The 62,923-nt window shown below is 42.0% G+C and overlaps 3 protein-coding genes and 4 gene segments (V, D, J or C); 2 read left to right on the top strand and 5 right to left on the bottom strand.

Annotated features, from left to right (window-relative positions):
* Positions 1–2,465: 2,465 nt before the first annotated feature.
* On the bottom strand, positions 2,466–2,965 carry LOC105511414. The segment is given in 2 exon segments: positions 2,466–2,809; positions 2,899–2,965. Coding segments are annotated over 2 exon segments (393 nt in total).
* A 1,607-nt stretch (positions 2,966–4,572) lies between these two features.
* Positions 4,573–11,397, bottom strand: LOC105511413. The segment is given in 5 exon segments: positions 4,573–4,633; positions 9,690–9,787; positions 10,562–10,938; positions 11,049–11,241; positions 11,344–11,397. Coding segments are annotated over 5 exon segments (783 nt in total).
* A 3,702-nt stretch (positions 11,398–15,099) lies between these two features.
* On the bottom strand, positions 15,100–15,797 carry LOC105511412. The segment is given in 2 exon segments: positions 15,100–15,545; positions 15,662–15,797. Coding segments are annotated over 2 exon segments (495 nt in total).
* Positions 15,798–22,058: 6,261 nt separating this feature from the next.
* On the bottom strand, positions 22,059–22,792 carry LOC105511211. The segment is given in 2 exon segments: positions 22,059–22,551; positions 22,641–22,792. Coding segments are annotated over 2 exon segments (393 nt in total).
* A 1,088-nt stretch (positions 22,793–23,880) lies between these two features.
* Positions 23,881–25,268, bottom strand: LOC105511411. Its single transcript, XM_011941568.1, has 3 exons — positions 25,167–25,268; positions 24,506–24,662; positions 23,881–24,377 (listed from the first exon to the last, which is right to left on the bottom strand). Exons 1-3 carry the CDS (start codon positions 25,266–25,268, stop codon positions 23,881–23,883), a joined length of 756 nt encoding a protein of 251 aa, XP_011796958.1.
* Positions 25,269–42,754: 17,486 nt separating this feature from the next.
* Positions 42,755–46,878, top strand: LOC105511210 (trypsin-like). The gene is made up of 5 exons (XM_011941326.1): positions 42,755–42,794; positions 44,268–44,430; positions 45,215–45,468; positions 46,038–46,174; positions 46,729–46,878. The coding sequence occupies exons 1-5, from the start codon at positions 42,755–42,757 to the stop codon at positions 46,876–46,878; spliced, it is 744 nt and encodes a 247-aa protein (XP_011796716.1).
* A 14,842-nt stretch (positions 46,879–61,720) lies between these two features.
* LOC105511209 (serine protease 58-like) overlaps positions 61,721–62,923 on the top strand; it is a 6,260-nt gene continuing 5,057 nt past the window's right edge. The window contains exons 1-2 of the mRNA XM_011941325.1: positions 61,721–62,218; positions 62,813–62,923. The exon at positions 62,813–62,923 is cut by the window's right edge and continues 43 nt beyond it. Of these exons, the coding sequence (XP_011796715.1) occupies positions 62,179–62,218; positions 62,813–62,923 (151 nt within the window). The 5' untranslated portion in view covers positions 61,721–62,178. The remainder of the gene's footprint in view (positions 62,219–62,812) is intronic.

Here is a 62,923-nt window from a genome sequence, read left to right as displayed (position 1 = left end):
AGGATGGTCTCGATCTCCTGACCTCGTGATCCGCCCGTCTCGGCCTCCCAAAGTGCTGGGATTACAGGCTTGAGCCACCGCGCCCGGCCCCGATATTTCTTTTAACTGTCTTCCATCCAGAGAATGCTCTGCCCTTCCTCTGAGTTCCCTTAATCTCAGTAGAGTCACAGCTCCTCCTTGTGGTAAAACATCAAACATGTCAAGACTCTGTGCCATGGTGGACCAAAGGCAGCAGGGATGTTGAGATCTTAGAAATAGAGATATGCAGCCAGGCATGGTGGCTCATGCCTGTAATCCCAACACTTCGGGAGGCCGAGGAGGGCGGATCATGAGGTCAAGAGGCCGAGACCATCCTGGCCAACATGGTGAAACTCCGTCTCTATTAAAAATATAAAAATTAGCCGGGTGTGGTGGCATGCGCCTGTAATCCCAGCTAGTTTGGAGGCTGAGGCAGGAGAATCACTTGAATATGGGAGGCAGAGGTTGCAGTGGGCCGAGATCACCCCAGTGCACTCCAGCCTGGGCAACATGAGCGAGACTCCAAATCAAAAAGGAAAAAAGAAGATAAAAACGGGAAAGCAGAGAAATCCACTCCTTCCTTTCTTCAAGAGGCTTCTACCTAAAATAAAAACATGCAAAATTGTACCTCACCTTTAATAAATATAAAAACTGGCTTTCGGAGTTAATAGACTGAATTTTTGCAGAACAGCATTCCCACCAAAAAACAACTACATAAACTTAACAAAATAGAAAAACAAATGTTTGAAAGCACTTGGAGCTACTGAGGCAGTAAGAACCTACCGGACTGCGATCTCGAGGAGAAAGGAGAGATCTGACAGATCACTTTTCCCTCTAAGTCATTTGCCAATTTCATATCGCTGCCTAAGTAGCTGAGGAAAAAAGGGAAGACTGAGAGTGTAGCAGGCTTTGAGGAGCATCCACCACCTTTCTGGTCTGGAGAACATTTATGTTCAGTGACTACTGAATAGGAGAGGACCCTGGCAAAGACCCCAGGCCTTGGTGCTGGGGGCAGAAGCAGGAACTGACTGAAAATGAGCACGAAGGAACTTTCTGGGTGGGGAGGATGAAATGTTTTACAGCTGGATCACGGCGATTGTTGCACAACTCCACAAATTTATCAAAATTCATTGAATTGCACACTCACAATGGGCAAATATTATGTTATATAATTTACACTTTAATTAAGCTGTTAAACTCCAGACATGTAGTTGGAACTTAAATGGCTAAGACCAAAGGCGAGCAGCCATCACAGAGGCTGAAGCCCGGCTCTGATCCAGCTCAGTCATAACCTCAATTAAGGTGATCTGCCCCTGCTACAATTCCCAGCAGAAGCAAAAGCGAATCATTTGAGGAAGACGAAATCATTCAGAACCTCAGATTATCTCTATAGTTTTTATATACAATATTCAGCATTCAAATAAATCACTAGTTGTGTGAGAAAACAAAATCACATGCCCAGAAAAGGAACAGAGAAAACAGAAAAAAGAAACGGACCCAAACAGATTCAGACGTTAAAGTTATCCAAAACTGGCTTTCAAATGTTGGATGTTAATATAGTCAACAAAGTAAATGACAAAATGTAGAATTTTAGCAGACAACTGGAAATTGTAGTAAGGTTTAAGTGGAAATTCCAGAACTGAAATATACAAAATACCTAAAATTTAGAATTCAGTAGATATGTTTAAAAGAGCAATAGTTTCTTAAATGAAACTCCAGAAGTTAATCTGGCTGCCTCATGTTAAGTTGAAAGTGACAAATTCATTCCTGCCTCTGCCTCTAGATGTCTCTTGACTTTTGCTGCTGAATTCTGTTCTGCACTGCCTGGCTTTATTCTGGCGATTCTCATGCTGGTCTAGACCTCTGTTGACCTTGAAATGGTGTAAAATGGTGTCCCAATATTAAATTCCATGTTTTCTACTCTCTTAACTTGTTATTTTGTGAGCTAGCATCATTAGCCCAAATGTAGCACACCAGTGTGACGGGGTCGTCAGATAGTTCTGCTCTTGACCACATTCTAAACAAGACCCATTGATATTGAGTTCCTTGTACCAAGCCCCTTCTCCTTCTGAAGATTTCTATGGCAATCCTCTGTATTCTCATGGGAATACCTGAACTCCTACTCTGTAATCATCTCACTATCCTAAGAGTTAAAATATGTTTTCCTAAACAACTAAAACAAAAAAATTCTAATAAAGATGGCAAAATGGGAATAAGGAGAAGATACAGGTTACTTGGTCGTGTACAATTCTCCCATATTCAGAGCCCACCATCACATTCTGTAGGATCTGTAAACATTCTTCAAATCCTACAGCATCTGGTCATTCCTGTCCAACATATCTTTGTTAATTCAATTTCGGATATCTGTTTATTTGGAGACAAACCCAACCAGAGACTTCCTTTTCTCAGACAGGAAGTGGGAGCTGGCGGCTGGGAGGGAGGCAGATCTATGAGGGTTTTTGAACAGGCTGGAGTTGTCTTTGCAAGGCTGTGGCTTCACTGCTGGCACAGAAGTACGTGGCTGAGTCCTCCAGCTTTGTGGAGTTGATCTTCAGAGTAAAATGTACTCCATCAGGCCTTCCAACTGAGAATCGATCATCAAATATTTCAGACTTCTCTGAGATCTTATCATTATAGAAGTAAACCAGAAACTCGACTTTCTGCCCCAAGATTTGTCTGTACCAATAGAAGTATAAGTGATTAGGGATGGGGACACACCACAAGATCACTTCCTGTCCCATCTGTGTGACCTGATGGCTGGGAGTCTGGGTGACTTCAGGTTCTGTGTGTCCTGTGGGAAAAGAAGAAGATTAAGAGAATGGTTTAGAACTGTCTTAGATAAGTTCAAGGCAAGAATTTCCTAGAGTACTAAGCATCGACCTGCTTTCAAGAGACTAAAAATTGCCCAGCATAGGAGGCAGGTATCCATGGCAGGATCACAGCAGGAATGAGGCCTCTCCTAGCTCAGGCATCTGGTCCTGTGGAGGAAAGGAGTGGCATTTTGAGCTCCCATGGCCCCACAGGCAAGGTCTGGCAGAATTACTGGTGTCTCTGGCAACACCCACCATCCCTGGATCGCCCTCTATAGGAGAGAGGAGGGATCTTTTGTGTTGGTGCAGAAACCTGACAGTGCAGGGCTCTGCTCAGCCCCAGGGGTCTGTGTGTGCAGGACTGAGGGCCATTAATTATTAAGAGCAGGGCTGGAAAATATGGGGCTCAGCTAGGTAACCCTGAGTACGTAGTCCAGCTCAGAAATTCCAGGAGGTCGCCTTCTCTTATTACCTGCTGTGAGCAACAATTCAGGTGCAACAGACTCCATGGCTGATAATGGATGCCGAGAAAACTTGGTATTAGGATAAAAGAGACAGAAGGAAAAACAATCAAGTTTGAAAGTTTTAAATCCTGAGTGGAAGAGAGAAGCCAACAAGAAGTTGAAACTCTGCACACGCCCCAGGGAGAGTGAACTAGAGAACAATGATGCAAACCCCATGGGGAACCACTGTCCTCAGGGTCAGGCACTGATACAGCCACCTGAGGAGGGCATCGGGTATCTTTTATTTTTGAAAAAGAAAAAGACCTGCCAGGTGCGGTGGTTCACGCCTATAATCGCAGCACTTTGGGAGCCCGACGGGGGCAAATCAAGAAGTTAAGAGTTTGAGACCATCCTGGCCAGCTTGGTAAAACCACGTCTCCACTAAAAATACAAAAAAAGCTGGTTGTGGTGGCAGGTGCCTGTCATTCCAGCTACCTGGGAGGCTGAGGCAGGAGAATCACTTGAACCTGGGAGGTGGAGGTGGCAGTGAACCGAGATCACGTCATTGCACTACTCCAGCCTGGTGACAGAGTGAGACTTCATCTAAAAACAAACAAACAAACAAAAAACAAAAGAAATGGTCTGAGCAGATTTTGAGCTGGGATGATGGCTGAGATCCAGGGTCTAACTTGGGTGGAAAGATAAGTAAAAAAGGTTCATATTGGAAGGCGAATTGGTGTGGCCAGAGTGTTAAATGCTACACACAAGATTTCCTGAGGCACAAATGAACTGGAAGATACTTGGAACAACTTAAACTTGACAGCATCTGTCCTGCATTCAAGTTCAGGCACAGTCTCGTTCAAGAGAACGTCGGGACATGGGCTACAGGTGTCTGGGCGATGTAGCATTGTCACATCCAATAAAAGACAGTATTATGGTCTGAGATTTCTGCCGAGGCCCTACGGAATGCTCAACTGAGTGTTGAGGCTCAGCTGGACGTGTTGCCCCCATGGGTTCCTCACTAGACCCAGGAGGTTTGTGCACAGGGAGGCGGTGACTCTGCAGGGCTGTGCCTTGGCTGCTGGTACAGAGATATACGGCTGAGTCTTCTGGCTGCAGCGTGACCACATAAAGGTGTACACAAGAGCTGTCGGCATTCAGGTGTGCAGTGACTTGGCACAGTCTGGTTTTGAATGAGTTCCTTAGAGTTGTAGTAAAACATGAACTCCAGGGATTTCTTAGCTTTCTGTCTGTACCAGTACATAGAATCATGTCCCAGATGCTCACGTTTCATCGTCCTTTTACTCCTCATTGCTGTGACCAGGTATGTTGGTGTCTGGGTAATTCCAGTATCTGTGGGGCCTGTGAAAATAAGAAGCCAAATTCAGACGAAGCCTAGGACAGCATCTTCTGAGGCAGTTCCATGAAAAAAGCAAAAAAATTCAAGGACAGAAATGTCCCACCTGTATCCAGGACTCAACTGAGACAATGGACCACACCACAGTGGAGGCTGCAGCCCATGGCAGGGTCACACGGGCAGAGGCGTGGGGACCCTGAGTCTCCCTGCTTGGCATTCTGGTCTTGTGGGTGTGCTTCCCTGGCCCTGAGACAGGGGCTGCTTGGGAAGTCTCTGCTCCTGTTGGTGTCACTGTTAGTGTCTATAGCTCACACTTCCTCTTTCCCTTTCAAGCTTTGTGCAGGCACCTCAAGAGGTGGGTTTAGACTAGCTTGTCAGGGCCAGGTGTGCACGGCAGCTTCCTCAGACAGCTGGTTTTTTCTTAGCCACTGCCCATCCTCTCCATAATGAATAACTGGGTCTCCCCTTCCTCTTTCTACTTGTAGCGGCCTTCCTCCCCAACATACAGACCCCTTCCCTTTGGGCAGGTGCATTCCCCAGGCCTGTCTTGGACCTAGGATGAGCGCACTCCGGCTCCACTCCCTCATCTCGGTGAACTCCAGGAGGCCTCCTCACCCGGCTCAGCTGAGCCCTTTCCTGGGGCCAGCTGTGCATAAGTTTAAGACCCAGTAATGTGATGCCAACTAGGGAGGAAGCACCCTTCAGTGGGTGCTGAGGGGGCATGAGAGGAATACTCTGTGACCCCTACCCCCACGGAGCATCTCACCTACTTAGGATGACAGACCTGAACACAGACTCGAATAACAGGAGGCCCTCCAAGCATGAGCAGAGGGACTGCAGAGACGAGGCTACGCAGGTCCAGGTGGAATGGACTTTAGTGTCTTCATGTTGTCCACACATGATCTCTCAACTAGCACAAGGAGCAGACCCTGATGCCAGAGCATTTGATTCCTTCCTTAGTTCTTTCCTCCCTCCTGCCTCTCTTCTCCTCCCTCCACTTGACTCAGGAATGTCACTAAAGTCACAGCTCCTCCTGGAGGTGAAAGAGGCACATGGCCCTCTTCTCAGCCATCTGCCCCCAGTCCTCCAGATACAGCACTGGGAGCATAGATACACAAAGGGATTCCACAGGGAATACACAAAGCAAGAAGACATTTGAAACACCAAAGTAAAGGCTTAGCAACTCTAACACCTACTGGTGAAATGCCCAACAGCCTCCATATACACACTTAAGATACCAAAATAATATTATCCAATAGGTATTTATGGAGTTCGTAACTATACGTCAGGCACTGTTTGAGGACCAGGAATAGAGCAGTGAATAAAACCAACTCTTATGGGCACATGGGCCATTTTAATTTGTTCAAAAAGCTTTTGTGAATAATGTTCTCGTTCTCAAAGTGCTTCATGGATTACAGGAGCTATAAGACATGTTTGACGGGAGCTGGGCGCGGTGGCTCATGCCTGTAATCCTAGCACTTTGGGAGGCAGAGGTGGGTGGAATACGAGGTCAGGAGTTTCAGACCAGCCTAGCCAATATAGTGAAACCTCATCTCTACTAAAAATACAAAAAAATTAGCTGGTGAGGGTGGCGTGCACCTGAAGTCCCAGCTACTCAGGAGGCTGAGGCAGGAGAATCGCTTGAACTCGGGAGGCGGAGCTTGCAGTGAGCCAAGATCGCGCCACTGCACTCCAGCCTGGGCAACAGAGCAAGACTCTGTCTCAAAAAACAAAACAAAACAAAACAAAAAAACACATGTTTGACATGTTTACAGATAACATCTAATTTGGAAAGTTTTACAGGGTATGCTTTAGGAAGGTTAAAGTAATTGGTGTTTAGGTGCCTAAATCATTTTATCTACCAACTTTCTCATTTTCTCATCCTTGAAATCTGGATGTGGGGAGAGACTGAAATAATTTTCTCCAACTCTACCCAGCTCTGAAACAATGAAAGCCAAGCAGGATAGACTTCACCAGGCTGCTGTGCCAGAAGCTTACATGGTTCACGGCCCCTATCAAAATACTTTACAGAGTGCAGGGGCTTAATACATATTTGCTTAATTGGTCAACGAATAGATGGGTGGAATGGAAAACAGTAAAATCCACAGGTAAAAGGTAGGTCTAAGCACTTAAAAATTGTGTTTCTAATGTGCTGTGGTTGGCATTGGTATATTTGTATCTGTAAATCTGCAGAAATCAGGTCATAGTCTCAGTATGTAAGGCTGGAATGTAACTGATAAAAATAATTTTCATTTCAAAGCCTTTATTTATAAATAATAATGTTTAAATGTTGATGAAGCATTGTCAAAAGGAGATATGGAAATAGAGGGATTGTTAATTCTTAAATTCTCCTTCCTGTCAGGGTTCCCATCATTCTTTGAGCATTTCCTTACTTGATGGCACAAGGGGATCTAGGCTTTTCCTGCCTGTCTTGGTATCTACTGTTTGTCCAAAAGTTCTGGTTCCTTCTAGTGGACAATGGTATTTAGAAAACAGAATATGGACACTAGATCTTTTGGGGTGCTTCTGGGGTGAACTACTCTTAGGCATCACAGTGGACAGAGCTGTACATACAAATGTATATTCACAGTACATATATATTTACAGGTATCTTTAATTCCTCTTTAGACATATTGAGAAGCGATGAGTTCACACTAGTTCCCATCCTATATTATGTTTATTGTTGTGTCAACTATTCTCTCTTTCCATATCTGCAACTTCCTTATCCAACACTGAGAAGACTGGCTCTGTTATCCATATAGATCTGCATATTTGATCAATCCCTTTGCATGTAACTACATGTATGCTGCGGCTGCCACCATCTCTCCCTTGTAAATGGCCTCATCCCTCCATTCAAGTTCTGACTTCCTGTGCCAGGGAGACCACCCAGGAGAGTTGAAACTCTCCTCACCTCAGTCCAATTTCTAACACATCACACAAGGGATGCCTTGCCCCACCCAGTGCCTTTTGCAATTAGCTGGGGCTTCTACAATCTGCAGGAGGCTGCTTTCCACACCCCATCTGGACTCACTCCACTTTTGCGGAGACACTTTCCACATGCTGCATGGTCTCTATCTCCTTCCAACAGGCCTCCCTTCTACACAGATACAAAGAAATGCACCACTTTGGTCCACTGTATATCATGTCACAGTGTCTTTCTTGCATAACTTGAGGCACCTGACATGGGTGATGAGCAGGGAAGGCCTCAGGACCTTTCAGGAAATCTTCTTAGTGTATAGGGTGATGGTTGCAGCTAGTGAGTTTGCTTGTACTTGATCTGTCTGGGCTTCTCTGAGCCCTGTGTGGTTCTATGATTCTTCACCTTGGTCTTCAGGGAGCAATGCCAATTTCATCTTTCTAAAAATCCTAGGGTTTTCCTTCCATACTAACACACGTTCTTGTGAGTACTTGTCTCCCTTACTCAATTGGATCTTCCTAAGGTCACAGGCTGTATCTTAATGACTTTCTTTTTTCTCCTTCCTAATGCAACCACCCGCCTCACTTGCCAGCATTTGCAGAACACCTTAAAGGTGCAACAGCAGCTGCTCCAGATACCCCACCACATGCCTCTTTCCATTCTCTCCCTTGAAAGTGGGAGCTGGGGGTCCCCTTCCAATATTTTCAGGACCACAGACATTCTAATCACCTCTCATTCATCTCGCTAGGACCAAAGGCTTGAGAACCACAACCAGATGTTTTCTTCTCAGCTTTTGAAGGCCTGCCTGAAGTCTCAGGTCCTCAAGGACCCATGCTCTGTTCTGCTTAATGAACACCTCTGACTACAAATATATAGAAAGACACTGATTGTGATGGGTACCATGTGAAAGGAAAAAATAGGGCACAAGCTATTCTCATCAGCATTCAAAGACTATGTAGAAAACCACTTGTCAGTTCGGGATTGACACAATGAGAGAAGGTTTTTTGAAGGAGAGGACTTCAAGGCAGATCTTAGAGCAATCTACCTAGTCCCATTCCAACTATTTTTTTCTGAGAAACTATTTCTGCTGGATTGTCTAGAAAGAAGCCAGCATCAACTTTGACTACTAACACCTGGCATGCTATGTCCCAGGAACGGGGAGACACTTTTGAGATTTCCTTTCACAATTTGTAGCTGCTACCTAAAGAGAAAAATGCTTATTTGCTGGGCTGGAATTTTCACTTATCTGACTCATCTTTAACTATTTTAGAACTCACAATCTTCTTTTGGCTTTGTTGACTACTTACCTTCTTACTATGCCTCTCCTGATCCCATGTTCCCAAGGTATAAGACTGAGAGCAAAAGATTCATAGCCCCGAGGAGAAGACTTTCGGGCTCGACAGAAGGAAGAATTTTCCAGGAGTAGGTACTGTGGTTTCCTGTCCAGAATGGAGGCTGGAGGACTATTGGACTATTGGTGGGGATGTTTTGGGCAAGGCTTAAGTCCCCAGTGCAGCAAAGAAGCAGCTTAGCATTTACTCTAGGCCAGAAACAGTGTCATAAACTGGGGATTTTAACATACAATATTTTCTTCAGAAACTCATAATCTAGTTGAAGGAACAGATAAGGAAATCAAAGCCTGCAACAAAATTGAAAAGTTATAATAGCAACACACACAGCATTTTAAAAGGGCACCAAGAAGAACAGAAAGGGTTAGCATCTAACAAATTGGGGCATTATAAGGGTGGAAGTAGGGCAGGGCATTGGGAATAAAGAGAACAAAGTGGGAAACATATTTCTTCAAGTGTCAGTCTGGAGAGGAAATCCAGGGAGGAGCTGAGACCTGAAACCATCAAGGAGACTTCCAGCTGAGGGAAGGAGAGTGGATGAGTCAGGAAGCTTCTAAACCATGATCCACGGGCTCTGCAGCAAGGGGAGCAGATAGAGGCAGGTTTGCTGCCTTAAGGATTCAGAGAAGGTGTCTATGCACATTTGGAGCTTTGATCAGAGCTAGAATTCACAGTCTAGCTTTGAGTGCTAAAAGGAGAAATTATGGAATAGACAAGCAGGAATATAGAATAATAGAAGTGGTGAAAATAGATACATATTTCTCAAACCCATTTCTCAAAGGGTGAGTCTCTTACTGTCCTCTCCAGCTGGCTTCTGCACTGGGATCCTTGCCTGGAAGTTCATTCTCTGATTTCACAATGCTCAGAGCTGCTTGACTCTGCATGACAAAAACCTATAATGAAGGGAACCCTTGGTCCCAAAGAAGAGTCATGGAAACCACTGAGCATGAAGTGTCAGGAGAACTCAGCTCCTCACAGGACGGTGTCTGGCCCAGTGCAGGGTGTGACTCTGTGGTGACACAGGTGATTGCTTGGAGGGTTCTTATGTAATCTTAAGCTAAACAATCTTTTTTAGAGGGTGTTTGCTTTATTCCATGATTTCTTTTTCTTTTTCTTTCTTTCTTTCTTTCTTTTTTTTTTTTTTTTTTGAGATGGAATCTCGCTCTGTTTTCCAGGCTGGAGTAAAGTGGTGCAATCTTGGCTCACTGCAACCTCTGCTTTCCAGGCTCAAGCAATTCTCTGAGTAGCTGGGACTCAGAGAAGCCTCCTGAGTAGCTGGGACTACAAAGCTGGGATTACAGGCGCATGCCACCATGCCCAGCTAATTTTTTGTATTTTAAGTAGTGACGGGATTTCACCATATAGACCAGGCAGGTTTCAAACTCCTGACCTCATGATCCGCCCCTCTCGGCTTCCCAAAGTGCTGGGATCACAGGGGTGAGCCACCATGCCCGGCCTATTTCATGATTTAAAAAAGCATTTTTTAAAAGTAGATCTGAATATGTTTATCATTTTTTCAAATCAGTTGGCAGGGCAGAGTCACACTCAGGCAAAAGAAAACCCACACTCTAAATATGTGCACAGGATGTAAATTTGCCACATGGATGAATTAGCAGGTGCTATGATGTTCTGAAGCTTCTGTCGGGGCTCTTGCAGGAAATGCTCACCCGAGCCCTGCATGGCCCCCACAGCTTCCTGGCAGGCCCTGAAGGTTTCTGCACAGGAACGCGGTGACTCTGCAAGGCTGTGTCTTGGCTGCTGGCGCAGAGATACAGGGCTGAGTCTTCTGGCTGCAGGGCTTGTAGGTGAAGATTTAAGAGAGAGCTCTTGGAGCATTCAGGTGAGAAGCGACTGGGCACACTTTCATTAATAGAGAGTTTCTCATAGTTGTAGATAAACATGATCTCTGGCGGCTTCTTAGCTTTCTGCTTGTACCAGTACATAGCCCTGTGTCCCATATGTTGTTCACATTTCAAAGACTTCTTATTTGTCATTCCCATGACCAGGTGCTTTGGTGTTTGGGTAACTCCAGTGTCTATGGGGACTGTAGGGAAACAGGGACAAAATTCACGCAGCGCCCAGGAGGAGGGTTGTGGCTGCAGCCACAAGGAAAAGGCTTGGAGTTCAAGGACAGTTGATTTGAAGCCAACTCACCTGCTCCCAGGAGACAGAGAACCACACAGCAGAGTAGCCTGCAGCCCATGCTAGCCTCGGGTCTGAGATGAGGCCTCTGACTGGGGTCCTCTGGGCGATGGGCTGGGCTCTGGTCTCCTTGGACCTGATTGGTGGTTTTCCCTGTGATGTCACTGCTCCTGACAGTTTCCCCAGACCCAGGGGATGTTTCTTCCTAGCCATTTTACATCCTTTCTAGGTCCTGAAAGAAGGCAGATTTGAATAGTCTGAGCTGGAATGAATGGGCTGGGGAGAAAGGGCAGAGCCAGCTTTTTACCCCCCCAAAGATATTCCTCTGGCAGGGGCTCTTTGCTCTCAGCTGCTTCCTCATTATGTGGATCCTCCCGCTATCTCTGTCTCCCTGTCTTTCAGGATTCCTCTCAGCAACAGACCACTCCCATTCAAGGAATCTCCCTCTGTCCTGTGGGATCACACAAGACAGAACCATTCAAAGTGTCCCTTCCCTCAATGTCTAAGCACGGTGGAGCCCTTTTTGCCCGGCTCTGTGGAGGGAGGATGACTGCATGACCACAGATGCAGTGTGGACCAGCGCCCAGCATTCAAGGGCATGACTGATGCCAACCAGCAACCAGGCACTGGGGAGGGAGCTGAGGGAGCACGAATGGGATGAGCCACCCTCTGTCCCTGAAGTGGAGGGCATGGGGCTTGGCTGGGCTTAGAGCTAACATACACAGGATACTGAAAAAGAACAACACAAGGTGTGTGGTGCAAAGGAAAGGGAAATCAGCTTGAAGCTGATGTTAGTGTGCTTGACCTGAGTACGGTCACGCACTCATTAGAGGTACACATGGCTCCCCGTGGGCAAGATCCCTCCTGGCCCATCTCTCCTCTTACTATCTATCCCTTCCGCAGGTCCCTGCCTCAGAGGTTTCACGGGAGCACAGCTCCTCCCTGTGGCCAAAGCAGCACTTGGCCACTCACCAACCCAGTGTCAGTATCCAGACCAGTTCCACATCCCACAACCCTGAGCAGCAGGGATGGGTTTCAAAGGTCAGGGAAGAGTGAAGAGGAAGTATTGGCAACAACACAGAGAGTCAGCAGCCAGAACACCAGTTATCCACACACCTAGGACATTCTAAATTTTTACTCAACAGAAATTGTCTATGTCTGAGTCTGGGCACCATCCCAACACCTTATCTCTACAAAAATTGCCAAAAATTAGCTGGATGTAGTGGTGCATGTCTGTAGTCCCAGCTATTCAAGAGGCTGAAGTGGAAGGATTGCTTGAGCCATGGAAGTCAAGGCTGTAGTGAGTCTTGATTGCATCACTGCACTCAGAGTAAGACCCTGCACGCACCAAGCCCCTCAAAAGAAAAAAAAGAAACGAAAAGAAATGAAATGAAACAAAGAAAAGGAAAGAAAAGAAAAGAAAATCGTCTGTGTCTGGATCCCTAGTAATGAGCAGAACAGATAGTACCCCAGCCCTCTGGAACTTATGGGCCAGTCCGACTTGTTCAACAAATACTCCGTGAACAACAGCTAGGAGCAAGCACAAAATCACTAACATTTTCACCCGCAGAATTCTATTTGAGTAGGGCAATTCAACATATTCAGAAAACAACTAAAGAATAAAAATGCATCTTACATAAAGTTTGATACATGTAATCAGTATGTCATTGTTCAGTCACTTCATATATGTGATACCATATTTCCTCACGTATTAAATCAGGAGAGCGGAAATGAGATGATCTCCAAAGCCCTTCCATTTCTCAAATGTTAGAAACCAAATTGGTCATCAGTTCTGTGGAGAGTTTTCCAACTAGAAACCAGCTGGATGACTTCCGACGGGTCTTCTCTACTTCACTGCATAAGCTATTTATGCTTTGTGACCATTTAGTTATTAGAATATCATCAATTTCTTAAAATGTACTGTTATGCCCATATTGACTTTTCATTCTAGACCATTTGAAGATACAAATGAACACAAATAAACACAAAATGAGATGATTCTTACTTTCTAAGTGATTTTTATTATCTATTGTTGTATTACATCAGTATTACCATTTTGTGATGATAATTATAATTGTAGGACTGAGATTACGGTGGTAAATCTATATTATATGTAAATCTACACTGGGCCGAGGGAAGACACTTATGCATGATTTAAGTCAAGGGTTTATAATTTAGATTTGTTTTAACCTGGGGATGTGCTTGGTCAGGAGGAAAACTTTAGCATTCTTCTAATGTATAAATTTCATCAGATTTTCAATGTGGCCCAAATAACAAACATAAAAAATGTAAAGGATGTAGATTAGAATTTAAGGGTGTTGAATATTCTCCCTCTCAACAGGTTACATGTAGGATTGATCTCTAACCTGCTACAGTTGGAGATATTCTATTCACTAGATAAAAACCTAAAATTAGCCTTATTTTAAACACTAGTATCATTACCATTAAAATTGTTTCAATTGGTATCTACTTCAGCAAGAAAATCCTTTGGCCCTTCTACAAAGAAGTAGAACAAATGCGAACAAATAAAATCGTGTTGTATGTTTGGCTCCCAATAAGTAAACCAAATTGCCAGGGAAATAATAAAAAGCAATAGAATTTAAACTGAAAACTTGAATAATGGCGAAAGTGAAAGGTTTAATTGTCCTGAGGACAATTGCTAACATAAGCATTTCCTACAACGAGGGGTGGTGACCAGAGAGTTCAAGTCATCTGAATTAGGGATGGACCTAAGAAGGAAAATGATCTTAGGACCGTGTGAATTGCAAGAAGAGTGAAAAGTGGAATGGTAAATATGAAGAGAAGCCAAGTAAATGTATTTATATAAAATAGAAGTAGTATATGTGATTGAAGATAAGAGAACATAACTGACTCCAAGACAGCCGGGATTTAGGACACAGAGTACTAACAAGGAGCCCCAAGAACCTGTATAAGAATTTTTTTTTTATTTTTTGCATTTCTTTCTGGGCCAGATCCTAAGTTGTGCATGCAGAGGGTGGCACTCCTGAAGGCCCAGCAGGGAACAAACTCTGGAAGGCTGAAGACATGGGTAGGGATGTCAGAAGATACTCAGGGCCGGAAGGCATTGGCATTCAGACCCAGTGAGAGTGGAGAGTCGTGGTGGGAACACCATGATTCCCACTAAGACCCTGGAAAGGCATGCACTAGCAATGATGACCACATGCTGGGCTCCCTAAGAGAGAGGGCAAAGCTGAAGTAGACCCTAGCTAGTCATATATTCAACCCTCCCAGAATAAAACCCAATACTATTTCCAAGAAATAACATAATCCAGAGCCTCAAGCCTATGTTGTCCACAATGCTTCACATAAAATCTTTCTAATCTTTCATGTAGGATATTTAGAAGTCTCCTAATTCTTCACGCCACCCAAAAATCTATCTGCTTTCTGATCCATACTACTACCAGTGTTCCTGTACCAAAATATCAGTTTCGTCATGTTGTTTCACATGGAGTAGGACCAATGGCTCACCACGACTTAGAGATTTGTGTCCAAAGTCCTTTCAGGTCTCCCAATATCCCCAGTCATCTGGCTATTGCCTACTCTTGAGGAGAGTTCAAGATGACCTTCATCAGAATTGGGAGAGACGCTTGCTGGTCACCCTTCTTGAAGAGAAGGAGCCTACAAGGCACAAGGCTGCCTCCACCGGCTTCTCCTCAACACTTTCCAGTTTACCTATTGCCATGGAATTTCATGCCTCTCCAAATATTTTTCTGTTAAATAAAGTACTTATTGATCATCAGAGTTGTCTCTTGATCTTAGAAATATTTCCTTCCCCCTCCTTTATGCTTGTGCTCATCAACCATTTTTAGCAATCATATTTTTTTCATAATGTTATATAAAATATGAACACATGTGTACAGCATAGAAAGACAAGAAATAGCTTCCTCCACCAGTTCAGATCTTCAGTGCATGGGACAGGCCCCATTTTTGTTTGTGGAGCCCTAATACTTCAGTGGCTTTGTTGTGAAGCCCTGCTCTAGCTGAGAAACAATTCTGTGAGATTTTCGTATGTGTAAAATAGAGGATTTCTCCACTGGGTGCACTAACCGTCTGTGCTACAGACTGAAACTCCATCAGAGGCCATCAGGGAGTGGAGACTGGAGCCTTGGGTGCAGGTGCACACACTTGCCCACAGCTTCCTGACTGAACTGGGAGGTTTGTGTACAGGAATGCAGTGACTCTGCAGGGCTGTGCTTTGGCTGCTGGCACAGAAATACACAGCAGAGTCACCAAGCTCCAGGGACTTGATGTGAAGAATTAAATGAGCTTTGTCTGGAGACTCAGGTGAGATGCGATTTGGAACTGTTTCATTTATAATGAGCTCCTTGTTATTGTAGCTAAACATTATCTTCAGCAATTTCTTAGAGTCCTGCTTATACCAATACATAGCATCATGGCCCAGATTTTGTTCACATTTAAGGGACTCCTTCTTTCCCGTCTGTGTGACCAGGTATTTTGGAGTCTGGGAAACAGCTGTGTCCAAGGGACCTGAAAAGGAAAGATGCAGAATTCAGGCAAATCCCAGGAGGTAGCCTGCTGTTGTTGTCATGGTGAAAAGGCTTAGGGACTCCAACAGGATCATGTCGCCTGGGCCCAGGACTCACCTGCTTGGAGGAGGCAGAGGGCCACACAGCAGAGGAGCCTGCAGCCCATGACAGAGTCAGGCAGACCAGGCAAGGCCCAGGGCAGGATTCTGGTGTGCAGTGGTGAGAAGTCTAGGCTGTGCTTTCCACTGCCGCTAAGAGGTGTTGCGCCAGTGACATCACAGCCTGTAATCATTTCCCCATTCCCAGGCTCTCCTCTAGCATGGCTCCTCCTTTTCACGCCCTGCACTTGCTGCTTTAAAGGAGTTTTTGGAACTTCTGGGAAAAGTTGAGAGGGTTGAATTGTGGCCTCCAGGATGTCTCTGACAGTCATTCCTGTGCGATTAGCCCCCTCCCTCCTCGCTTCTTACCCCGGATTGACCACCTCCTCCCTTCCTCTCCCTTTCATGCCCTTCCCCAAGAGTCAGGCTGCTGTTCCTCTCTGAATCCTTTGCTTCCCCTTCACAATAATGCAGAACATTGTTTTGCTCTCTTGAATCTTTGTTCACTTGAAGGTCTGATTAATGGTCAGCAGTTCCCCTGATTCAGAAGAGACTGGCCTGAGATTTCACCTGAGTGCCAGCTACAGCCACCTAACCCATATGACTGCAATGCTAGTTCAGAGAAAACCCTGTTGAAGGGTCATTGTTGGGAGTGAACTGCAGCCCTGCTCCCTCTGATGTTCTTATCTGTCCAAAGGGTAGATCTATGAGGAAACAGGAGGCTGTTGGACAACATGCAGACACCGTGTGCTGGGAAAGAATGGCGATGAAGGTCAACAACACGGCAGTCAGGGAAAACAAAAGTAGGTGATGTCACTGCCCTTGAGTTGTCTGCAGATAATCCTCCTTCTTGGTATGACGTTTACAACACAAGCTTATTGCAGAGTTTCTCAACTTCAGCACTAGTGCCATGTTGGATCAGGTGATTGTTTGTTGTGGGGGGCTGACCTGTGCAGGTAGGATGCTTAGTGGCATCCTTGGGCCCTACCCACCTGATGCCAATGTGACAATACAACATGCCTTCGTGTTTTCTGAATTATCCCCTGTTGAGGACTCCTGTCCCCTTTATTCTTGCCGATGGTACTCCTCTTTTCTGCCAGGCATCATCCACCCAGCTTCAGGGGTGTGGTCGGGCCACAGCTCCTCCTGCCGTGGTCAGCAAGGCCCAGCACTCAAACCTCAGTGCCTCCATCAGTGGCCCCAGGGCAGCAACCTCTAGGAGGAAAACCAGGGACCAGCACTGCTAGAAAGGCATTTCTCACACATATGCACACGTGCACGTGCGTGCACACACACACACAGTCACACACACACACACTAACTTTGGTAATGCTGTCATCTACAGGTGAAACCCCTCCAAAGACAGACCCTGATGGTTCTTTTGTGATTTGCTAAACACACAACTAGTACTAAACAAAAGAAAAATGACCACCATCCTTCTTGGAACTTCCAGCATGCTTTATTTGTTTGCAGTCATTGAATGGCTACTTAGTGCGAATCATGAGTAAACAATATTCTCACTCTCATGATGCTTATAATCCAATAGGAGCAAAAACACATTCACACATTATCTGTAGACTAAGAGCATGAAATACAGGTTACATGGAGGCCAGCAATATAGTTACTATTTACATTTAAACACTTTTTTTTAAAACATCTCATTTCTTCATCTATGAAACAATGGGCATAAATAAATAATTTTCAACACTCTGTCTAGCTCTAAAATTCTGTGAACATAACTAGGTATCCCCTAGATGTGAGTCTTATTCAGTACCTACCTCATTGCACCACACAGCGGACATGGGAAGCCTTTCAAAGAAGGAATGGAAGTGAGGGAAGATAGTGAAATGACAAGAGGTGATGATACAATGGTGATGATAACTACATAAAGATGTAACCATTCTTAAAGAGTAAACTTTAAATAAATAAGTATCTCACTATCTTATGCAAGTGTTTTTACCAAATCACATGGATAGTCTCCGGGAGAGGCACTGGAATGAAACTGATAGAAAGACACTCGCCTCACATGAAGCAATGTTAGTTCTGGTTGTTGTTTTGTTTTGTGTTTTACAGGAGACATGAAAAGCAAAAGTGTTTTAGTGTCCATCAAGAATTGTCTAGCCCGGGCCTGGTGGCTCACGCCTATAATCCTAGCACTTTGGGAGGCCGAGTCGGGTGGATCACGAGGTCAGGAGATCGAGACCATCTTGGCTAACACAGAGAAACCCCGCCTCTACGAAAAACACAAAAAAATTAGCCAGGCATGGTGTCTGGTGCCTGTAGTCCCAGCTACTCTGGAGGCTGAGGCAGGAGAATGGCATGAACTTAGGAGGTGGAGTTTGCAGTGAGCCGAGATCGTGCCACGGCACTCCAGCCTGGGCGACAGAGCAAGATTCTTTTACAGCAGAAAAAGCAATGATGAGATAGTCAGATCAAATGAGAAACACCAAAAAAAAAAAAAAAAAAAAAAAAAAATGGTCCGAGTACAAAAAGGAGCAAATAAATTGATGATGTACCTCTTCTTTTCTAACAGGGCCCACTCTGCTGCAGAAGGGGAAAAAAGCTACAGAAAGGAGAGAGGATAGATGCTGGGACCCCTGGGAAGAGCCAGGTTTCCAACAAGAAAGTCAAACAGGGAAGAAAACATAATAATTTTATCCTGGTGATAACTTAATCCACAAAAAGGCGGAGAGTTGTAGGGGCAAAGGGAACGAGGCAGGAGGCTGCAGAAGAACTAGAACACATCGAACTGAATGATATCACGATGCATATTTTGAACATGGGTCATATTTTTGGCTGTCCAGTATTTAAACCCCGTGTTATATTTGGGCAATTTCCCCAAAGTTTGGGGGAATAATTAACACAAATTAAATGCAATGCCATGATGGATAGAGATTATTTACTAACAATGAAAAATGATTATATGTCACTTTTTTTGTTTTTTTTACTGAGAAGAAGCTCTAGATTTTTTTGTGAGGTAGGAGTTCGAAAAGCCCAGGGGTATCCTGACTCTCCAACTCCTACGTTAGTCACTTTAAATATTTAATATTGAGCTTAGAAGTGTGTGTTTCGAATAGTCTGGTTTTATGACTTTACCAGATGTGAAAATGGCTCATACTACAGAAAGTTAAGAAATTTAGATTCTAGCATGTAGACATGAGTTTCCTATCTTCAATACATGCTTTTGTTCCATTCCAAAATAAACTGCTAAATTAACCTCCACAGGATGGCTAACGGTTTTCCTGTTAAACTGTTCAGCTAGACTTTCACTTCCAGGCAGCATGGTGGAAAATTGTAGAGTATAGAGATATTCTTTAGCTCCCTCCTGCTGAATAGCTAACGCCTATATAAAATGTATCTTTGCTGTATTTTTGGATTTCCTAGAAGTAAGGGAAATTCCAAATGCTTTTTGAAAAGGTGAAACAGGAGCCTGTAGTGAAAACAAAACGAAAAGCCTGTTTCAGATGTGCATCCTGGAGGTCTGTCCATGCCACCTTCTTTCCCATCTGCAGCTGTTTTGGCATCATCTTTTGACAACTGGACAAGTCTAGCTTCCATGGGTCTTGGGAGACAGGGATAGATGTTGAAGCTGGAAGCTGGAAGGGAGTCTGGTGATGCTGTTTTGACAGAAACATTTGCTAAGACCCAGGAGGCTGGGTTTCCTATCCTTCTAAGCTCTTGCTCCAAGAACTTAGAGGAACATTCAGAAGAGGAAAAAGAAAAGAAAATCCCCTTCTAGCTTAAGTCTTTCATCATTTAGAGTCAGGGGAATGGTGCTCCAGGTATTCTTTGGTCTGATAAGTAGATTTCCCATGGTAATTACTCTCTTTGCAAGATCCCTCGAGGAAGCCCTGATTTGTCAGGCTCACAGCCCAGGTCTCAGGAAGTCATTTCATGGCAGGATTGAGCTGGAGCAGAGGCCCAGCATCCAGAGCTTCTCTTATTCCTCTCAGGAAGGGGTCCTCCACTGGCATCTGCTCGTGAGCTCTCCTCTTTCCCAGCTCAAACTCTCCCCCTTTCTCATCCCATGCAGGGTCACATGCAACAAATCCGGCAGTCTAGGCTCTTTGCTAGAACAAAAACACCTGCACAGCAAGGCAAATGAATAGTCTGTATTTAACCTCTCACATTTCAGCATTAACACAGCTTCTGTAAACCATATTTTCCCCTGTTGCAAATAAACCCGATATTTCTTTTAACTTTCTCCCCAGTGGAGAATGCTCTGTCCTTCCTCTGAGTTCCCTTAATCTCAGTAGAGTCACAGCTCCTCCTTGTGGTAAAAGGTCAAACGTGTGAAGACTGTCCCATGGTGGAACAAAGGCAGCAGGGTGGTAGAGAGGTCTTAGAAATAAGAGATATGCAGCCAGGCATGGTGGCTCATGCCTGTAATCCCAACACTTTGGGAGGCCGAGGCCGGTGGATCACGAGGTCGAGAGGCCGAGACCATCCTGGCCAACATGGTGAAACCCCGTCTCTACTCAAAATACAAAAATTAGCCAGTTGTGGTGGCATGGGCCTGTAATCGCAGCTACTCCAGAGGCTGAGGCAGGAGAATCACTTGAAACCAGGAGGTGGAGGTTGCAGTGAGCCGAGATCGCCCCAGTGCACTCCAGCCTGGGTGACATAAGCGAGACTCTATCTCAAAAACAACAAAAAAAAAGGGAAGGTGGAGAGGTTCACTCCTTCCTTTCTTCAAGAGCCTTCTATCTAAAATACAAACATACAAAATTTCACCTCACCTTTAATAAATATAAAAACTGGCTTTTGGAGTTAATAGACTGAATTTTTGCAGAACAACATTCTTATCAAAAACAGCTACATAAACTTAACAAAATATAAAGATAAATGTTTGAAGGCACTTGGAGCTACTGAGGCAGTAAGAACCTAACGGACTGGGATCTCAAGGAGAAAGGAGAGATCTAACAGATCACTTTTCCCTCTAAGTCATTTGCCAATTTTATATCGCTGCCTAAGTAGCTGAGAAAAAAAGGGAAGACTGAGAGGGTAGCAGGTTTTGAGGAGCATCCACCACCTTTCTGGTCTGGAGAACATTTATGTTCAGTGACTACTGAATAGGAGAGGAGCCTGGCAAAGGCCCCAGGCCTTGGTGCTGGGGGTAGAAGCAGGGATTGACTGAAAATGAGCAAGAAGGAACTTTCTGGGTGGGGAGGATGAAATGTTTTACAGCTGGATCACGGTGATTGTTACACAACTCCACAAATTTATCAAAATTCATTGAATTGCACACTCACAATGGGCAAATATTATGTCATGTAATTTACACTTTAATTAAGCTGTTAAACTCCAGATATCTAGTTGGAACTTAAATGGCTAAGATCAAAGGCGAGCAGCCATCACGGAGGCTGAAGCCCAGCTCTGATCCAGTTCAGTCATCAGCTCAGTTAAGGTGATCTGCCCCTGCTACAATTCCCAGCAGAAGCAAAAGTGAATCATCTGGGGAAGATGAAATCATTCAGAGCCTCAGATTATCTCTATAGTTTTTATATACAATATCCAGCATTCAAATAAATTACTAGTTGTGTGAGAAAACAAAATCACATGCCCAGAAAAGGAACAGAGAAAACAGAAAAAAGAAATAGACCCAAGCAGATTCAGATGTTAAAGTTATCCAAAACTGGCTTTCAAATGTTGGATGTTAATATAGTCAATGAAATAAATGACAAAATGTGGAATTTTAGCAGACAGCTGGAAATTGCAGGAAGATTTAAGTGGAAATTCCAGAACCCAAATACACGAATACCTAGAATTTAGATTTCAATAGGTATGTTTAAAAGAGGCATAGTTTCTTAAATGAAACTCAGGAAGTTAATCTGGCTGCCTCACGTTAAGTTGAAAGTGACAAATTCATTCCTACCTCTGCCTCTAGGTGCCTCTTGACTTCTGCTGCTGAATTCTGTTCCTGCACTGCCTGGCTTTATTCTGGCGATTCTCATGCTGGTCTAGACCTCTGTTGACCTTGAAATGGTGTGAAATGGTGTCCCAATATTAGACTCCATGTTTTCTACTCTCTTAACTTGTTATTTTGTGAGCTAGCATCATTAGCCCAAATGCATCACACCAGGTTGACAGGGTCATCAGATTGTTCTGCTCTTGACCACATGCTGAGCAAGACTCACTGATAATTGAGTTCCTTGTACCAAGCCCCTTTTTCTTCTGAAGATTTCCGTGGGGATCCTCTATTTTCTCATGGAGATACCTGAACTCCTACTCAGTAATCATTTCACCATCCTAGGAGTTAAAATATGTTTTCCTAAGCAACTAAATCAAAAAAATTCTAATAAAAATGGCCAAATGAGAATAAAGAAAAGATATAGGTTACTTGGTTGGGTACAATTCTCCCATATTCAGAGCCCACCATCACACTCTGTAGTATCTGTAAACATTCTTCAAATCCTACAGTATGTGGTCCTTTCTGCCCAAGATATCTTTGGGAATTTAATTTCAGGTATCTGTCTTTTTGGAGACATTTGCAAGAACAAACCCAACCAGAGACTTCCTTTTCTTAGACAGGAAGTGGGTGCTGGCGGCTGGGAGGGAGGCAGATCTATGAGGGTTTTTGAACAGACTGGAGTTGTCTTTGCAAGGCTGTGGCTTCACTGCTGGCACAGAAGTACATGGCTGAGTCCTCCAGCTTTGTGGGCTTGATCTTCAGAGTGAAATTTAATCCATCAGACCTTCCAACTGAGAATCGATCATCGAATATTTCAGACTTCTCTGAGATGTTATTATTAAAAAAGATAACCAGAAACTCGACTTTCTGCCCCAAGATTTGTCTGTACCAATAGAAGTATAAGTGATTAGAGATGGGGACACACCGCAAGATCACTTCCTGTCCCATCTGTGTGACCTGATGGCTGGGAGTCTGGGTGACTTCAGGTTCTGTGTGTCCTGTGGGAAAAGAAGAAGATTAAGAGAATGGTTTAGAACTGTCTTAGGTAAGTTCAAGGCAAGAATTTCCTAGAGTCCTAAGCATTGACCTGCTTTCAAGAGACTAAAAATTGCCCAGCATAGGAGGCAGGTATCCATGGCAGGATCACAGCAGGAATGAGGCCTCTCCTAGCTCAGGCATCTGGTCCTGTGGAGGAAAGGAGGGGCATTTTGAGCTCCCATGACCCCACAGGCAAGGTCTGGCAGAATTACTGGTGTCTCTGGCAACACCCACCATCCCTGGATCGCCCTCTATAGGAGAGAGGAGGGAGCCTTTGTGTTGGTGCAGAAACCTGACCGTGCGGGGTTCTGCTCAGCCCCAGGGGTCTGATGGTGTGTGCAGGACTGAGGGCCGTTAATTATTAAGAGCAGGGCTGGAAAATATGGGGCCCAGCAAGGTAACCCTGAGTACAAAGTCCGGCTCAGAAATTCCACGAGGTCGCCTTCTCTTATTACCTGCTGTGACAACAATTCAGGTGCAACAGAATCCACGGTTGATAATGGATGCCAAGAAAATTTGGTATTAGGATTAAAGAGACAGAAGGAAAAACAATCAAGTGTGAAAGTTTTAAATCCTGAGTGGAAGAGAGAGCCAATAAGAAGTTGAAATTCTGCACACGCCCCAGGGAGAGTGAACTAGAGAACAATGATGCAAACCCCATGGGGAACCACTGTCCTCAGGGTCAGGCACTGATACAGCCACCTGAGGAGGGCATTGGGTATCTTTTATTTTAAAAAAAAGAAAAGAAAAGGACCTGCCGGGTGTGGTGTTTCATGCCTGTAATCCCACCACTTTGGGGGTCCGAGGGGGGCAAATCAAGAAGTTAAGAGTTTGAGACCATCCTGGCCAACATGATAAAACCACGTCTCTACTAAAAATAGCTTGTTGTGGTGGCAGCGCCTGTAGTTCCAGCTACCTGGGAGGCTGAGGCAGGAGAATTGCTTGAACCTGGGAGGTGGAGGTGGCAGTGAGCCGAGATCATGCCACTGCACTATTCCAGCCTGGCAAGAGTGAGACTCCATCTAAAAAAAAAGAAAGAAAGAAAGAAAAGAAAAGGTCTGACCATATTTGGGTCTGGGATGAGGACTGAGATCCAGGGTCTAACTTGAGTCAAAAGAAAAATCAAAAAACAGTTCATATTGGAAGGTGGATTAGTGTTACCAGAGTGTTAAATACTTCACATAACATTTCCCAGAGACACAAGCCAACTGGAAGATACTTGGAACAACTTAAACGTGACAGCATCTGTCCTACATTCAAACTCAGGCATAGTCTCGTTCAAGAAAAAGTCATGCCCCAGGCTGCAGGTGTCTGGGCAATTTAGCATTGTCACATCCAACAAATGACAGTATTATGGTCTGAGATTTCTGCCGAGGTCCTACGGAATGCTGAACCAAGTGTTGAGGCTCAGCTGAACGCGTTGCCCCCATGGATCTCTGACTAGACTTAGGAGGAGGTTTGTGCACAGGGAGGTGGTGACTCTGCAGGGCTGTATCTGGGCTACTGGTGCAGAGATACAGAGCTGAGTCTTCTGGCTGCAGCGCGAACACATGAAGGTATAAGTGAGAGCTGTCAGGGCATTCAGGTGTGAAGTGACTTGGCACAGTCTTGTTTTCAGTGAGTTCCTTATAGTTGTAGTAAAACATGAACACCAGGGATTTCTTAGCTTTCTCTCTGAGCCAATACAAAGAATCATGTCCCAGATGCTCACATTTCATCATCCTTTTACTCCCCATTCCTGTGACCAGGTATTTTGGTGTCTGGGTAATTCCAGTATCCATGGAGCCTGTGAAAATAAGAAGCCAAATTCAGACTAAGCCTGAGTTTCCTAAGAAACAGAGTATTCTGAGGCAGTTCCATGAAAAAAGCAAAAAATGCAAGGACAGAAATGTCCCACCTGTGCCCAGGACTTACCTGAGACAATGGACCACACCACAGTGGAGCCTGCAGCCCATGGCAGGGTCACAAGGGGCAGAGGTGTGGGGACCCTGAGTCTTCCTGCTTGGCATTCTGGTCTTGTGGGTGTGCTTCCCTGGCCCTGAGACAGGGGCTGCTTGGGAAGTCTCTGTTCCTGTTAGTGTCACTGTTAGCATTTACAGCTCACACTTCCTTTTTCCCTTCCACCTTTGCGCCTGCACCTCAAGAGGTGGGTTTAGACTAGCTTGTCAGGGCCGGGTGTGCATGGCAGTTTCCTCAGACAGTTGCATTTTTCTTAACAACTGCCTGCCCTCCCCACAATGAATGACTGGGTCTTCCCTTCCTCTTTCTACCTGTGGCTCCCCTCCTCCCTAACACACAGACCCCTTCCCTTTGGGCAGATGCCTTCCTGATGCCTGTCTTGGACCCAGGCGAGCGCACTCCAGCTCCACTCCCTCATCTTTGTGAACTCCAGGAGGCCACCTCGCCTGGCTCAGCTGAGCCCTTCCCTGGAGCCAGCTGTGCATCATTTTAAGACCCAGTAATGTAATACCAACTAAGGAGGGAGCACCCTTCAGTTGGTGCTATAGGGGGCGTGAGAGGAATAATCTGCGACCCCTACCCCCGGGGAGCATCTCACCTACTTAGGATGCCGGACCTGAACACAGACTCGAATGACAGAAGGCCCTAATGGCGTGAGCAGAGGGACTGCAGAGACAATGCTACGCAGGTCCAGGTGGAATGGATTCAGTGTCTTCATGTTGTCCACACACGGTCTCTCAGCTAGCACAAGGAGCAGACCCTGATGCCAGAGCATTTGATTCCTTCCTTAGTCCTTTCCTCCCTTCTGCCTCTCTTCTCCTCTCTCCACTTGACTCAGGAATGTCACTAAAGTCACAGCTCCTCCTGGAGGTGAAAGAGGCACATGGCTCTCTTCTCAGCCATCTGCCCCCAGTCCTCCAGATACAGCACTGGGAGCATAGATACACAAAGGGACTCCACAGGGGATACACAAAGCAAGAAGACATTTGAAACGCAGAAGTAAAGGCTTAGCAACTCTCACTGCCCCTTACTGGTGAAACGCCTCCAACAGCCTCCATATACACACTTAAGATATCAAAATAATATGATCCACTAGGTATTTATGGAACACAGAACTATATGTCAGGCACTGTTTGAGGACCAGGAATAGAGCAATGAATAAAACCAACACTCATGGGCACATGGACCATTTTAATTTGTTCAAAAAGCTTTTGTGAATAATGTTCTCATTCTCAAAGTGCTTCAGGGATTACAGGAGCTATAAGACATGTTTGACGTGGGCTGGGCGCAGTGGCTCACGCCTGTAATCCTAGCACTTTGGGAGGCAGAGGTGGGCGGATTACAAGGTCAGGAATTTCATACCAGCCTGGCCAATATGGTGAAACCACATCTCTACTAAAACTACAAAAAAATTAGCCAGGTGTGGTGGCGTGCGCCTGACGTCCCAGGTACTCGGGAGGCTGAGGCAGGAGAATCATTTGAACTCGGGAGGCGAAGGTTGCAGTAAACCACAATTGCACCACTGCACTCCAGCCTGGGTGACAGAGCAAGACTCCATCTCAAAAAAATAAAAATAAATAAATAAAAAATAAGACATGTTTGACATGTTTACAGATAAAATCTAATTTGGAAAGCTTTACAGGGTATGCTTTAGGAAGATTAAAGTAATTGGTTTTTAGGTGTCTAAATCATTTCATCTACCGACTTTCTCATTTCCTCATCCTTGAAATTCGGATGTGGGGAGAGACTGAAATAATTTTCTCTAACTGTCTACCCAGCTCTGAAACAATGTAAGCCAAGCAGGGTAGACTTCACTAGGCTGCTGTGCCAGAACCTTACATGCTTCACGGCCCCTATCAAAATACTTTACAGAGTGCAGGTGCTTAATACATGTTTGCTTAATTGGTCAACAAATAGATGGATAGAATGGAAAACAGTAAAAACCTACCTTTTAGGTAGGCCTAAGCACTTAAAAATTGTGTTTCTAATGTGCTGTGGTTGGCATTGGTATATTTATATCTGTAAATCTACAAAAATCAGTTTGTAGTCTCAGTATGTAAGGCTGGATGTAACTGATAAAAATAATTTTTATTTCAAAGGCTTTATTTATGAATAATAATGTTTCAATGTTGATGAAGCATTGTCCAAAGGAGATATGGAAGTAGAAGGTTGTTACTTCCTAAATTCTCCTTCCTGTCAGGGTCCCCATCATTCTGTGAACATTTCCTTACTTTATGGCACAAGGGGTTCTAGGCTTTTCCTGCCTGTCTTGGTTTCTACTATTTGTCCAAAAATTCCTGATTCCTTCTAGTGGACAGTGGTATTTAGAAAACAGAATATGGACCCTAGATCTTCTGGGGTGCTTTCGGGGTGAACTACCCTTAGGCATCACAGTGGACAGAGCTGTACATGCACATGTTTATTCACAGTACACATATATTTACAGGTATCTTTAATTGTTCTTTAGACATATTGAGAAGTGATGAGTTCACACTAATTCCAATCCAGTATTATAAGGTTTATTCTTGTGTTCTGGTGTTCTCTCTTTCTATATTTGCAACTCCCTTATCCAATACTGAGAAATGTGATTGTGTTATCCTTATAGATTTATATATTTGATTAATCCCTTTCCATGTGACTACGTGTATACTGCAGCTGCCACTGTCTCTCCCTTGTAAATGGCCTCCTCTCTCCATTCAAGTTCTGACTTCCTGTGCCAGGGAGATCATCCATGTTGAAACTCTCCTCACTTCAGTCCAATTTCTGACACACAACACAAGGGGTGTCTTGCCCCACAGAGTGCGCTTTGCAATCTGCTTGGGCTTCCACAGTCTGCAGGAGGCTGCTTTCCACACCCCATTTGGACTCACCCCTCTTTAGGGGAGACACTTTCCACGTGCTGCATGGTCTCTATCGCCGTCCAACAGGCCTCCCTTCTACGCAGACACAAAGAAATGCACGTTAGTCCTCTGTATTTCATGTCACTGTGTGTTTATTGCATAACTTGAGACACCTGACATGAGTGATGACCTGGGAAGACCCCAGGACCTTTTAGGAAGATCTTCTTAGTGTACAGGGTGATGGCTACAGCTAATGAGCTTGTTTGTAGTTGATCTGTCTGGGCTTCTCTGAGTCCTGTGTAGTTCTGATTCTTCACCTTGTTCTCCAGGGAGGAATGCCAGTTTCATGGTTCTAAAAGTCCTAGGTTTTTCCTTCCATACTAACATATATTTATGTCAGTACTTGTCTCCCTTACTGGATTGGATCTTCCTAAGGTCACAAGCTGTATCTTAATCACTTTCTTTTTTCTTCTTCCTAATGCAACCTCCTTCCTCACTTGCCAGTGTTTACAGAACACCCTAAAGGTGCAACAGCAGCTGCTCCCAAGAGCCCACCACATGCCTCTTTCCATTCTCTCCCTTCAAAGTGGGAGCTGGGGGTCCCCTTCCAATACTTTCAGGTGCACAGACATTCTAATCACCTCTCATTCATCTTGCTAGAACCAAAGGCTTGAGAACCACAATCAGATGTTTTGTTCTCAGCATCTGAAGGCCTGCCTGAGTCTAACTTCCTCAAGGTCTGATCCTATGCTCTGTTCTGGTTACTGAACACCCATTGACCACAAATATATAGAAGGATTCTGATTGCAATGGGTACCATGTGAAAGGGGGAAATAAATACATGCAAATAAAAAAACCTATAGGTTATTCATCTTTGTTTTCAGTGTGTGTGAATATTCTAGATGGTGTGACCGAGCCATTATTGAGAAGAAACAACTTTTTAAAAGCGCTGTATGATATTTGACTAATCATCAAATAATGGGGCACAAGTTATTCTCATCAGCATTCAAAGACTATGTAGAAAACCAATTATCAGTTGGGGATTGATGCAATTAGAGAAGGTGTTTTGAAGGAGAGGACTTTAAGCCAGATCTTAGGGCAATCTACCTAATCCTGCTCCAACTACTTTTTTTTCCTAAGAAACTGTTTCTGCTGAATTGTCTACAAAGAAGCCAACATTAGCTTTGACTACTAGTACCTGGCATGCTATGTCCCAGAAATTGGGAGACACTTTTGAGATTGGCTTTCACAATTTGTAGCTGCTATCTAAAGAGAAAAACGTATATTTGCTGGGCTGGAGTTTTCACTTATCCGATTTGTCTTTAACTCTTTTAGAACCTTCAATCTTCTTTTGGCTTTGTTGACTACTTACCTTCTTACTATATCTCTCCTGATCCTATGTCCCCAAGGTATAGCACTGAGAGCAAAAGATTCAAAGCGCTAACAAGATGATTTTCCGGCTTGACAGAAGGAAGAATTTCCAGGAAGTACTGTGGTTTCCTGTCCAGAATAGAGGCTGGATGACTGTCGGTGGGGATGTTTTGGACGAGGCAGAAGTGCCCATCGGGGCAAAGAAGAACTTAAGCATCTACTCTAGGCCAGAGGCAGTGTTATAAACTGGAAATTTTAACATAAAGCATTTTCTTCAGAAGCTCATAATCTAGTTGAAGAGACAAGGAAATCAAAGCCTGCAACAAAATTCAAAAGTTACAATAGCACCATGCACAGGATTTTACAATGGCACCAATAAGGAACAGAACGGACTAGCATCTAACAAATTGGGCCATTAGGGGGGTGGAGTTAGGGGAGGAAATAGGTTAATGTCAGAGATTAAATATAGATAGAGATGATACTTTAGGTAAATGTAATGGATGACTAGAAGTTCACCAGCAAACAGGGAAAGTAACCTCATTCATTCATTCAGCAATTATTCACTGAGCAATTACTCTGTGCCACGTACATACTGACTTTGAGGCATAATAGTGAGCAAATCAGACATTATTTATGCCCTCAGAAATTTTAAACTACCTGGAAAAAATAGACATTAAGCAGATATTTATACAAGTAATATGTGACTGGAAGTAAATGTAATGAAAGTAAAGGCTGTCTAGAAAGTTCAGGAAGGACTGATTTTAGCTGGAGAATGCAGGTGGAGTTCAGAGTTCTCCACGGTTAGAGTTGAAGAATGACGGGAGTTAACCAGGTATGGTGTGTGTGGAAGGCACAGAGGTTTAAAACAGCATAGAGTGTCCAAGAACATGAACTTTAGTGCTGGAACTTAAACTTATCCTGGTGTCAATGTGGAGCTGCCAAAGCATTTTAAGCAGGAAAATGTAATGATCCTTGTGCATTTTAGAAAGATTACTCTGATGTGGAGAGTGAATTGAAGGAGAATAAAGCCACAAACAAGGAAGTGGTTTTAGCATGATTTCAATAATTCAGGGGAGAAAATGTGATACTGAACCAAGTCATAGGTGGTTGAATTGAAGGAAAAATCAAGAATCTTCAAAGAAAAGTCAAAGATCTTTAAGACAGGTAAAATTGTCAAGACTTTGAATACAGGTGGTGAGCAAGGTGGGTAAAAAAGTTAAGGGTGGGCTGGGCATGGTAGCTGACGCCTGTAATCCCAGCACTTTGGAAGCCCAAGGCAGATGAATCACCTGAGGTCAGGAGTTCGAGACCAGCCTGGCCAACATGACAAAATCCCATCTCTACTAAAAATACAAAAATAACCGGGTGTGGTGGCACGCGCCTGTAATCCCAATTACCTGGGAGGCTGAGGCAGGAGAATCACTTGAACCCAGGAGAAGGAGGTTGCAGTGGGCCGAGATCACACCATTTGCATTCCAGCCAGGGTGATAAGAGTGAAACTCTGTCAAAAAAAAAAAAAAAAGTTAAGGGTAGCTTCCGTGTTTCAAGTTTGGCTAACCATATGTGTATAGCTTCATTGCACTGACAGAAAATATAGAAAGAGAAAGCTGTGATGAATTCAGCACTAGACTAGTTGACCCAAGGTACAGGAGCAGATATGTTTAGTAGAAGTTGGGTCTGAGAAAAGCTCAGGAGAGAGTAGGTATTTCAAGGACTGATTATGAATGATAAGAAATTAGATCACAAAAAGGCAAAGAGAGGTAATGTGTACAGTGAGAGAAGAATTTATCTATTAGTTGTATTGAAAGCATTTCATTCTTCAAGTAATGCAGCTCTGTTTGACAGTGCTTTTTGTGTTACCATCGTAAAACCTTATTAAATCAGGAAGGCCATGAGTAGTCCTTAACCAGATGGGGTCTGTACATCCCATACTTCCCTCTGAAGGCGTGATTATGAATAACCTCAGCAACAATATTTGCCATACTTGAGAAATGAAGAATCCTCTTGATGAATATCCAGGTGTCTCCTATCATGCTCTTGCTATTTCCCAGAGGTCTTGGAATATCGATAACGTTGGTTCGTTTAAGGGGTGTAAACGGGACTATTCCCTCATTTTTCTTCATCACTGAGTGAATTCAGAGAGCCACCATAAAGAACATTATCTTTGTCATGTTCCTAGAATTGCTGATAAGTGCTTTTCTTCCTTTAATATTGTAGAAAGAGAGAGTGATAGAGAATGAACTTTCAGCCTCTATTGTCTCTTGTGTAGGTCAGAAACTCAACAGAAAATTTGTGAATTTCCATTCCTCCTATAATAGCATGGAGAAATAGAAAACTTCCCCCCATGCAAAATACTTGCATGCAACATATTCCTCATTCACCCTCTGGTTCTGATGATCACCTGAGACTTTGCTATATAACTAGAGTGAATATGCAATTTATTGACCAAATAGGGACATTTTTGAGAGAGAAAAGTGATGCAATTTGTAACTGTCCCAGGACAGCATGCATAAATCAGACTGTTCTTAGCAAATCAAGACTTAGAGTCCATTTACATTTAATAGCAATGCACCAGGCCAACGCTGTTGGTCCTTGCCCTTCTCAGCTTTCTCCTCTCTAAAGTCTAGGATTCAGGCTTGGTAAAAGGTGAGATTTATATGATCTGAAGAGAAACCAGGGAATGGATCCAGACTTGGATAACAGTCCAAAGAGATATGGAGTTTTTATAATTTTACTGAATCAGTAAGTAGTTCTAGTACTGATTTCTCTACCCTTCATAACCAATCATGTTTGTGTTTTCTTACTGGGAGATCCCTGAAGACATGTCTGTGAAATTTGTTAAGCTTTTGAAAGTATTTTAGAATTGATAAATTCATTGTTTCAAAAGATCTGCAAAATAGCATATAAAATAGAGCTTCATTTGTGAAAAATGTATCCTGTATACATGTGTGGATGTGCGGAGTGTGCAGGTATATACAAAGACAAATACCTATAGGAATTACTGCTGCAAAATTACAGTGATTTTCTTTCTTTCTTTCTTTCTTTCTTTCTTTCTTTCTTTCTTTCTTTCTTTCTTTCTTTCTTTCTTTCTTCTCTCTCTTTCTTTCTTTCTTTTTTTCCCTCTCTTCCTTCCTTCCTTCCTTCCTTCCTTCCTTCTTTCCTTCTATCTTTTTCTCTTTTTTTTGACAGAGTCTTGCTCTGTCACCCAGGCTGGAGGGCAGTGGCGTGATTTCTGCTAACTGCAACCTCCGCCTCCTGGGTTCATGTAATTCTCCTGCCTCAGCCACCCGAGTAGCTGGACTACAGGTGCACACCACCATACCTGGTTAACTTTTGTACTTTTAGTAGAGATGGGGTTTCACCATGTTGGCCCGGCTAGTCTTGAACTCCTGCCCTCAAGTGATCCACCCATCTCAGCTTCCCAAAGTGTTGAGATTACAGGCATGTGCCACCGCACCCAGCCCATTATTTTCAATAAGTAGAATTTGGGATACTTTTTATCTCAACGTTGCTTAATTTATACTGTACTATAGTTCTGCTTAGATTTCCTACATGAATATTACATGTTACAACAGTAGATATAAAAGCCTTTTTCATTTGGGAAAAGAAGAAGTAATGAAAGATCTAGGCTAGCAGAACATTGGCAGTGTTCCCCACCCCCCCCCCAGAAGGCTACAGTGGATGTTTTTTAATCTACCTCTTATTCAGAAACTTTGGGACAAAACGTAAACTTTGTTTCATTCCCTTCCTTCTCCTTCTCATCTCTAGAGGCTTTACCCATGGATTGTGACAATGACAATGACCAGATCGTTGGGGGCTATACCTGTAACAAGAATGCCCTTCCCTGCCAGGTGTCCCTGTACATTGGATCTCACCTATCTGGGGCTCTCATCAGCAGCCAGTGGGGGCTGTGGGCAGCTCACTGCCATTGACCATGGTGTGGACCCTGGAGTGTCCCTAGAGGATGTCCATTCCTCCTGTGGGTTGCCTTCCTTGGTCTGAGGTCTGCTGATTCATCCTGTTAGGAAACAAGGCCTTGGCAGAGAGGTGCAGGAGAGAAAAAGGAAATCTGTCTTACGGCACTCTTCTTGAGCATCCTCTTCTCTCTAAGAAAAAATATCTCCCTTTTCTTTTCCATGGTTCTCTGCTCTTGTGTAGTGCAACTTCTAGCTGCTGAGAGAGAGTTTTAGAAATGAGAGTCCTCAGCTCACTGCATCCATTTTTGCGTGGAACAGAGTCCCCCAGCTGACAAAGCTTTTTTTAAGGTTCACTAGTGGGCCCAGCTTTGTCTCTGGGCCAATTCATTTGCTTGCAAGGTTCTGATGGGGTGATGCAGAATGGGCTATGGGTATGAAAGTAAGACCCAGCTGCTTAGTAAAAGCTCTGCAGCCTCTTTCTTTCTTTCTGGAAAATTCCAGGTGAGATTAGGAGAACCTAATCTTTCAGCTCCTGGAGGGACCGAACAGCTCATTAATGCAGTTAAGATCATCATACACTCCAAATACAAGAGGGCAACCATGGGACATTACCTCATACTAATCAAGCTGGCCAAACCTGCTGTCCTCAACAAAAGCATAAACACCAGCTCCCGACCCAAAAGCAGTACTCAGTGCCTGATCTGAGACTGAGACAGCACACAGCTTTCTGCCAGTGGGTGAGCTTCAGTGTGATTCAGTTACAGGAGAGTTGGAGTTCAGTTAGGCTGTGGCATGGTTGAGGATGAGGGATGGAAACTTTGGTTTCCTCCTCTGAAAAATGGGAATAAAAATAATAATAATTCCTAGCTCACTAGTTGAGTTTAAGGATTAGATAATATGTAAAATAAGTTTAGATCATTATCCTCAGCAAACTAACACAGGAACAGAAAACCAGATACCGCCTGTTCTCACTTGTAAGTGGGAGCTGAACGATGAGAACACGTGGACACAGGGAGGGAAACAACACACACTGGGGCCTGTTGGGAGGATGGGGTCGGGGAGGCAGAACATTAGGAAAAATAGCTAATGCATGCTGGGTTTAATGCCTAGGTGAATGGTTGACCTATGTAACAAACCTGCACATCCTGCACATGCACCCCAGAACTCAAAATAAAAATAAACTTTTTAAAAATAAATAAACAAAATGAGCTTAGAACAGTAAGTACTCAAGAAATGTTCATTGTTATTATAATTATTATTATCGGCTTGTTGCTGCCCTTTGGGGGACCTGACCCTCTGGGGAGTTTGGAGAGAGGGGCACTAGGAGGGTTTGGAGAAGTTCATATCTATGGGGGGATGGGTGTCACTTATTGTCTGAGGATAACAGTTATCACCATGTATTTTATTCAAGAATGAGTTCTTCCACAGAATACAGTTCAAAGAGTAAAGAAAAGGCTGGATCCTAGCTCTCTAATTCCTTGCAATGTTTAAAAGTGCCTGTGCACTCCAACAGCACAGGCTATGAAGCCTTCCTGGGCCCGATCAGTGACAGCATGGTGTTCCTGGCTTTCCTGAGCACAGGAAGCATGCCTGTCAGCTGGGTTTAATTTATCCCTACCCTGGGCCCTGCATCTGCTCAGGAGGTAGGCACACTTCTGATACTCACTTCCTCTCCTTTTGGGATGACTCTAGTTGTCCTGTGGTCTGCAGTGGAATTCCTCAGGGTATCGTTTCCATGGGTGCAGGCTGTGCCCACAAAGGCAAACCTGGCATTTATACCACAGTTTGCAACTACATCAAATGGGTCCAGACATCATGGAAAGCAAACTGAGGGATTTCTATCCTCCCTGGGTCCAGGTCCAGAACCTGGAATCCACTGTAACTGTCTTACCTCTGGAGGGGCTCATATTTCTCACATAGAGATGTCAATAAAATACTTTCACTAAAACTGATGTTGCCATCCTTTAAAATTATTCCAGGTTTCAAGGGAAAGATTTAGAGTAGTGTTTCACCAAAATGAGGTAGACAAATCACCTACATTAGAATAATTCCAAGGAGTTTTTAAAAATGTTATACTACTGGGTTCTACCAATAATCAAAATTCTTCCACATTTCTAACCACAACTTTCTTATGATGTTTATGGGCTCCAGGATTACAGAACATTGGCCCAGAAAGGATCTTGCCTTCCTCTGCAACCTTTGGCTGAGCTCAGCTTGCTACTATGAGGGCATTAGCCATGCTTAGTCAGACCAGCACAGGCTGCTACCATGATTTTCTTTAAACCTATACAACTGGCAACTACAGAGATAGCTTGCTTCAGAGCACCTCAAACATCAAAGTCTACTTATTTATGTGAAAAAGTAAATGCTTAAGTGATAAATACCAAGATAAAACAAAGTTTACCAAGGAACATCAAAACCTGCCCTTCCAACAGTAAGAAAAGAACCTTATAAATCTATCCTCCTGTATCACATAAAGATGAGCTTCTTACTGCTACCCAGATGAGTTGCCATCCATTCTTACAAAGTTCTTTGTTGCATTAAATGATGACATGTTCTTTTGTGACTTCCACTTCTTTGTGTGTGTCCTGTCATCTAGAATCTCGTGGCATGATTCTGTGTTTCTAACACAAGAGTGCTTCAGATGTTCGATAGTAACTAACACATTCCTTAGCATATCTTTTCTAGGCCCTGGTCTCTAGCCACTACTGAGTGATGGGATCTGCACTCCTCTAACCAAGTCCTCAAGACAGAGTTCCCTTTGGCTATATCTGTTCAAGTCATGGTAGTTGGAGCAGATGCTCTCCACAGACGCCAAAATTGGGCAGTAGGATTGGCAGCGCAGTGATGGGGGATTTTGAATGAGAACAGGGGAAAGCTCAAGAAGGTAGCTGCCAGCTTCAAAGGAACTGGAAGAAGGCTTGGGGTTGTCAGTTTGGTCTTGGGAACTGGTAAGAGCAAGAATGAATGCTGTCTCGAAGGAGTCAGGGTACCAGCATGGATATTAGCACAGAAAACTGGGAACAGGCGAGCACCCATTTACTGGAAATGGTGTCAAATGTTGACTTGGTCACAGGGAACAGGGCAAAGCCGAGATGCCTGAACAGAGAATAGACAAGATCTCAGGTGGGCAACCAGCAAACGTAGCCTGTTGCTGTGTCACTGGCCTCTCTGTCTCCTTGGATTCCATTTGTCTAGGAATGGCATTATATCTAATTGTGAGTGAAAACCAAGTCTGATACTAGTACTTAAAAGACTAGGATGATTGGAGAGCTATTGGTATGAGCTAGGCAGATTTTTACATGGAGTGTGATTTCTTTGTGTCTTAAATCAATCTTTGGTGGCATTGATTCTTCTCAGCTTTGAGTCATTAGTAAATCAGCTGTTTGGCTTCTTTGTTCTCAAATCAGAGACAGTAGGGATTTTCTTACTGGAGTTCATACGGCTGTGAGATAAGACTTGAGAGAACATCTGTTAATCAACAGCATCTACCTTGTAGTATCACGTCAAGAACCTTAACTGCAAAAATATCATGAAAAAATCAACAAGTACTTTGCAGAAAACAAGGATGCTAGGTTCCAGATCTTCTCCTCATTCTGCAACCTAATAAGCTCACCCAAAGGAAAATGGGTTTAATTTGACATGACTTACTCTTAGTGAACCAGTGTTCTCTGCTAAATTCACTAAATATTCCTAATCTGATGACTGTTACTCAAAGGGAGTGGGGTGGGGAGAGTGACAATGATTCTGAAGCTCTAAGGGTCACTGTATTTGTGAATTGTTTGCCCCCCACCTTGTGTCTCAGTGGGACTGAGTCATTCTTCCTAGGCTGTAATTCAAGATGCCTATAAGTTTCTGTTTTCTACTCTCCAAACTACAATTTCCAAAATTGTAACAGGAAAGCATGGCTGAGCTAAGTAACATTTCTCTTTGGAAACCAATTTGTTTGGATTTAGGAAATGCATCCCATAATATTAAGGTGAGTCTATTAAAGGCGGCTGGGATAATGGAGCTAGGAGGAAATAAAAAATGCAGTTAGAATTAATAAATGTTCAATAGCGGAGTAGAGTGACTATAGTTAACAACAATGTATTATGTATTTCAAAATAGCTAGAAGAGAGGATTGGAAATGTTCCCAACACATAGAAATGATTAATACTCTAGATGATGGATACCCCAAACACCCTGAATTGACCATTACACATTCTGTGCATGTAACAAAATATCATGTGCATCCCATAAATGTGTGCAAATGTTATGCATCCATGAAAAAATTTTTAAAAATTATCAAGTTCCTATTATATGCTCAACATTGTTGTGGGGATATAACTACATTTGACAGAAATTGTCTTTATCTAAAAATTAATATGAAGTATGTATTATACATTAAAAATTAATATGAGGTGCATATTATACATTCTTTCCATGTTTCATGTCATTTACCACTTATGATGCTCTATTTGGTTGTTAGCTTCAATTTAATCTCCATCCTCATCTCTGTTTTTCTTCCTAATCCCATTTCCTTCTGATCTAATAGAATGCTTTCTCTCCATAAATTCCTCACTGACCCCTTATATTCAGAAGTGGCAAATTTGCAATTATTTCATGATAGCATTTGTGCATGTTCTGACAGCTGTGGGGTTCACATATACACACTTGTCTGTTTCTGTGATAAAACAATTTCTTTTGTGAGGTATGCTTTACCATTGAATTTTACGTGATGGAGGTAGAATATGGGCATGAACAGGAATACAGAGCAATGTAAAGTAAATTCTGACAGAGACGGAAGTTTGTACCTTAACAAAACTCTAATATGTGGATGAAAAATTGTGTTAGTTTGTCCTATTTTCCCATTAGTTTCTGTGGGTATTCATTTTATACTGAGTATTTTAAAGTTCAGAGACCAGTAAAAAGCTAGAAACAGAATAAAGTCTAGAATGCTGGTCACCACATTTAAATGTTCTTTCTCCACATTTTATTGTTTCCGATACTTTGATGTACATTTTCTGTCTCCGTCAAGATTTCCTTTTTTCCTGCATTATTCTCTGTCACTCTAATATCCCAGCCCTAAATATCCATTCCTCCACTTCTTCCTTTCTCCCGAAAGCATTTGTAGTAAAGTAAAAAGTGAGATATTCTCAATAAGATTACTAATTTTATTTTAAGCCATTCTTGATCATTGAAACTGAACCACCATTTAATTTTCAATCTAGAGACAGGGTATGAAAATGGTTTTTTCCCTATCTTCTAGAGCAGGGTTGACCAATTATGGCCTAAGAAAAAAAATCTGGCCTACAGCTGACTTTAGTAAATAAGCTTTTACTGAAACACAGCCAAACTCATTTATTTACATGCTGTAATTGCAGGCCAGCAGAGTATTATGACAGACTACATTGCCAGCCAAGTATGTGAAACATTTACTGTTAGGGCTTCTATTGGAAAGGTTTGCTAAGCCATGCAAACAATTTTTTTTTTTTTTTTTTGAGACGGAGTCTCGCTCTGTCGCCCAGGCTGGAGTGCAGTGGCCAGATCTCAGCTCACTACAAGCCCCGCCTCCCGGGTTTACGCCATTCTCCTGCCTCAGCCTCCCGAGTAGCTGGGACTACAGGCGCCCACCACCTCGCCCGGCTAGTTTTTTTGTATTTTTTTAGTAGAGACGGGGTTTCACCGCGTTAGCCAGGATGGTCTCGATCTCCTGACCTCGTGATCCGCTGGTCTCAGTCTCCCAAAGTGCTGGGATTACAGGCTTGAGCCACCGCGCCCGGCCCATGCAAACAATTTTATGGAGAGAATCACATGTAGCCAGAGTAAAAATGCCTCCAAACTAATTCCACCCTTGAGCAGGTTCTCAAGAAAACTTAGATCTGGTTCTAGGGTTCAATTTCTCCAGAAAGATCATTCTGTTCACTAATAATGATTTTCTATATGTTACAAAGATGAGCAATTCAGCTTAATGTAGACTTCCAGGTTCACAAGTGTATACTTTACACCTTATTCTCTTTTGCACTTTTTTTCCCCTGACTATTTATAGGGGGTGTGTGTGTGTGTGTGTGTGTGTGTGTGTGTGTGTGTGTGTGTGTGTGTTAGTACTCATTTTTTTTTCAGGAAAAAAATGTTTACTTAAAATTGTCTCCACACACTAGAGTGGCTAAAAGCCAGTATGATCTAGTGATGTATTAGCTACAAAAGTGGCTGGAGAAGATAAGAAAAAAAAAAGTCTATGGAGAAAAAGAGTATGAAATTGCCTTCAGAGTCTGGAGCCCTTTCTTCTTGCCAATACAAATGTCAATATATTTGTTGGAACCTAATCAGCCCCTAAGTTAGGCACAAGTTCAAATAGTCTTCCAAAGCCACTAAGTCGTGTGCATGGGAAAAAGAGGTGACAAATACAGGCTAGTTAAATATTGGCATCTGCCCACGGGTCACCCTGTGTTTGAAGTTTGAAAAAGAAGTATAGATACTGACTCACTCTGCTGAGCGGAAGAAAAAATATGGGCATTCCCCACAGCTGATGGATCTTGTGAGAAGAGGCTGAGGAAGGAGGCCCCCACACATTGTAGCATGTCCAGTATTAATTACAAATAAGAATTTATTGATGTCATCGGGAAGAGAACTTTTGCACACATAAAATGCAGACAAAAATACTTCATCGAGTCTGAGAACTTTCAACCCACTTCTCCAGTGTCACACTTTACAAAATGACTCACAGTATCTCAGAAACACAGGATATCTTACAGGTCCAAGCCCCCACACAATAATGTAAGAATATTTGACTCAGATGTACTCAGATGTATTCACACAAATGACAAATACACATGCATATGTACAAAGGCACCTCATACTAATCTTGTATTCACCTGGCCTCTTCTACAGGGAGCATTCACCTAATCACTTTCACTTAACATCCCGATCCACTCTGCTCCACACCCCTTCCACTCACAGGCAACACTGCAGCACCACCATTATCCTTGGTTTTGCCCACCCTCATTTCCCCAGTCATCTACCTAACACCAGGTTTCCCGAAGGCTGGTAGACTCATCACTAGCAGTCCTCAACATAATTTTAGAAAGTACTCAGATGAGCATTTTTATTTGAAAAGCATGTGTTCATTTTAGTATGCATTAGATAAAAAAGAAACGTCGATGTCATTGCTAAAAAGAGTCTAAAAAAAGAAGTCTATTTAAAAATCAAGATGTAAGTGGTTTACATGCAAAAAGAAAAAAAAGTAAAAGAATGATATGGAAATAACTGAAGTCTGGAAACTGAAGTCTAGAAATCATCACTTAACATTTTCCTCACGTGCCCTCCACTGCTTGAGATGGCTAGAGAACCATCCCAGTAGCCAGACAGGACTAGTTTTCTTGTCTCAGGATTTTTTGTGTGGGAAATTGCAACTGTTCCTAGATGATAACCCACACCACCTACTCCCAATCTGGCAACTCTCACTCTTTTGCTCCTGGAAGGAGTCCAAATGATCAAGCCCAGGGCACACTACAGGCAGCTTTCTAGGCCAAAAGAGTACATGAGCCAATTATTCTAAAAAGTTCTACAATGCTGTATTTTTTATATGGGCCAAGATCTCTGAGGAATCTCTGGGGAAGTTCCAAGAATGATGTATAATTAAACAGGTTCTATCACCTCACAGGTTAAAGTATCAGCAATGGAAAATATTGAACAGCCTAAAAAGACTCCCCCTTTCTCATCTGGGCACCGCTCCTTCCCTTACTCCTTAATACTTTCTAATTTTTAGGAATCAATTAAAGGCAACTCCCCACTTTGGGTGCCATTTATTCAGTAGTTATTGAGTGTCTATATTGTCCCGCAGCTCAAGGCACTTTTTAAAGGCTATCACCTTAGAAGCAAAGCCCCATTTCCCTTCTTTCTCCCTTAGAGCTCTGGTTCTCAACTGGGAATGATTTTGCCTCCCAGGTGACATTTGGCAATGTCTGGTGACATTCTTGGTCATTACGACTGGGAGACAAAGGTACTGCTGTTTTCTTCCAGACACCAGCCATACGCAGATAAACATCCTGCAATGCACAGGACAGTTACCCACAGCCAAGAAGTATCGGGCCCAGCATGTCTGTAGTGCCAAGGTTGAGAAACTCTGCTGATGAGTACGTCATCTTGATAGCAGTAGCAGTTCAAATGTAAAAGAAGCAGAAACGACTTCAGGAGTGATAATTTGCTTAAGCAGAAATAGATCCCAATAGGACGTTTCAAATGTATTGCATAGATGTCAAATCTAGCTACCTCTGGCCGGGAGTTACTTCTCACTGAGATTCACTCAACTGTATGTTTCTGTCATGTTGTATTAATTCTTAAAACTCCTATTCTAGCAACCTATTTCTTGGATTTTCCAGAATTCCAAATAGTCCTTGAAGTTAGCCATTAGTTTGGTAGAGTTCAAACTGTTCTCCCTTATTTTATTTCATTTTTTATTTTTTGAGACAGAGTCTCACTCTGTTGCCAGGCTGGAGTGCAGTGGCGTGATCTCAGCTCACTGCAACCTCCACTCCCAGGTTCAAGCGATTCCCCTGCCTCAGCCTCCTGAGTAGCTGGGACTACAGGTGTCCGCCACCATGCCTGGCTAATTTTTTGTGTGTTTTAGTAGAGACGGGGTTTCACCATGTTGGCCAGGATGGTCTTGATCTCCTGACCTCGTGATCTGCCCACCTCGGCCTCCCAAAGTGCTGAGATTATAGGCGTGAGCCACCGCGCCTGGCCCTGTTCTCTCTTATCATATTCATGGCATCACTGGTGAGAGCATGAACCCTGAAGTGAGGCTGTTTAAGTTTTAACCATAGATTGACCACTTAACAGCTATGAAACTTTGATATACTCACTTGACTTCTTTTAGCCTCTTTTTCCACATCTCTTAAATGATGAAATTTGTAGTTTAACATTTACAGTGCTGCTTGTGAAGATTGAGTGAGTTGATGCATATAATCCACTTCCACAGTGCTGGACACACAGTAAATACTTTATAAATTTCAGTTGTGTTATCATTGTCCAATAATTTTGCATTATCTTGGCATCCAGATTTTGGTGAACTTACTGAGATAAGTGTTTCACAGTGGTCAGGATCACAGACTCTGAAGGAAGATTTTTCTGGGTTGGAATGCTGATGTTACCATGTATTTGCTATGTCAAATCCTCTACAGTTTCGTGTGCCTTAGTTTTCGCATCTGTAAAGTGGGAATTATAATAGGTATCTTATATGGTTGTTGTGAAGATTGCTAAATTAAAATATAAGCAAATACTTAAAATATCCCTGACATACACAGCAAACTGTACTTATGTACTTACTCAATAAGTACTTAGAATAAGTACAGTAAGCTCAAGATAATTATAAGCTCAAGATAATTATCAGTTATTAGCATTTTTAAACTTTCCTTTTTTTCCTCTAAGTTCAAATAATAGCAATCTTCTTTTTCTTAGGGAAACAAGCTGTTCCTTTAATAATGAAAAGGTGAAGTACCACCTGTTGGGTACGATGCTTACTGCCCGGGTGATGAGGTTGTTGGGACTCCAAGCCTCAGTGTCACGTAATTTACTTACGTAAAAAACCTGCACGTGTACCATTTAATTTGTAATAAGAGTTGAAATTTAAAAAAGAGAAAAGCTAACATGGATATATAAGACCAGAGCGGTCATAACACAAATATATAATTGTAAAAGAGTCTACATTATGAAACCTCAAAAGTGCCGTAGTTCTTAGAATAAACATTTGCAGTTGAGATGCCCAACTACTTAAGAGTTTTTATCTGGGAATCCGGACACCTGCAACTCTGTCCTGTGACCTTACTTACCTATTATGGGGCACAGTTTTCACCAGGTGTTTTTATTACTTTCAGTCCCATGAACCCCTAGAAAAGTAGGCAAACGTTAATGTTTAAAATTGATGTTAAGTTATCTTCCATATGTCACAGATTTTAGATTTAGATTTGTGAGTTTACAGTGAAATCACTTTTCTGGCACACATGGCCATGAATGTCAAGACAAGTCTGGAGGGATAAATAGCTGTGGAAGAAAAGCTGTCATCCTATTTCCCAGTCCAGGTGAAGTGAGCAACCATGAAGACCTTCATCTTCCTTGCTCTCCTGGGAGCTGCTGGTGAGTCTCTTTTAATGAGTGAATCAGTGGGTGTCTACCATAAACTTAAGTTTGTACTTTATACTCTGGAAGACAACAATGAATGTTGAACCTGGTCTCTGTATTCAAGAAGCTTAAAATATGGAAACAATTGTGTAAAATACATACGTTTGTGGATAATTAAATTTCACTTGTTGGAGGAAGATCACAGTTAGCAAAAGTGATCAGGGTAGAAGATATAAAGACACAGGACTTGCTCTCAACTTCTGGGTAAAATTAATGAAGAAGGAGAGAAAAGGAAAAGATAGCCCAGATTAAGGAGGCGCTTATCCTGACCTTTCCAAGAATTTGGAGTTAATAATTGAAGATAATCGTATGCTTTTAAAGAGGCTGCAGGTGTCAGAGCCTGCATCTTCTCCACACTAAAAGGCTAGTGATATAAAGCCAATGGGAAAAGCGATTTTCTTTCTCATGAATAAAAGCTATGGGCTGTGTTTTACGATATTTCTGCCATGGAACTCTCTCTGGTGTAAAGTAACATGTCATTTCATCATGAATATAATAGAAAAATGATGAGTTATCCTTTTATACTACTAAATTTTATACGACTAAAACTTAATACTAAATTTTCTCAAGTTAGGTAGGTATAAATTCAATGCATCTGTCTACGTACCTGCTGACTTCTTTCCTAAAAGTATTAAAAATATCTGAACAATGGGGATCATAAAATATAATCACAAACTTTTGGAGCTACAAGATGTCTTAATAAATCAGTGGGCTAGACTTTAAAAGCCGAATAAATTCATAAGTGTTGGAAAGATAATTGGGATAAGAGGAAAGGCTGAAGAGGGTCATCCTATAATGCTCCGTAAAATGTTTTTAATACAAATTCTAGACTGGAATCAAGAAGAGAAATTAGGAGAGCAAAAGTATAAGTCTCTAATTTCCTTCCAGACCAGAAAATTCTCAGGTGACTTTTTAAAGCTTCCTTTCTGTTATCGTATGGAACTCTCTCTCCCATACCAACATCCCACCAACCACCACAAACCAACATCAGCATGATTACTGAAAAGCATTACACCTAATTGCATGGCTGCAGAGCAGAGTTCTGTGAAAACAGTTTCCTTGTGTCTTCAGGAAGTGATATTCAGGACATTTACTGTGTCGAGAGTTTCTGATCTTTGTGTGTGTGTGTGTGTGTGTGTGTGTGTGTGTGTGGCTGAATAGTACATATATTAAAAAAGAATGCATTTATCAGAGTTAAAGTATAAATTAAAAAATAGATACTTATAATGTTATAAGTGGGGTACAATTTAAAGGTATGGAATAATAAATTCCCCCCCCCACCACCACCAAATTACCTTAAAACCACCATTTACTGATTATGTGAGACAAGAGAACATTCTGCTCTTTTGGTAAATCTGAGAAAACTTCATGATATTGTAGAAACTTTAAGATGGATCTGTTTAACTGTTCCCAACTTTTCTCTGTCAGCCACTTTCCCCACTAGTGATGATGATGACAAGATCGTTGGGGGCTACACCTGTCAGAGGAATTCTGTTCCCTATCAGGTGTCCCTGAATGCTGGCTATCACTTCTGTGGCGGCTCCCTCATCGATAAAAAATGGGTGGTGTCCGCAGCTCACTGCTACAAGTTGTAAGTCATTGATACTCACTTTCTTATGCACTAAGATTAATTAATCCTCTATCCCTGACAAAACACAATTCAGAGTAAACTGCAGAGTTGTGCTTGAGGGTGAGGCATTCAGACTTCCAGAGACTTTTTATTTTCTCAGGTATTATCTGATGTATAAAGGGGCTTTTGCATGGGAGGTACCCTTCAGGATTCCCTGATGTCTTCCCAAATGATGGTATTCAAGATACGGAAGGGAAATTGTGAGTGGTGAAGTACCCCTAGAAATAGCTTATGACATGAATCAGTACATAGTGCTAATTACTATAGCTCAGCCAGTATAAACTGTATATGGAGGCAATAACATACAGAGAATTTACAGTGCAACATTAAAAATATGCATGATTCATTCTACTCCTTAACATTTTGCCATTTCTCTGACTCTTGCTTCATTCCCTGTGATAATTGGTGATCCCAACCAGAGGGAAATGGCAAATGCTGATCAAACTCCACCAACTTCCTTTTTATCTCCAACTGTTTTATTCAAGTCCTTGGGTTCTCATTCCCATTCCTTACTATTTTAACAAGATGGCAGGCTGTGAGTCTGCACTTGCAGGGACACTCCCCTAAGGAAAACTCTAACCTGTACCATGTGGTGGTGCAGAATGCTACCTTAAGTGCACAATTACTGTGTGATTGAATGCTTGAAAAGGATGGTGTCTGTGTTTATGCTCATAAATGGGGGGTCAGGAGAAGTGGAAATAGCTCAAACTAGATACTTACGAACCTGTTACATCTTTTAATCCAGCCAAATCCAAGTGCGTCTGGGAGAATACAACATTAAGGTCTATGAAGGCAATGAACAATTCATAAATGCAGCCAAGATTATTCGCCACCCCAAGTATAACTCAGCCACCATTGATAATGACATCATGCTGATTAAGCTGAGCTCGGCTGCCACCATCAACTCTCAAGTGGCCACCGTCTCTCTACCAACATCCTGTGCAGCGGCTGGTACTCAGTGCCTCATCTCTGGCTGGGGCAACACACTGAGCAGTGGCAGTAAGTATCAACTGAAACAGAAGTACCAAGTATGACAGTTTTAGAGCTGAATGACATGTGGAAAGTCAGCTAGTCCAAACTCACTTAAAGCTAAGTTCCCAGAGCATAGTTTTTGGATATATGGAATCTCAGAAATATACTATTAACAATTGAAATGAAGAAGATTCTTTTGCTGGAACCATGTAGAAGACATAATAATGAAGTGCTATGAAGATACCAGGGTATTTAACTGAAGTGTGATTAGTGATGGGCAGAGAACTATAAACTGAGGAGGTAAACAAAACAAAGACTCAGGGATTTGGTCTTGCCTGGAGCATATACCTGCTTGAGAAATAAAGTCATAGATGTGAGATCGTGGTCACTGATGCTAGTGTCAGAGAAAGAACAATTCATTGATTAGAACTATTTGGGAAAGCTTCTAGAAAGAAAATATTGTTCTCTTAAATGAGAAGTCATTGGCTAATTGAAAGAAAGAGTGAGAGTATTGGGGAAGAGGAGAGAAGTATTGAGAAGGAAATTTTTGGAAACCTCATGAGTGATCCTGCATTTTTTACTCTTCCACTCCACAGCCAACTACCCTGACCTCCTGCAGTGTCTGAAGGCTCCCATTCTCTCTAACACTTCTTGCCGCACAGCCTACCCGGGCAAGATTAGTACAAACATGATATGTCTGGGATTCCTGGAGGGTGGAAAGGACTCTTGCCAGGTTAGTTTCTTTGTACTGCTTCTCAGTTCCAGCTCATTCTTAGTTTTCTCCACCATAATTCCCCTTTTCAGAAACACAGAGGATTGTAAAACTGTCCCTATAACTGATTGTGAGAGGTGAGGGATAGGCTTGGAACAAATTAAATATTTTATTTTTATTGTATTAATGTCTAGGTTTAAGAGTTAAAAGATGCACAGAAGATGGTGTGCAAATAGTACTTCCATGTGCCCTTCTGAGGGGGTAAACTGTGGAAAGGAACTCTAGTGGAAGGAGCAGAGCCAGTTAAGCAGCATTAAACCTCCATAGTCCTCACCTCCTCTTGGCCCAATTGGCCTACCACAAAAAAAGAAGGGGCTCAAATAAGGTATAAGGAAGACTAACTACTGATAGAGTAAGTAGATTGAGGGTTGGAGGGTTTCAAGAGGAAGAGAAAGTGCTTCATGGTGGATCAGCAGTGTGGGACAATGGCCCCAGCGCAATGGAAGAACATCTTACAGTCCATTCTCCTATCTGGTCATAAATAAGAGCTCTAATATCCCTTCCTTTTTGCCCAGGGTGACTCTGGTGGCCCTGTGGTCTGCAACAGCGAACTCCAGGGCATTGTCTCCTGGGGCAATGGTTGTGCTCAGAAGAACAAACCTGGAGTCTACACTAAAGTTTGCAACTACGTGAAATGGATTCAGCAGACCATTGCTGCCAACTAAATACCTTTATCTCTTCATGTTGCACATCCTATTCATCAACTTCACCTTCTTTCTATGCCAAAAAACAGTATCTAAATAAAAATATACTGTCCTGTACCACATCTTTCCAAGAATGGTCCCTGTCGGTATTGATTAACTTTCTCTTGAAACTAGCTGTTAAGAAGGTGGACATAGGGTCAAACTATTATACTGAGAAAATGTGAAAGGTTATTGATATGATTTGGCTCTGCGTCCCCACCCAAATCTCAGGTAGAATTGTAACTCCCAGTGTTGGAGGAGGGGCCTGGTGGAAGGTGATTGAATCGTGGGGGCAGGCTTTCCCCTTGCTGTTCCTGTGATAGAGTTCTCCCAAAACCTGCTTGGTTCAAGTGGGTAGCACCCCGCTAATCCTGCCATCCATGTGAAGATGTGCTTGCTTTCCCTTCTACCATGATTATAAGTTTCCTGAGGCCTCCCAAGAAGCAGAAGCCTGTACAGTCTGCAGAACCATGAGCTGCCTAAACCTCTTTTCTTTATAAATTACGCAGTTGCAGGTACGTCTTTATAGCAGTGTGAGAATGGACTAATACAGTTATTTAGTCATTAATTCAACCTAATCAATATAAGTTTACTGATCGCCAACTATATGCCAAACTCTATGTGATACACTGAGAATAAAAGGGTGAGCAAGTTTAGAGGTCACTGTTACCACCACCTTTTGTTTTTTTACAAAATCAAGAACTTAACAAACATGTCAGATAAATTTTGCTTAAGATTTGACTACAGTATATATTTTGATGTGCATTTCTGGGGCCAGGTATGGTGGCTCATGCCTGTAATACAAACTCTTTGAGAAGCCAGGCTGGGAGGATCACTTGAGGTCAGGAGTTTGAGATCAGCCTGGGCAACACAGAGACCAGCCTGGACAGCACTGCCTCTACAAAAAATCAAAAAATTATCTGGGCATGGTGGTGCATGCCTGTAGTTCCAGCTACTTGAAAAGCTAAGGTGAGAAGATTGCTTGAGCCCAGGAGTTTGAGGCTGCAGTGAGCTTTGACTGTGCCACTGCACTTCAGCCTGGGAGACACAAGACCCTGTCTCTAAAAATAAAAATCAATTAATTGAAAACATGAACTTTTATAGTAGATCATGCATTCATACCTTACCAGATATAATGACACTAAAATGCAGAAAATTAAAATTAATTGCCCGAAATCATTTAAATAATTCACAGTGAAGCTAAGATAAAGCCCACGTGGGTATTCCCAGTGGATTGCTGCTGACATAACAAAATGATCTTTTTTTTCTTTTTCTTCAATCTATCTGAAACTCTGCAAGGCTAGGTAACAGAAACCTCTAGATGCAGAAATATTTAAAATTCACAGGTTTCCTGTGTTTTCCAAGGTTTCACCTACCTGTATATTCCTTTCTTCCAAGATCTTTCTTGTTTTCCAACTAGAAATTTGCTACAGCAGGTCTGGTCTCTGGAGACAATTTGTGCCCATTTTTCACCACAAGTTCCCCCAAATCCCAGACCAGATGATGTGCTAATTTAAACTATAAACAAAAACAAAAAAGTACAAATGCAGATAAGTTTGCAGAAAATAGATATTGCCCCTTGAGGTCATAAATGGCTACAGATGTATTATTTGTTATCTTCAGTCCTGTCTGGAGAGTGCATCACAGACTCTGGCTTTAGTTCTTCCATAAGTCGTCCCTCAAATCTTGTTTGTTCTGTGCATCATTGAAAGGAGGGCTTGGAGCAGAAGACCCTGTACATGATTCTCATGATTATCTGGAATGAGACAAGGGAAAAGACACACTGGGATCAGAGAACAAACAGAATGGTACAGGTTCAGGCAGTTGGAAATGGGAGTGTATTTGTGGTTCAGTGATAAGGTGAAGGAAGGGTACTGTCTTAGGCAGCTCAGTCAGCTATAACAAAAATATCACAGACTGGGTGGCTTGCACAACAGACACTTATTTCTTGCCGTGGAGGCTGTGAAGTCCAAGATCAAGACACCAGGTAGCGTGGTGTCTGATGAGGATAGCTTCCAGGTTTCCTAACGGCCATCTTCTAGTTGCATCCACTCACAGCCAAGAGAGCCAGTTCTAGTCCTTTTTCTCTTCTTACAAATTAGTACATTAATCCCACCATGGGGGCACCACTGTCTAGACCTTATCTAAACCTAATTACCTCCCAAAGACTCCACCTCAACACCATCCCACTGGAGGTTGAATTTTTAATATATGAATTTGGGGGGCGGGGGCACAAACATGCAGTCCATAATAAATATTTCAGAGGAGGAGAGTATTAAAAGATATATTTGCCCATTAGCAATTTTCTATCCTTTTGTAAATATGGATGGCACATTTGTAGAGAAAAGCTGAGCTCTTAATACTGCCTTATCACTGCCCCTAAAATGCAGCCAAAATTGCTTAGCCTTGGATTCAACATTCTCAAATATTTGATCACAACTAACTTTTCCTGTCTTATTTCCTTTGTTCTCGTTGAATTGTTTTTCTGTTTGTGTATAATCTAACTTAATTTCATATATAGCTCTCTTTGTGTAAATAAGTAGCCTTGGATTTACCCCAACTAAACATCTTGGGCTTCTCTCTTGAACAAATTGAGATTAAATTTTCCCTGTTCTCTCTGAAATACTTTTCTGCTCCACTTAATTACCACCATCAATACCTACCTATTCACCTTCCCACCCCAGATAGAGGGAAGGTTCCAAGACTTGACAGGAAGTGTGAGATACACAAAGGATGAGAGATCAGGGCAGGTCCAGAGAAAAGAAAAATTATTAATCCTTTATGTTATCCAATAGTATTTGTTTAGTACTTATTCTTGCCATTTTCAGTCTCTTATTTTGTTTAATGCTTTATAATTTGTGAATTTTTATTAAATTGTATCTGTCATATGCCATTTTAACCAACAACTTAGCTTTTATAAATTCCCCCTAATAAAATCAGCATTTAAGTTAAAAAAAAAAAGGTAGAAATGTGAACACATCTCTTAGGAAGTTGCAGGGAACAGAATATCTAACTAATACAGTCTTTAAAAAATTCACAAATGGAAGCTTAGGAGTAGGGAGGGCTTTAAGAACATTTATATAAGAACGTTTGTTTTAATAAGATAAATTACTAAATTTATCTCTATAAATAAATTATCTCTTTCTCTCTATACATCTTATTTAATTTATTATTTGCTGTAACAGCACTATTTATCTTTCATGGAAAGTGACTTTAGTTTTGAAATCAAATTTTAAAAGGTCTTTAAAAATATTTGCTATCCTCGTATTATTTAGTCTTACTTTTAAAAGTCAATTTAAAACGTAAATTTGTTGATGGGGCACAAAAACAAAAGTCTTAGTCTCAGAGATACTCATTTGTTCTGACTAGCTCAGGCTAACCACTTTCTATTTGTATGCCATCTGAACTGTAGTATTTCCAGACCTCTTGAAGAAATCATAGTTTTCAACAATTTATTTGTTTCTCCATTTTTTTTAACAAGTTCCCAACTTCCACAGAATAAATAAACTCATTTTCTCCTTTACCAACTGATCTCATCTTCTCACTGTGAGGCACAAATTCCTTCATCAAAACTTACCTGAGAGTTATATACTCGACCTCAACAGTCTACTGTGATTTTATGTACACAGTCTCCATGCAAAGCCTTCATTACTTAACAGAGTTCATTATTAAGGACACATCCATGTGTATAATCCAAGTTCATTTTTAAAATGACTTTCCTATTTTTGTGGTCCATTTCTATTTGCAGTGTTCTTAGCCCTTGCCAGCCCTGCCTCTGAGACTCTTACTAGACTTGGAGGGACCCATGGTAGCTACCACTGAAAGACCACAGATTTCCTCCAAGGCCAGCTTCTGGCTCAGAGATCTGATAGCAGTACAGTACCCTGTTTTCCAAATAGAAAATAAGGCCATATGGTCTGAAGAACTGATGGAAAGTCTGTTTTGTTTTTATTCATAAGGGGAACTTTCACAGTTCACACAATTTTGTGTTGTGGTAGTTTCTCATACCACTCATATACTATATCTGCAGTTAAAAAAATTATAAGATAAAAGATTATGCTTCCCTGGGAGTCACTGGATTGTTATCCTAGTGTGTTAGAAGCTTTCCTCATCACCCCACTGCATTTCCTCTCCATTACATGTAGAATGGAATGGCTTGGCAGATTTCTGAGAAATGCCTCTCCAAGCTCCTACACTTTCTTTACATGTGACTGCCTCTTCCATAGAACCTCTTCCTCCATTTTCTCTTTCAAGGAGCACTCACACAGAAGTACAGACACTGCTCTGATGTGACTCTCACCATTGAATTACCATATAACTTTCCTTCGGGGTTTCCTCACTTCAAAATCACATTTTCCATTTTTGATGATCAACACTTGAATCCCCTGAAGTCCTTTTCATTTTCTTCTTCCTGTTTAACTACTAGGATTATTTTGCCCTCGAAAAAGAAATTTACATTTACTGCCATGTCTAGGAAAAACTAATTTTCTTCACTGTAACTTAGCATGGTCTCCACATTATTACTTTGTTTTACATGTGTTTACCAAAAACAGAAAAAAAAAAGACAAAATCTCTCATTTCATTTGAGAAAAAGGCATAACAAAATATTTTATTCCTTTTTTTAGCTATGTAATTTAACCCCCTTCCTTCAATCCAAATCTGCTACATTTTTGTTCAATCAATAACTTCATAAGCCACGTGGGATGGGAGAGTTACACCCTCCCACGGGACAGCTAGCTGCCATGTTCTACTGAGTGAGATATGCAAACTGAAGGCTGGATCTAATGGTGAAGACAATAATCTTAAAAAAGAAAGAGAGAGAGAGAGAGACGTTAGAGAAGTAGAAGAAGAAAAAAAGTAAAGTAGGATAAGACTTAGGAAGAAATTTCAAAAAAGAATAAAAGTAACTAAAATAGATCTTTAGAAAATTATGCTGTGTGGTAATATAATACAAATTCTCTTCTTTAGTTTTCCTAAAGAAGCTAAAGAACAATTTTTAGTGTTCTAAAAATTGTTAGTGTAGTGTCCAGAACAATTTTTATTTTTGCTACTGTATTTTGGTTTTGAATCTGATTTGGACAATGGAATAAAACAGTAGTTAGACGAGCTTTAACACTGGTTTGGGGCAAAAGATGATCCACATCTGGGTAACAAGAATGATGCAGGATGAAGAAGATATATTTCTTTGTCAATCATAACAGTTACCAAATATTAGAAATAAAATGTCTTCACACCATAGAAAATTTATCTCCCCATAGCTCTGGGTTCCACCAAAGATTTTTCCTCAGACATTGTATTACTCCAGATTCATTCAGGAAATACAAACCACTAATCAATATAAAGAGGAGAAATTTTAGTATAAAGAACTATTAACTTTTGGCCGGGTGCAGTGGCTCATGCCTGCAATCCCAGCACTTTGGGAGGCTGAGGCAGGAGGATCTCTTGAGGCCAGGAGTTTGAGACCAGCCTGGGCAACATAGCAAGGCTTTGTCTCAGTAATAATAATAATAATAATAATTAGCGGAGTGTGGTGGTGCATGCTTGCAGGTCCAGGTATTCAGGAGGCTGAGGCAGGAGAATCACTTGAGAAAAAAGAATTATTTACTTTTTGGTGAGGGAAAAAATATAGAGAATAGGGCAAAGCAAAAAGATCATTTTGCAGTGCCTGACATGTTAATGCGAACAACTCTAAAAGGAGTGCAGGTTTTTATTGTTGTTTCATATTTGTGTTCCTTTTCTGCATTTTTCTTGATAAACAAGTGTTGGGCTTTATAAAACAAAGGTAACATTTGTCTTTAATGAAATTTCCAGGATGTTTGGCTTATAAAATTTAGTATTAATCTTTCTCACCTTACAAAAATCCCTTAATCCACCCTAATCTGCAGGAAGAAAGCCAGCTGACAATGGGTGCAACCCAGTCAGGCTAGGAGGTTTCCCAGCACTGACCTCCTCCATCCTCTCATCCCCCCACATCTTTTCTGAGCCTCATGCTTGTCACAAGATGTCCCTAGTGAAACATGAGTAGAATTGTAGGGGGTAATACATTTTCTCGTAGAGGGAGGGATATTGAGCTAGGAAGAGCTGAAGCCTAAGAAGCTCAGTAATTCTGAATTCCTAACTTCAGGAGGGACCCATTTCCGGGACATTGCTGGAGCCAAATCACACAATTCTGTGAACCAGTAGCATCCGGAAGATGTTCTCCTGTCTAGTACTCAGGAGTTTTGCAGAGGTGAAAAAGATGATAGTCACGATAACTCATATTTATTATCTTCTGTTTGTCATATACTATGCTTAAGTGTTTTTAAATAATATTTAATCCTCATGACTATCTTACGAGGTAAATACTAATCTTCTTTCCATTTTATAGCTTAGAATACTGAGGCTTAAGATAATTAAATGTCCTTCTCAGGATAAGGCAGCTGATAAGTCAATAGGAATTGAACCCTATCAGGCCAACTCCAGAGCCCACACTCTTAATCACGTTAAAAACAAAACAAAACAAAAAAACACAACACAAAAACCAAGAAAATACCATAAAGATTTAAGAACTTCACAACAATATTTTTACATTAAGATAAATTACTGTTCCTGAAAGCCTGGAAAATATGGGAATCCTAAAGTTACAGTTATTTTATTTTGTTTAACTAACATTTAAATATACTATTTGTTAGGCAGTGTCCAAAGCCACTTTAAAAACATGAACTCTTTTCATCTTCCTAAAAACAATCGATGTGATGGGCTCTTCATTTCATAGGAAAGGAAACTGATAAAGACAGAGATAAAAAACTTGCCCAAGGGCATATGACTACAAAATGTGTCATAATCAGAGCTCTTAATATCAAGCTTCAGAGGCTACCATGAGAATTATAGGCAGTATATTATGAATGACTCATACTCTTAGCTTTTCTATTGTAGATTCCAACATCTTCTCTCATAGGAGCATTGTCTAATCCTTTTTCTATTTTACTCCTAAAGGTGGAAAGAATCATACCTCATGCTCACTTTGAACTGCCCCACCAAACCCTTCTCCAGATGATCTTGATCCTTCCCTCCATCAAGCCACCACTCCTCAGAATTGAGGGTTAAACATGAAATTAGAGCAAACTAACAAATCCAGATAAATTGTTTTTGAGTCCTTCAGGATTGAGAGGACACAACAGTGGAACTGGGAACCACTCAGGCAGAGTCACCCTCTTGGAACACTTGCTTCACCTGCCACCATTATAAAATGGAGTAGAGTTGGAAATGATTTGTCTCCTGTCCTGGTTCTTCATTACTTCATAGAAAACCACCTCAAATTTAGCAGAGTATGGCAACGTCAATCACTTGTTATTGCTATTTCTCATGGCTTTAGGGTGTGACTGGGCTCCTCTAGGCATCGTTGCTGGGAATCTCTCATGCTTTGCAGGCAGCTGGTGACTGGGCTTGGCGCCATTCCTCACTCATAGGTCTGGTGGCTGATACTGGCTGTCAGCTGGGCCTTCAGCTTGATTTTTGGCCAGAGCACCTGTGCATGGCTTCTCTATGTGCCTCCAGATGGGATGGCTTGGGCTTACTTATAGCAAAGCACATGCACTCTAAGAATATTTGAAGAAGAGAGCCAGATGGAAATTTATTGACTTTTAGAATCTGTTCTCCAAAATTATGCCAGTTCACATTTAAGAGGAACCAAATTAGAATTTACATATTGTAGAGAAGAGAGCCAAACAATAAAGGAGTACTGTCTAAGCCACCACATCATCTCACATCCAGGAAAAATCTCTTGGAAACTGAATTATGCTTTTTTAGAAGTTGTATTTTAGGTTTGGGGATACATGTAAAGGTTTGTTACATAGATAAACATGTGCCATAGGGGTTTGTTGTACATATTATTGTATCACCCAGGTATTAAGCTCAGTACCCAATAGTTATCTTTTCTGCTCCTCTCCCTTCTCCCACCATCCCCCGTCAAGTAGACCTCAGTGTCTGTTGTCTCTTTGTGTTCATAAGTTCTTATCATTCAGCTCTCACTTACATGTGAGATCGTGTGGTATTTGGTTTTTCTTTCCTGTGTTAGTTTGCTAATTTGATGATAGCCTTTAGCTCCATCCATGTTCCTACAAAAGACATGATCTCGTTCTTTTCTATGGATGCATAATATTTCATGAGGTGTATGTACCACATTTATTTTATCCAGTGTGTCATTGATGGGCATTTAGGTTGATTCCATGTCTTTGCTATTGTGAGCAGTGCTGCGATGAACATTTACGTGCATGTCTCCTTATGGTAGAACCCTTTATATTCCTCTGGGTATATACCCAGTAATGAGATTGCTGGGTCAAATGGTAGTTCTGCTTTTAGCTCATGGAGGGGTTGTTGTGCTGCTTTCAACAACGGTTGAACTAATTTACACGCCCATCAACAGTGTATAAGTGTTCCCTTTTCTCTGAAACCTCGCCAGTCTCTGTTACTTTTTGACTTTTTAGTGATAACCATTCTGAGTGGTGTGAGACATCTCCTTGTGGTTTTGATTTGCATTTACCTTATGATCAGTGGTACTGAGCTTTTTTCATATGCTTGTTGGCCACATGTATGTCTTCTTTTGAGAAGTGTTTGTTCATGTCCTTTGCCCACTTTTTAATAGGGTCGTTTGTTTCCCTTTTGTAAGTTTGCTTAAGTTTCTTATAGATGCTGGATATTAGACCTTTGTCAGTTTGTAAAAATTTTCTCCCATTCTGAAGGTTGTCTGTTTACTCTGTTGATAGTTTCTTTTGCTGTGCAGAAACTCTTAAGTTTAATTAGATCCCACTTGTCAATTTTTTCTTTTGTTGTGATTGCTTTTGGTGTCTTTGTCATTAATGTGGTTTGGCTATGTCCCCACCCAAATCTCAACTTGAATTCCCATGTGTTGTGGGAGGAACCTGGTGCGAGGTAACTGAATCATGGCAGCAAGTCTTTCTCATGCTATTTCTGTGATAGTGAATAAGTCTCACAAGATCTGATGGCTTTAAAAAGAGTAGTTTCCCTACACAAGGTCTCTCTCTTTGCCTGCTGCCATCATGTAAGATGTGACTTACTCTTTCTTGCCTTCTGCCATGATTGTAAGGCTGAAATTAAACTAACAGGAGGGTTTGGAACCACAGATAAACAAGGCAAAGCAGCTTATTGGGTAAATCAAATTAGTGATAAACGTCCTACCTGTGAAATAACTATTCAAGGAAAGAAATTTAAAGATTTGGTAGATACAGGAGTGGACATTTCAATCATTTCTCTGCAGCACTGGCTGTCCACGTGGCCAATTCATCCCACACAATTTAACATAGTTGGAGTTGGTAAAGCCGCTGAAGTATATCAAAGTAGTTATAGTTTGCATTGTGAAGGGCCCGATGGACAAGCTGGGACTGACTATTCAACCAGTTATAACTTCTGTACCTATAAATTTATAGGGAAGAGATTTATTACAACAATGGGGAGCACAAGTTCTAATTCCAGAACAATTATGTAGCCCTCAAAGTCAACATATGATGCATGAAGTGGGGTATGTCCTTGGTACGGGACTAGAAAAAAGTTTGCAAGGTTTGAAAGAACTGCTTCAAGTGGAAAAACAAAGTTCCTGCCAAAGATTAGGAAATAATCTTTAAAGGCAGCCATTGTTAAGCCTCCAGAACCTATACCTTTAAAATGGTTAACAGATAAGCCAATTTGGATAGAGCAATAGCCGGTAAGTAAAGAGAAACTGGAGGAAAGGCTTTAGAGAAATCAGTTACTAAACAATTAGAAATGGGCACAGAGCTCCAACATTTCCCCTTGGAATTCTCCAGGTTTTGTAATTAAGAAAAAATCAGGTAAATGGAGAATGTCAACCGACTTAAGAGCCATCAATTCAGTTGTACAACCTATGGGAGCATTACAGCCAGGATTGCCTTCCCCGGCTATAATTCCAAAAAACTGGCCTTTAATAGTTATAGATTTAAAAGACTGTTTCTTTACTATCCCTTTAACTGAGCAAGACTGTGAACGGTTTGCATTTACAATTCCTGCAGTAAACAACCTGCAGCCTGCAAAGCGTATTGGAAAGTGTTGCCACAGGGCATGTCAAACAGCCCAACAATCTGCCAGACATATGTGGGGCAAGCAATTGAATCTACTGGTAAAAAATTTTCACAGTGTTACATTATTCACTATATAGATGATATACTTTGTGCTGCCCCCACTAGAGAAATACTACTCCAATGGTATGATCACTTGCAAAATTCGATTTCTCGCACTGGTTTAATTATAGCTCCTGACAAAATTCAGACTGCTACTCCTTACTCCTAATTGGGGACCTTAGTAAATGACACTACCATTGTGCCACAGAAAGTAACCATACATAGGAATCAACTAGAAACATTAAATGACTTTCAAAAATTACTAGGGTATATTAATTGGATAGACTTGCTCTAGGCATTTCTACCTATGCCATGAGTAATCTGTTTTCTATCCTTAGAGGAAATCCTAGTCTCACTAGCCCTCGGCAATTAACAAAGGAGGCGGAGGCAGAGTTACAACTGATTGAGAAGCAAGTCCATAAAGCTCAGATAAATAGAATAGATCCAGAGAAGACTCTAGATTTGCTAATTTTTTCGACACAGCATTCACCTACTGGTGTTATTGTCTAAGAACAGGACTTAGTAGAGTGGCTTTTTCTTCCACATACTAACTCACAGACTCTAACTCCTTATTTAGATCAAATTGCTACTATGATAGTGATTGGGGGAACTCGGATATGATGGATTACATGGATATGATCCTGGAAATATTATTGTCCCTCTCACGAAGGCACAAATACAGCAAGCGTTTATAAATAGTCTTACTTGGCAAACCCATTTAGTTGACTTTGTGGGTATTCTTGATAATCATTTTCCTAAAATGAAGCTGTTTCAGTTTTTGAAATTAACTAATTGGATTCTCCCTAAAATAACTAAATTTAAACAAACTGAAAGTGCTGAGAATGTTTTTACAGATGGGTCTAGTAATGGTAAAGCTTCTTATTCTGGATCGAAAAGTAAAGTTTTCCAGATGTCCCATACTTCAGCTCAAAAAGAAGAGCTTGTAGCTATAATTGAGGTATTGATTGCTTTTGCTGTGCCTATTAATGTGATTTCTGATTCTTCATACGTGGTTCATTCTACACAGTTAATTGAAAATGCTCAGTTATGATTTCATACAGATGAACAACTTATGACTTTATTTACCCAATTGCAAACAGCAGTTAGGAATAGAATGCACCCTTTTTATATCACTCACATTAGAGCTCATACACCTCTTCCAGGACCTTTGACTGTGAAACTAGTAGGGCTCACAAAACCTAAGAAGTTAGCACCAGGTGGCCCTAGATAGGGTCCCACCCTGCCTAGATAGGGTCCCACCCTGCCTCGATAGTGTCCCACCCTGATAGGGTCCCACCCTGCCAATTCCGGGAAACAACCTCATGAGGTCCCACCCTGCCAATTCCAGGGGTCTCACCCTGCCTCGAAGTTCCCGGAATCATCAACTCCAGGAAAGAACCTCATAAGGTCCTGCTCTAACCAATCAAACCAAGACCCCTTGCTCAGGCTATTGCTAGACCCAATCATTTTATGCCTTAAGCTTTGTTTGAATTTCGCACCATAAGCTGTGTTTGAACTTGTGTTAGCCTATATAAACAGCCTGTAACAAGCAGTCGGGGTCCCAGGACCAACTTAGAGCTTGGGACCCTAGCGCGCTAGTAATAAATAACTCTCTGCTGTGAACCTCGTGTCGGTGGTCCTTCGCGACGACCCCTGCCCAGGAGGGAATTGAGAGTTCAGTTCCAACAACTGAAGGGAATGAGATGGCTGATCACCTGGTTGCTACTGCAATATCTAATGCTAGCCACTTTCACAATTTGACCCACGTTAATGTCTCTGGTCTCAAACGCAGACACAGCATTACCTGGAAAGAAGCTAAAGCTATTAAATAATAACTTGGGGCAGAGGTTATGCTTGTATTTCTCCAGGTCAAAATCAATAGCCGATTTGGATACCATCAAGACACCTGAAACCTTATCATAAGCCAGATGCCAAGGAAGAGACTCCGGGAGAATCCCGAGGACCCCCCAGTTGCAGCCATGTGGAGACTGATGCTGAGGAGGACCCCAACTGTCACGAGCAATACCCATCCAACACAGCCACCCACTTCAGGACAGATCAAGAAGCTGTCACAGACGGCGGAAGTAAACCTGAGGAAAGGGGGACAACCAGTCATAATGAATAATTTAATGGTACTATGATAGTGGTTATCACCACTGCCATGAGTATTCCTTCAATAAGGGCTGGTAATAACGCCTGGATGCAGTCACTCTATAACACTGTTACTCATGCTTTCTGATCTCAGTGTTTACCATAATAAATCTGCTCTATAATTGAGGCATACAGCCCTTAAAAACCTATTTGTAAGCAGGATTGGATCCAGTTAGAAAAAATGAACGTCCTTGTTTAGGAAGATTGCTTTGCAGAACAGTCAGAGGTGCTGCACAACGATTCCTATGGAATCATTAATTGGTCCCCTAAGGGAATGTTTAGCTTGAATTGCACCTCTCAGTCTCATGCCATAGTCACACTATGTTCGATGATCTGAACAAAACAGTCAGATGGTAGAAATGATAAGAAGTAGGGCAAAATTCCTATTATCTGGAACCATGGCAGTTTAGTGGCACCTCAACCTCAAATGCTATGGCCTGCTCTAGAAGCTAAACATAAGGATTTGTGGAAACTATTAAATGCTCTTAATAAGATCAAAATTTGGGAAAAACTAAAAAAGCATCTGGAAGGACACTCTACAAACTTGTTTCTGGATATAGCAAAAGTAAAAGAACAAATATTTAAAGCATCCCAGGCACACCTGACCTGAATGCCAGGGACTGGAGGGCTTAAAGGAGCTGCAGAGAAAGTAGGAGCTAGTAACCCATTAAAATGGATAAAAACACTTGGAAGCTCTGTGATTTCAATGATGACTGTGCTTTTAATCTATGTTGTTTGTCTTTGTACAGTCTGCAGATGCAGATCCTGACTCCTGAGAGAAGTAGCTCATCGTGACAAAGTTGCCCTTGCTTTTATCTCTTTGCAAATCAGAGAAGGGGGACATGTTGGAAGCAAGCCCCCCAAAATCTGGCCATAAACTGGCCCCAAGACTGGCCATAAACAAAATCTCTGCAGCACTGTCACATGTTCATAATGGCCCTAATGCCTGCACTGGAAGGTTGTGGGTTTATGGGAATGAGGGCAAGGAACACCTGGCTAGCCCAGGGCAGAAAACCACTTAAAGGCATTCTTAAGCCACAAACAATAGCATGAGCAATCTATGCCTTAAGGACATGCTCCTGCTGCAGATAACTAGCCCAACCTACTCCTTTAATTTGGCCCATCCCTTTGTTTCTCATAAGGGATACTTTTAGTTAATTTAATATCTATAGAAACAATACTAATGACTGGTTTGCTGTTAATAAACATGTGGGTAAATCTCTGTTTGGGGCGCTCAGCTCTGAAGGCTGTGAGGCCCCTGATTTCCCACTTCACACCTCTATATTTCTGTGTGTGCGTGTCTTTAATTCCTCTAGTGCCGTTGCGTTAGGGTCTCCCCAGCTGAACTGGTCGCGGCAGTAAGCAAGGTTTTTAACCATACAGAGCTTCAACTTGAAAGTGAGTAATAATGATATTTAATGTATAGGCCTGTGATAAAGGATAAATTAGGTCACACATGCTGGGCATATAACACAGTATTTTTCACATGGTACAAAACAAATACTGACTTTATTATTATAATTATTATTATTTTAAAACCTTTGGGTACTAAAGAAATGTTGTCCCCAAAAGTTTGGAGTACATGGGAACATACTGATGACATGTTTTAAGTTAATAATTAAATTTTAGGAGAACTAAGTCTGCCTACAATTTTTACAGATACAGGAATGTTATGTTTATGGACTTTTATAACTGATCAGCTCTTTAATTACTCTGATAAAGATCAGTTTGATCCTGATCAGTTTGCATTTGTCCAGTCTACTCTATATAAAATGTGGGATTGAACCTACTGTTATTACCTGCCTCTGTGGGACAGCCTGGAAGTTATCATACAAGGGTAGCTAATAAAAAGAAAACATGGGGTGCATTTTGAGAGAATAATCAGCATAGAAGACAAAAAGTGAACTAGTAAGGAGTCTGGTTGTATTCAGACCACCCAATAGGAGAACATCCCAGATCTGAAGATTATAAAGTGTCTTGGCAGGGTGGTTTTGCCCTGGACCTTTTATAGGGAGAGAAAGATAAGTTTGAGGTGGGGAGATTTATAGTTGGGGTTGTTTTACAATCAGAGGGAAGTCTCAGTCAGTTGGCTGAATAGGACATTTTTATTTTTCAATGTAGCTACTTTTGAGGAGACAAACCATTCTAATCTCAGCTAAACATTTTTGAAACAAAAAATGGGGAGTTGGATGGTCTGTGTCTGGCCATGTCAGCAAGTATGGGCAAAAGAGGAAGGGTCTGTGTTTAATGTGTCATGGGTAAGCAAGAGAACCATGTGAAATTTTCTGGAAGTTGGGAGATAGAAGGGGCAGAGAGTCTTATCTAAGGCATATGGGAAAGGTAGTTCTTTGTGGTAATTCATTTCCAAGAACACAAAACGGTGGGGGGATTTCTTAACCATTGCTTTTTTCTGGGAACACAGGCTAAGATAGAGTTCAGCCTTGACACAGAGAATATGGAGACTGTGTTCTGAGCCCTGTCTTTGCCACTAATTTCCAAGAGAACCACAGCTTCCTCATCACTAAAATTAGAAGGAATGAAAAAAGCAATGATTTATTCAGTGCATTTCATACCCCAATCTTCTGGAAGTCTCTGGAAGAGGTGAGATGGCAGCAGGGCGGGCAGGGGGAGGTGCAAGGAAAGAGGTTTAAGTCACAGAGGGAGGAGGGGACAACAAAGAAAAGTTGTGTCACAGAGAGGGGAGGGAAAATCAGCAGGTACATAATGACTCTGGGCAAGATTTGTAGGATAGGAAAGGAGGCACTAGGACCTTGGCTTGGTCTGTGCCACTATCTTTCACCCACATCAGACACGGCTCCCAGCAATGCCGTATATATTTGGGTCTTGATAAGGACTCGTTTGAAGACTGCTCTCTTCTCACCTCTCTTCTGCCCATAATTAGTGTTTCTCCACAGCTGTTCCTAACAAGGACACTTGGACTAAAGATTGGGACAGTTTACAGCTTGATCAATTTGTCTGCTCCTGGCGAGATCAGTCTGCCATGAAGGGTTTTCTCATCGTCGCCCTCTTGAGTGCAGCTGGTGAGAGTTTGGGGCTTTGTTTCTACCTAGCGTGACACCCAGGATAGTCTATGAAAGGTGGGAAAGAGGATTAGCCGGGCACGACTAAAGAGCTAGGAACTGGAGGACATTTAAATAAAACAACTGTTGAAGAAAACAAAAGGAACCACATTAGAGGACATGGGTCTGGAAAAAGGGGGTGAGCTGGGTCAGGGGCTCTGGAAGCCCTAAGCTTTTCAATTTCTTTCATCACCAAAATCAGGCAGTAATTCTTTACCCCAATTTATGGCAAAAGTGAATTAAAAAAAAAAAATTTCAAGTAGTCATTTTTTCACCTTTGTAACACACAAGCACTGCCAGTAAGAGTTTCTGATCAGCATGTAATTTAGTTTCACGGAAGTTTAATGTAATTTCATCTCAGCAAAGCTATGTGTCAATTTTCTTATTGTGTATAACTTAGGGGACATGCATAATTTTCTTTGATTAAAATATAAAAGATAAATTGAAGACCTTTACGTAATGTTTGAAAACCTTAGGTTAGGGAAAACTACCCTAGCCAGTTGTGGCCTTTTAACTTCTTTGTCTCTTTCGACCTATGGCCCCTTGATTCTCCAGGAGCTGTTCTGGCTAAAGACTCTAAAGATAATCAGGAGTCATCATACAGTTTTACTATTCCTTACATGGTCTATCTTCAGTCCTTCCCAGAACCCTGCGTGGGGTCTCTCA

This window comes from Colobus angolensis, unplaced genomic scaffold (assembly GCF_000951035.1).
Source record: "Colobus angolensis palliatus isolate OR3802 unplaced genomic scaffold, Cang.pa_1.0 Scaffold2, whole genome shotgun sequence".
NCBI classification, from domain to species: domain Eukaryota; kingdom Metazoa; phylum Chordata; class Mammalia; order Primates; family Cercopithecidae; genus Colobus; species Colobus angolensis.
The sequence above is the reverse complement of the archived record's forward strand: the minus strand, read 5'-3'. Positions and strand labels throughout refer to the sequence as shown.

Excerpts from the sequence above, each read along its gene's own strand:
- LOC105511411 (XM_011941568.1), bottom strand. The coding sequence starts at position 25,268 with ATGAAGACACTGAATCCATTCCACCTGGACCTGCGTAGCATTGTCTCT. Across the intron at positions 24,663-25,166 it reads TCATTCGAGTCTGTGTTCAG|GAACAGAGACTTCCCAAGCA; the intron begins GTCCGGCATCCT and ends TGACACTAACAG. Across the intron at positions 24,378-24,505 it reads GGTGTGGTCCATTGTCTCAG|GCTCCATGGATACTGGAATT; the intron begins GTAAGTCCTGGG and ends TTATTTTCACAG.
- LOC105511210 (XM_011941326.1), top strand. The coding sequence starts at position 42,755 with ATGAAGACCTTCATCTTCCTTGCTCTCCTGGGAGCTGCTG. Across the intron at positions 45,469-46,037 it reads CAACACACTGAGCAGTGGCA|CCAACTACCCTGACCTCCTG; the intron begins GTAAGTATCAAC and ends TCCACTCCACAG. Across the intron at positions 46,175-46,728 it reads GTGGAAAGGACTCTTGCCAG|GGTGACTCTGGTGGCCCTGT; the intron begins GTTAGTTTCTTT and ends CTTTTTGCCCAG.